The following is a 69,135-nucleotide window of genomic DNA, read 5'->3' on the forward strand; positions in this document are numbered from 1 at the left end:
TGCGCTCAATAGTATTTCCACTTTTAATGTACATCTACATATAAATTTTTTACTTATTCTTTTGTGTTTAGATTTTATTCCTACCCGCTGTGAAAAATGGCATTCTGTTACTAATTTCGACTCCAGTCGAACCAAAGAAACAATCATCGAAAAACTATAAGTAGGTGGATTTTAGGGCGGAAATGCTTCAAATCAACGTACGCTACATGAGGAAAATGACGAAGATCTTGCAGTCGCCAGTCCTCAAGATGTTTTAAAAACCTGCTTCACAAATGCCATTTGTCAGCGTATCGCATTTATGTTTATGCATTTTGTAGCTGCCCGTCTTTGTCAGAAAATCTGACGTCCGACTCGCAGTCAGGGCATCGGGTCGGGCCTTGGAGTGAGAACACGGGTACAAACCCATGGGACGGGGACATAGAAGCCCTAGGCGGATGTCGGTCCCGCGACATAAATAACCCTACCGGTCGACGGACTAAGAGTAAGCGTGGCCGGAGGAAGAGACGTCTGCGTCGTTTATTGAAACCGGGGAACCCGGGATATGATATCCAAATATGTTGACATATTCTCCATCTATGTAGAACGGTCTCTAGCGAGAGAGGCTCGAACCGCACACCAAAAACTAACGGGAGAAAGAAGGATCGTAGTCGCCAGGAAAGCCCTTCGAGCATCGGGAAAGGGAAATTGAAGTAGCGTAGGAAGGGACTATCCCGCGGTCAGAAGAAAGAAGAGAAACGGCGACCTCTGGACCAGTGTTGAAATTAATGTTCGATTAAATTAAGTTATTTTTCGACGGTGGCTCTTTGTAGGGGTATAAATAAGGGCCGATTAGGCCTAAGAAATGCACTCACATTTCCACACCGACGCAGTCTACACTGGTAATGGTTTCCTCTGAGTACTTCCTTGTTGTTGTGTATTGTTGTCGCTGCCTGCTGTCTGTCCCCCGCCTGCTCGCCGTTCGCCGCCTGGCCTTACAACTACTGAGTCGGCAGCCTCCGACGGTGGAAGATATTCCAGTCTTGGATCTATTTCCAAATGTAGTTGTTTTTTCTTTGATTTTTTTCACGCCGTTCCGCCACTGCGCCAAACTTTTTTGTTCAGCTGTGCGTATTGGTTGACTGTTCTTTTTTCACTTTTTCTCCTGATCTTTTTCTACCATTCTCGTGTTTTCGCAATTTTCCTATGAAATCGAATGCAGACCATCATTCATTTGTTATAACTTAACCAAGTTATTCTACACACATAATACATTTTTGAGGTTGTTTTAATCATTAAGTGCCATGGTATTTAATTTATTATACATTACTGTATATATATAGCTAGCGATATAAGCTGGCCGCATGCCGTTACTACATGCCTTAGGAAATCATAGTGAACAAGCTTCCGTTACTAGTACTATTAGTTAGCTTACACGAAATAACTACCAAAGCCAAGTAAGCCAGCGCCATACGGGTCAAAATAAGCGTCGAAATTCAAGCTTAAATCTTAAAAAATTGTAGCCTGAAATCAGTAGCTTGAATAGGTCTGGAGCAGTAGTAGCCCAAACCACCCCAAGGTCTGAGCTAGCTTAAAGTTTTGTACGGGATCCCTTGAACGAGGAATATCGCCAGTGCCCGATAAATTACCTTCATCTGCACATTATACTTTTGATGGGGTTGAGCACCTGGCTCAACCCTATCACCTATGTATTAGTTGCATTAACTTCACAGTACCTGCATATTTTTAACAATTTCAGTCATACCACTGGGCGAATTCGACGCTCCCCACCCATCAAGCGTAGAAGGCAAATTACTGCTGTGGAATGAAGCGCGAATTTCACTTGCTCCTTTTTATTTCCAAAAAATATATATGGTATAGGATATATGAATATATATGTAACATATTACAAAATGTCTATTTTAAATGTGTAATGACAAAATAAGGGCGCCGCCAATGCAAATTAATTAAATGGCGTTTATCATCCGATTGTTGATAAAATTAACTTCAAAAATTATCCTTGTTTGATAAAGTTCCACTAATGAAAAATTATCTTTGGGAATCGTTTTCAAACAACAGTAATGTTTTAATCCCACGGCAATAAATTATGATTTGGTGTGTCAAAGATAAATACATTTTATATATAAATAAACCAGGAACGAAATAGACGTAATATTTTACTCGATGCAGGCCTATAAATAATAAACAATCAAGCCTTATTTCTACATTTACGTAGGGGCTCATTATGCTGTTATTCACTGTTAGATAACGTCGAACCGATACACCGATACATCTGATTCGAAACGAATCGTTATCGAGTATTTAAAAGCACAGATGCATCGCTGTATCGGTATCAGTATCCCCAACACTAGTTTTATGCATTAAAGTCTGCAAAAAGTGAGCCATGAGAAACCACAACGGTGTGGCGCGACCAACACGGTGTGGCTAGCCAAGTGAACTCTGTATTGAAAACATGAGCATTGCAAACAAGATCGTCCACCGTATCTGAAAATCTTACATACTCTACAAGTTCCAGTTCTTAATCACGTGCCATTAAAAGATTATCGATTCGTATTTTCACTAGCAATTGCCCTGGAAAATCTAATCTGAAATGGACGAAGATTTTATACAGTTTGCAGATGAAATCGTCCTAGGTGAAAATGTACAAAGATCAAGTTGTGCAAAATGCAGGTATCTTCAGATTATAATATGTGTTATTAACCATGAGATGGACAATATTCCAATGTTTTGGCAGACGTCCTCAAAGAGTTTGTTGGTGCTCATACTTACCGGAGGTACCTGTTACAATCAATGGTAAAATCATTGTTTTGCAGCATCCTGATGAAGAAAAAAGAAATCTTAAAACAGGACCAATGCTTTTCCATGGAATGTCAAGTGGTCAATGCATTATTTATTATGGAAAGAAGTTCCCCTCTGCCAAACATGAAGGATTAAAAGAAATGCTGGAAGAACATTATACTTATGTCCTGTATCCCGGCCCCCAGTCTCGGAGCATCACAACAATCTCAGATATTCATCCAAAAGGAGCACCATATAACCTGGTTTTGATTGATGGCACATGGCAGCAAGCCAAATCAATGTATTTTCATAGCACTTTCCTTCATTCATTGCCTCAGGTAAACTCGTTTAGGTTTTTACATGTGTTCTTATATTTTCAGTCAGAGGTAGCCGTAAATTTGTGATTTACTAGATAAAATTTGCCAAATATAATAATCTTTATATTCATGCAATAAGAATTTGGCATGAAGCAGCATAAAACAATTTTCAACATTATAAATTGCACAACTAGGAAATCCAATTGTTGTTGCAAAAACTATGAAAGCTTTCTGTTTACTTATAGAAATTTTTCTTGTGGGTGACACCTATAGGTTTCCTTGCCAGAGCTGGGTCCCAGTCTGTATGTTATCAGGACTCAGCCATCAGAATATTGCCTATCAACGGTGGAATCAGCAGCGTTAGCAATATCTATAATGGAAGAAGATAAAAGCATTGTTGATAAATTAGTCCACCCCCTGAAGGCATTGTGCACATTTCAACTGAATTATGGTGCAGTAGAACACCAGGACAAGGTTACACTTTTGGAATTAGGGCAGTATAGAAAACCAGTAGGAAAACGCACAATGAAATTCCTTAGGCAAACAACTAATAAAGCGGTCCTGGGAAAGTTTTGAATTTTCATAACCTTTCATATTATTTGCAGTGCTTTCAACCAAGGGTAATGCACTTTGTGGGTTGGAACTCTTGGTTACTAATAGCCCATGCAACCTCCTCATTTCATCAAGGTCCCTGTATAGATGTTGTTCTATGTGATCTATCCGTGGCTGTAAGGCATTCATCTAAATGAAAATACAAGTGGTGATTATAATTATTGTTAACCTTACTGTTATTGTAACAATTCACATTGTTTAAAGAGTAAGATATCTTAATCAGATGCATTGACACCTCACTGTAATCAACATTTGGATTATGACTAAGAAAATTAAGTAAATGGTTTTGTAAAATTTGCTATAGTTATGTTCATACAGTGAGAAACAAATTGAAAAATTAACGACACTCTAAGTTGTAATTTGAAATGTTGAATTTACTTCATGTAAATATGTGCGAAATCTATCTTGTCGCGAAGACTCTGCATAGCGATTTTTTATCATATTGACAAAAACTGTCAAGCAGCATATTAAAGAGATTGCAGCTATCAACTTTCCAGGGCGATCAAGTGGCCTCCGTGTAAAGTGATCACACAGCTGCATGATAAGACACTTGCATATTTAATATCTCCAGAATAGAACAATTGACGTCTTTATTTTACTTATCACAGATCACCAAGCCATTATACACATGTAGCAGAAGAAAAAACGTACGTACGTTTGTTTAGGGTTTAACTTTTACGTTTGTACATCTATGCATCATCTATTGGGCACAAGATGGACTTTGCGTATGGCTTTGACCACTGCAATGAGTAAGTTTTGTAAAGGCGACAAAAAAACGACTGAAATAAAAAATAGTGCAATACAAAATACAGAAGAAAGGAAAAAAAATTCTAAAATGCAACAAAGATACTCGAAAAAATAACTATCGAAGTTATTCTTTCTTTGCCGTTCGAGAACGCGGAGGAGCCAAAAGAATGTTTTGCACATTTTGCACCCTGCTTGCAGAAGATGTGGGCTTTTGCGTCCCGTTAGTGGATTTCTTGTAAGAAGGCCTGGCAGATGTGTTGCCAGACGAAGAACTTCTTTTACTGTCCGTTTTCGTAAACCATTTACCCTTTTTATTCAATTTGCTTCCACCTCCTGCCTTTGAGCTTCCTCGTTTGCGTTTGAATCCGCTACTGCTCTTTCGTCCGCCAGAGAAGTATGGTGATTGCTGTGCTAAACTGCCAGAGCCTTCAAGATCAATTTCATTCGAAGGAATGAATTCGCTGAGATCAGTGAAATCATCGTCTATTGCATTTCCACTTCTTTCTTCCATCATAACTGTTAGGTTTAAATTTATAAAAAAAAGTCTTACACATAATTTGATTTTGTTGGACGAATATCTTATTACCAGATTTTACAGCTCTGTAACTGCATGTAATGTCCTTAAGTTTGTCTCCATATTTTACGTAGTTTGCTCTGGTGACATGTGGGATAGCCATCATTTCTTCCTCAGTTTCCGGTAAGCGCCTGGACATTTCTTTGAGTGCCTTTACTTACAAGTTAGACTTAAATAACGAGAAATTAATTGTACCAAGCAAACCAACGAACCTGGAGGTTCATGATGGAAGTGTAGTTGACTCCAGCTTCGGCTGCCATTACTTTACAACAATCAAGAAGTTTGCCATAGCATTCAGTTTCCAAATTTTCCAGCTCCGGATCACTTTGAACTGCCGATGAGCCTGCAATGGCTAGATGCTCTTTACCTCTGCCACCAGCCTTCTTTGCGATGGAAAATTTAACCTTTTACCAAATGAAGGCTGTCAGTTAAATGAAAAAAAACAAATTTTACAGAACACATAGAAGCTTACTTTATCTGGTGCTTTACTGCCAACGCGAAGGTAAGCAACCGCAACCTCATCTCTACTTATAAACAATTCTTCGTCTAAGTAATGTTGCATCACCATTGTCCGCATTAGTCGTTCAATATCATTCCTTTGCCATGATTTTCCGCGTCCGTGAAGACTATGTTTGTTGTGACCTTTAGATAAAATTAATGTAGGGGAAATTAACAATATATATATATATATAAAAGAAAAAAAAAGTCTAAAAAGGTAAAAAAAAAATTTTTAAAAGTAGAGGAAAGAGCTTACCCAATTCTATAATTTTTTTCGATTCGCTTCCTTTGAAAATGTCCACAAAATGATTAAGAGTGTAGTTGTTAGACCACTTTCCAGTTTTACCACATAAAGCATCGACGGCTGATACGATGGCTTTGCAATCTTCGGTAACATCTATTTGGACATATTCCACCTGTAACAAAAACATGACTAAGTTTAATAAATAGAGCGATCATAGTACACAAATAAATTGCTACCTCACTATCACAGTTATCACAGACCGATCTTGGATTGGACTTGCACAACTGGCGATCGAAATGCTCACCAAAGTAACACAGCTGCAGAGTACGTCTACAATCGGTTTTATTCTCGCAAAATGCAACCATGCGATATAAATTATCGATATGAGTTTGTCGCGCAGCAAAATTTTCTCGATCCACTTGTAACCAGATAAAGAAGCGGATAAATTACTGTAGTGGATGTTGTCTTTTTAAATATAAATAAATCAATAAATCAACAAAAGATACTTTACTTTCGATCATACGACGCATTCGAAGAACATCTCTGTAGGCATAATATAGATAGCAGTAAGATATTTCTCCATCTCGGCCAGCTCTGCCAGATTCTTGATAGAAACCTTCGATGGATTTTGGCAAGGAATAATGAATAACGAAGCGAACATCTAGACAAAACAAACGATAAGAATAAAGGTATTTGCAGATAATAGATCACGACCACAACTAGCCTGGTTTGTCAATGCCCATTCCAAAAGCTATAGTGGCACAAACAACCTGAAAAAATTGCGTAGTTTTAAGTTCTAAGGACAATAATATGGATTTTTAAAGTTACACAAGCATTCTACCTGCACAGTTCCATTGATCCATTTAAGCTGAGCCTCTGACCGCGCATCATCACTCAACCCAGCATGATACGAAATGGCTTTAATTCGGCTACCTTGAAGCGCTTGTGCAACTTCATCACATTCTCTTCTTGACAAGCAGTAAACTATGCCACTTTTCCTATTAAATCGCTGCGTTATGAGTTCAGCTATTTCTGTTATCATGCCGGCTTTCATTTTCTTCGGAAGCACGCGGTATTTTAAATTCGGCCGATTGAACGAGGAAAGAAACCTGAAAAAATTATGGTGATGAAAGTCTCCACATACTAGAACTCTTTCATTTCTTATTTTCTTTGCTATGCACCATTTTGGATTTTTCATATTAAGCTGGCGGAGAATGTCAAAGCGAACACGAGGCGTAGCGGTCGCAGTCAAGGCCATTGTAGGAACGTTTGGAAACTTTTCTTTCAAGACACTAAGTTTCTTGTAATCAGGTCTAGAGGGAATTCGAACTGCATTAGAATTTTCGAAGAATGTTTTAAGCTTCTTTTATACCTAAAATCATGTCCCCATTGGGATACGCAATGCGCCTCGTCGACGACAAATCTCACCAGTAGTTGCCTCGCATTCAAAGTATTTAAGGCACTGAGAAGCTTCATACTAGCACTTAGCTTTTCGGGTGTTATATAGAGAAGCTTGATATCTGATTATAGAATAAAATATAAAATTTCGTTTCATTAACTGGTGTTAAATAGCCTAGTTAGTTTTAAACCTGGATTTCTCATGGATAAGCGCGCGTAAATGGCATCTTGAGCAGCATTTGGCATGTCTCCTGATAAATGTTCCGATGGAATCTGTATAACAAAAGGAATGCATGTAGAGGCTGTGATTGAAAATGGAAATACAAATCAACTTGCATCTAGTGATTTAAGCTTGTTGACTTGGTCGAAAATAAGTGACTTAAGGGGTGAGATGACAACTGTAACTCCTGGAGTAGTAAGTGCTGGTAACTGATAACAAAGCGATTTTCCCCCACCGGTCGGCATCAATATAAAACAATCATGTCCCAGTAGACTAGCGTTGATAGCTTGAAGTTGATTCGGTCGAAACTCTTGTAAACCAAAGCGTTCGCGAAACGTTTTCTTTAGGCTAGCGCTATGATCAAAGCCAAAACCATCAAACACCTTTGACGTGCCATCGTTCTGCACATTGCCGTGAAAACGACCGGAATTATTAGACGGAATGGATGAGAAATCTTTCGGTGGCGTATCATCTGGTATCGTGATGGTTGGAGTGCAATGCGGCACGGGCGTATTATTACGGACTGCATTTGTTGAACGATTCTTCGCAGGTGTTGTAGAATTTGTGTTAAATGGTATTGAAGATGTGGACGACGTTTCAGCTCCAGAACTCAAGGACACTGCCAAGAAATCGACATCGTCAATGATCACATCAAATGCATCCTCGCCAGATTCGTCTTGTTCTTGAATTTCAGGAAAGCTTAAATCTGATGGTTGAATGGTTAAGGGGACGCGGCCACTATTCGTACTGGATTTTGCGTTCAAAACAGGCTTCATCCTATCGGAAGTAGCTTGCAAAGTAGTTGCAGCGGAGGAACTTGAGACAGCTGTGCTTCCGGTGTTGCCATAGCTGTTTGAGCCATCACTCGGTTTCAACGGATTCGCAGTTGATCGACTAGAACATATTTTCGCTGTGGGAGTCCGGTAGATGAAGGCTGCTCTTGCAGGTTCAACAGAGGCTGTAATCAATGGAGTACCGTCTGCGGTTGGCTCTAAGCCGTCATGTACATCATCGAGATCAAATGATGTTCTTGACGCGTTGTTGACTTGGGCTTTCGTCTGAGCTTTTAACTTGATATTTTTAGCACGATGCGAGGAGGGATGAAGGTTTGCAGCAGATTGTTTTAAATTAGACAAAGAAACTGAAGAACCTTGGAGGCTGCGTCGAAATTCGATCAGTTGATTTAAGAGACTAACTGCTATGTCATTTGACATGGAATCTTCAGAAAGCGGGTACAAACTATCCAAGAGATTGACAATTTTCGTGTCCAGCTCTCCTTTAAACAAGTCCAAAGATTGTGAAGATCTCTATAACAAAAAATCCAATTGGTGGACTAAAATTTCAACTTCTCAAAAATTATTAACATACTTCTGGATGTTCTTGTTCTTTAGCAACTGCAAACCAATCTTCCACATCCAATACAATCCGTAGTTTGTTTTCAGCCACTTCTATGGATGTTAAGTTATTAGATTCCTCCTATCAAGAGGATTTTGTAAATAAAGCAACAACAACTTAAAATTAAAATATCAAACCTCACGCTTTAGCCCTATTTGTTTTTTGTAATCACCGTTATGATAACTGCTATTTATATCGTCTTCATAGTCGAAGTCACCATATCCGATGCCCTGAGATTTTGAATTTTCAACTTCACTGGGCTTTGGCTGAAACACACCAGCCTTGGATGATGCAGTGTTAGCTGATTTTGGTACAGGAGATGCACAGAGTATTCTATGGTATGCCAAATCATTTGACTCTGGAATTATAAAAATTTAATAACCAGTACGTTAAAGAAATGATTTAACTTTGCATTACCACCTGTAACATTGTCTTCCTCTGTATCATCAAAGTCTCCCCAAAATGATCCATCAAGGTTTCCTACACTAACATTGCCATTTTTGTTCATTAAACCTTTTTCATTATTACAGCTGGGCTCTTTCTGATATGGCAAGTGGTTTGTTTCTTTAGGTGGCAAAAGTAGGGTTTCAGATAATCCAATTATAAATCATATCTGGTATAAAAAGTTGGAATTCTGCTGTACCATTAGAGGTAGAATTGTCATTACATTCATCTGAGGCAATGGTAAATACTTCTTGATAGTTTTTTTCTGTTTTTGAAGAATTTTGATGTGGAGCTTTTGGTGGACAACTATTTGTACTATTTAAAAAGAATTGGTAATAAAGCTGCGATGATATGATTACTGAACTAACCTTGAATTGAGTTTAAGTTTATTGGTACGGGGTAGAAGGAATTTTTCCATTTGGCTAGAATTCCCCTTGTTCTATGTCAATTTGGCAGAAATCCCAAGTCCACTTTTCTTTTCGCTAACACAGGAAATTTTCGTGAAATGTTTCAAGATACAATAACTACAATATCTTCAGTAATATCGGAACAAGCTTCTTGCAGTTTTTTGGCTTTACACTTTTGTCCTATGAACTCTTATCTCACTTTCAATATTGGTCTATCTGCTTACTGTGTTAAACTACATGAAAAATTGAAACTGAAACAGATCTACGCCACACATAAATAATTTCTCGATCTCCGGTATCGGTACGCTAGACCAAATCACTTTACGGATTTACGGACATCAGTCAATGATTTATCGTCTCCGCAAACTTGAAATAATTGCAGACGATTTCCCGCTCACTTTCCATTAGCCATCACTCATACTTTGTGATGTTGCCAAGAGAAAATTTGCTCTGAAATCAACAAAAATTTCAGTCTTATTGACATAAGTGTTCCTTATTCAATCAATATAAGAAACATTGCCGGCAAAAAAATTTTTTAAAGTCAAAATAAAGATGTGGAAATCTAGAGACGAGTAGGAGCCTAGGAGCTAGGGATGTAGGAAAAGCCTACCAGCGGAAAATATCTGAAATATCGACCACCAGAGGGCCATTGTAGTCCGTAACCGTTCTCAATTATCCATCTGTCATGTCAGTCAATTTTCGTTGTATGGTGTCAAGTAAAGAAACGTGAAAATTGCTCATCCCCTTTGTAAAATTCAAATGAGTTAATTTGCTCTTTCATCCTACACTTCAGCAGTGACGAAACAGGTAATAGGAATTAGAAGACGTGGATTTTCCCCACTGTGATGGAATTCGGTTTGCGAGTGAACGGTCGATATTGCAGATTTGGTGCTAGAGTTGTAACCGGATGCCTGCTGGGGCGTGGATATCCGTTAGGAACTTAGGACTAATTGGAACGTTTTGTTTAATTTTTTACCCAGGATACCTATTTTTTATCACATTCTGCCCCAACACACATGTCAAAATTAGTGAAACTTCAAATGTCTCCACCGAGGACAGACTCAAATTTTGTTGAAGTGAAGAGCAAAGTAAAACGGATTGTTACCTAAACTAATAAGTTCAGATTGTTAATACCATTTCACTTTCAGTTTGTGGCTGAATTTAGAAGATTCAGTCTGAACAAGAAAGTGTTGCCAAAGTATGAAGATTTCAGAAAATTGCTTGAACAACTACATGGCTTACAAATCGAACCTTTCTACATAAGTTATACAGGTTAGCACTTGTACCAAAAATATATGAAGTTCATTTAGCAACTAACAATTTCGGCATTGGATTACAGATCCAAATGATGGTGATCTACTGCCTATCAACAATGATGACAACTTTGCCAGAGCTTTGCAGGCAGCACGTCCTTTATTGAGAATTCATATACAAAGAAGAGGAGAATCACAAGATGATGAACTGCATCAGCACTTGGCCTCTAAAAAGAATATCATATCGTCAATACTAGGAACACCTAAAACCAGACCACACATTAGTATATCATACCCAAAGGAATTTCGACAAGTATGTTATGAATATTCATTTAGCTTCTTTTGATTAAGTCAGTTGATTTTATAACTATCCTAATTACGTCATTCACAAATTTCCAGTGTTGATTGTTTACCTGTTGCTTTAGTTGGTTGTCTTATTTCACTTTCCTTGTTGCATTATGCTTGTTTTGGCATTAAACTGAGTTGTTAACTGTTAAACAGGTTTCAGCTATTATTGATGTAGATGTTGTGCCCGATTCCTGCCGTCGAGTAAGGCTGCTCAAGCATGGCTCTGAACGACCGCTTGGATTTTACATTCGGGATGGCACGTCCGTACGGGTCACGCCTGATGGATTAGAAAAAGTCCCCGGAATATTTATTTCAAGGTACGGATAGACGTAAATTAAAAATGTTATTGTCGTCAAGTGTAATTGGAACGTGTTACATATGTAGATTGGTTCCTGGCGGATTGGCCGAATCAACTGGTCTTCTTGCCGTCAACGACGAAGTGTTGGAAGTGAATGGAATTGAAGTTGCCGGCAAGTCACTAGACCAGGTAACCGACATGATGGTTGCCAACAGCGCCAACTTGATCATCACGGTTAAGCCGGCCAACCAGCGAGGTGTACTGACTTTGTCACGAACTTCGCATAATGACACTATGACGTCTTATTCGACCATAGCGTCAATGGTTCACTCCGACGAGGACCATGAAGAAGACGAGGCCGACGACTTAGACGAGATTAAAGATCTAACCATGCAGACCAGTGCTAGCAGTGGAAGCGATAGGACCAGCAACGCAAAAGATGATGGCATCCTTCACTTATAAGATATCATGATTTAAGGTCGATAATTCCCTTGTTGAAATAAGGGGAAAAAACATTCCGTTCAAGTCCCTATTTTTTAAGCAAATGAAAGTGTATAAAATAAAGTGTCATCTTTTGCCTAAGTGTGCGCAAAGTTCTTGGTCCATGCGTGCAATTAGCTCCCGTCCATTCTTCTATGTCTTTTTCCCTAGATTTCTAGTTAAGAGAAACGTGTGTGCCTTCCAACATTTACCGGCCTTTTATTGGTAACTTGCAAATGACTAAACGATGAATCAAGCTCTACTCGATTCATCGGCACAAATACAATCGTAAAGAACACACTATGGTATCCCATCTTTCTAACCTTTGTATTGTCAAAGCTTTTGATGTATCATAGTAGTACAGTGGGAAACAAAATTAAAATTTAAGAATAAACCGGCTTGGTACCTGGGTGTTATCACGATTCTCCACCAAGAATCTACAAAATTCAAGACAAGTAGAATTAGTGCACTTTCTATAACACGCCGAGAGCTAATTTCTAGGGAGACAATAACCCACCTCGCGGGCGGTTGATCGAATAAAATCTTTCTTTGTTTTCTCTAATTCGCATTCAGGGAACTTATCGTACACCTGGCGACACAAGTTTTTCATGGTCATATCTTCAAGGTTTGCGCCTTTCAAAATTTGTTTGATAGTATTGGCCAGCTCATCATTCTAGACACAAAAAGATACTTAATTCAATGGCGGCAGAGAGAAAATTTTTAGTTTACCGTCGGCTCTATTGACTTTGCTGTCGCTGGACTTTTTACTGTGCTAGGCGAATCGTTGACTAACTTTTCATCATTATCAGCCACTGATTTCTTGGGCGAAGTTGATGGTTCTTTCATAGACTTTTTATTTTCCTTTTCCTTGTCTACTGGTTTATCAATGGACTTTTCATCTTCGATAGTCTTGTCCACTTCTTGATCAATCAATTTTTTATCTTCTTCTGAATCGGAATTTTCGATAGGTGCCGATTTCTTTTTCCCCTTATTCGTGAGCGGTAATTTAATTTTAATCTCAGACTTTTTCGGTGATTTCTTCGGTGGTTTCTTTTTCGAGTTCGTAGCTGAAACTTCTTTGTTTTCCTTGCTAGCTACGGCTTTTTTGGTTGCTTTCGGTGTTGTGACCTCTTTAGTTGGTTTTGGTGTTGAAACATTTTTGTTGGCTTTTTTTACCGGTGTTGGCTTCGGCGATTCTTCCTTTTCAGATGAATGATTTTCCTCATCCCCTTCTTCGTCGGAGGTGCTTGAATCGTCTTCAACGGTTTCAGATGATGTAATATTTTTCTTTGGACTGCTCTTTGCCGATTTGTCGCCATCCTGCTTAGCACTAGTTTTCTTTTTACTTTCTTTCGTTGCCTTTTTGTTTTTTTTAGCAACAGGTTTACTGCTGGGATTTGGGCACAAACAAAATTCCAGTATTCTTTCAATTACACCCTCTTTTGTTCCACTTTTTTCAAGGCACAATATTTGGCAGATGAATTTTAAGTCAGTTAAGGTGTTCCTAGTAAGCAATATATAAAAATGAACATACATGCTTCTCTATAATAAAAAAAAGTAGCTTTACTTTTCCAACATGTGTTTTCTGCTTTCAAATTCCTTATCCTCTTTATTAAATGGATATCCAGAAAATTCTCTAATATTTTTCTTAATCTCATGAGCTGTTCCTGGTCTCTTGAATAAGAGACGGTGAAGGAGAACCATATCTGATTGTTTAACACTCTAAATAAAACAAGGAAAAGACAAGATATTAAAACAATTTGCTAAATGCATGTATCTAATGGGACAACTACCTGAAGCTGAGCCAAGATTTTGGGTGATGTTCCAAGCTTTATTCCTTTACCTGGCATAAGTTCATTTTTACGGCGATCAGGACTCTCTGTTGAAGCAGAACTGTTAATATTAAGCCTCTCCACCTGTTTACGAACACGAGTTCCTGTAACTTCTGGTGAACGATCCAAAAGACCAACAGGAGCTTTCTCATCTATGCCAAACAAGAATTATTTACCTAGACTTCATACATCATCTTATATAACATTACCATCTTCTGATTCACTTTCATCTTCTTTGTCTGAAGGAGGTGTTTCTTCAGTCTTTGATTTTTTTTTTGAAGGTGTTGCCTTTGGAAAAGGCCTTTTTCTTTTCTGTCCTTTACTTTTACTTTCAATTACATCATTCTCTTCGTCCGAGACACTCTATTAAATAAACAGCAACAACACGAAATAAAAACCGTGCTTGTAAAATGGATTGGCGGGAAACGAGTTGGACTTAGTATAGTGAGTAAGGACGCAAAGACAGACAATACAATTTATGTAGACTAACGTCAAGCTTACCTTTTCATCGACAACTTCGTTCTCCGACATTTCTTAATAGTATGAATGTATTCTAACGAGAAGTTGATAAAATTTAAAAAAACCTAAATTCGTTTTCACTTTGTTAACAAGTGTAGCATCAACATTCAATAACTTGAAACAAAAGACTAACGCCTATACCCTGCGCTTCAGTGGTTTAAGCGTCATCTCACCAGGTGGTCTGTTTTGAAAAATGGCGCGAAGATGCAATGGCAAATGCATGGACTTGGGGAAGTAGACGGAGTTCGTTAAAACGTTATCGGTTTATTACAGATAAATACGATCAGTTCAAGAATATTTACACACTCTGCCATTTAACGGCCTCGCCACATAAAAACATCAGAATCGTTAGTTACCGCCAGCTAAGTATATGTCAAACAGAAATTTCGACAAGAACTGGTTCAAGGATTCTAGGTTAAAATCAAATATATAAAACATTCGCCGATTTTGTGCGCCATGTTTAAGAGTGGGAAATAAGAAAGTTGTTGACTCGTTGAGTTGGAACGACATGTCATAAGGAAATTGAACAGGATTTGGAAGGGAATACATTTTCAGCACACACAACGACGTGACCAGAGACAATGTGTTAACAGAAAAGAAGAGACGGAAATTTGAAACAGTTTTCACTCAGTTGTAGCACTCCCCCAATCCAGCGAATGATATATTGCATAGCAGCGCTGAAAAAAGATTCTACGAGCTCGCAAAATGAACAAGCAAAGTGAAAAGGAATCATGGATAATGCAACGCTGGGGAGGAGTGATATCCGACACGAAAGAGGGGAAGGACTCGATACATCCCATCAATGAGAACAACCCGCGAAACCGGAATTTTCCACATAGAATTGACACATTGACAGACGACACCATTTTTTTTTATTTTTCATTTTTTTTGTGTGTGTAGGGGGGATGGCTTTCTCTAAGACAGGGAAGTTTGAGACAATTTCAACTGAACAAGGTCTGAACGCCCGGCCAGAGCGACTAACACAATATGTCCGTCTGCAGAGACATGGGCTGCCGTTGTACGCTGGTCAGGTGTAAATGTAGCCACATCTTGCCCTAACAATCAACAAATTATTATTCTGATTCATGATTTGTTTCATGAGTTATTGTTGACATTATACTACCATTGGCGAGATTCCAGAGCCTTAGCGACCGGTCATTGTCATCTGAGTCCCAACTGAGTAAATACCAACCTTCAGCATCGAGATTGAGTGTGTCCACGGAAGCCGAATGACCCAATAGACTCCAACGACAATTGCCTAACCCAAAAAATTAATAAATCAAATGGAATGCAGAAGGGGAAAATGAAAAAAATTAAAACCTGTAACGAGATCCCAAACAAGTATTCGAGCATCCTGTAAGCTTGTTACAACGCAGCTGTTTTGACAGGCGATGCTGACAGCCACCGTGTTCGCTCCGGCCTTCCACTTTTTAAAGAGTGTGCCACTCTGCAAGTCATAAACGACAATGAAATTCGGATCGCTCGTCTCCAGTTCCTACGCATAGAACATATAGGATATGAAAAATTATTTTTTGTTACTGTAAGTTTAATACTTTGCAGACGCAAGCCACGTAGGTACCGTCGCCGGTAATGGCGCTCAATCGAGTGATGAACTCGTGATGGTTCATTTTCAAATCATAAATGAGCTTTTTAGCTTGCAAATCCCAAACAAGAAGCGAGCATGGACGTTTGGACTCGTCACCACAGACCAGCAGACGGCCGTTGTCTGAGACGAGTAGCGAATTGAGGAAGCGATCCTCACCAACTTTGAACGTTGTGACGCAATCGCCGTTCTCCAAACTGATCAAATTGACGTACATTCGGTTGCGCGAGAGTGACACCTGATTTTGAAAATAAATAAATAAATAAATAGCTACATGTGCAATTCAGTTAGTGGATGTTGTTAAAGAAGGGGCTTAAGACATACCACGTGCGAATCGCCATGAAGGCCAAACAGAGGCAGTTTTTGGTTCATCATTCCTGAAAAAAAGTTTACAAACCATACAAACCTAATGCGTGCTGTAAATAAAGCTTTTTCGGAAAAGAAAAACCTTTGAGTTTGAGCACTTCTTCGCCAGTATTCATGTCGTAAACGCAGAGTTCTCGGCCGCATAACACGACACAACGGTCATTGGCTAGTGTTGCAACTTTCAAGGGCTGATGCTGAAGGTTTCCAAGGACTATCAACAAACAAATGGCTTTAGGCTTAACACGAACAGCATTTTGCTCAATCGAATAGTATCACCTTTATCGCACTGGCCAGTTTTGAAATTCCAAAGGGTTAACTCGTCGCGCACAGCTGATAACGCGGCTGCATGATGTCTTTCACCGCTATTCAATCGATAAATGGCGCTTATGCAAACGTCTTTCTCAGACTCTGATGACGCCAGCTGATGGCTCGGAAGAAGACAAGCCACCAACGGCTTCCGACACAACTCTTCGAAAACTCCCGATTGTGGAGCCCCGCGGCCAATCAGCTGGCTTGCCAGTTGCCGATAATCGTAATCGATAGTCGGTGCTATGAGATTCATCCAATCTTTGAAATAATCAGGTTGGCACGATTTTGGTGTGAGTGCGAAATCTTCCATCACTTGCGTCACGCCAGATGTGGCTAGTTTGGTCAACAACCAGCCCGGATCCGACCAAATTTCATTCCACATGTGTTGCGATTCTGAAACATCTAGTCGCGATAAATGATGCGGAATCTCGTCTAGCGCTCGCCTCGTTAATCTGAGCAAAAAAAAAGGAGCCGAAATTGAAAATCAAATTTGCGCTAAGATTGGGCAATGGATAAGCAATACCGCAGGCTAGTGATGGCAGCAAAGGGAGATGCCAAATCAGTCCAATTCCTGCTAAGCAATAGAGCTCTTGATTCTTGCCAAATGGTCCAAAAGTAGTCTAACATTTTCCGATGGATGATGGCCGTTTCGTCACAGTCAACAAGAAATGTGTTTGTCATTTGCTCTCGAAGGGTTACATCTCGCCACGACAATAACCCGAGTCCACCCACTACAACACGCTGAAGGAAAGGAACCAGCAAGTGAGCCAACGTAGGCCAGCTGCTCTTATCTCTTTCACACACATGAAGTTGGCACAGGTGCTCCATTTCATAGTCACAAATGCCGTAACGGGATGAAGTCAGTAGGGCGATCATCATTCCCACCTGATCCCGGCCAGTCAGTTCGTGAACAGCGGCCGTTAAGTTGGGGATGACGTTGGTCGAACACGGTAATATTTCACCACTTGTATTGCCGCGAAATTCTTCCGCCAATCCCGCCTGCCACGACAAGATCTAGAGGACGGTTATTATGTTATAAGTTTAACGATGGTCTGGTAAGTAATTGAAACGCAAATAATACCTTGACGGTTAGTGGACGATGAGATTGATTAATTTGGGCGGCCATAGCTGTCAGGTGATCTCCGTGGGAGCGGTGAGTGTGCTGCAAGAGGCAGGCGTCGAATAAATTGTGCGCTTCACTAGGAGAAAGCTCCTCCAACTTGAGAAAACTTGGGATGAGCTTTAAAGAGGAAAGCGTGTAATCTGAAATTGCGTTACCTGATAGAAAGCCTTCTCGGGTAGTTGGTCACGCAATCTTTCAAGCTGATGGCCATTTCGCAGAGTCAACAATACTTTGATGGTGGTGGGCAACTGGAGCGACAACCACGAACCGAGCAAATCGACAACCGATTCGAAATCCGCCAAGTGATCAATTCCGTCTATGATGAATGTCATGCGCTTCTTGCAAGACCGCTCGTCGCTCATCAGTCTATGGAGTGTCGATTGGTAATCCGAAAGCGTCTGTAAATCGTACAAAGACCATTGTGATCAATTACGTTGGTCGTGCAAAATGTAGCGCAAAAATCTCACATGAGGATTTCGAGGAAGGCGGCCGGTGATGAGAAGCGACACTTGCTGGGTGAGACTATGAAGTACGGTGAGAGCCGTACTGGATTCAGGTGTTAAACGAATAAATCGTAGAAGAACACCCATCTCCAAAGCGCAGGCCGGATCGAGTTGTTGCCAGCTGTGAGATTGTTGGGCAGCCCTTGCCAACAGGCAAGTTTTACCACTGCCTTCGGCGCCATAAATGACTAGAGGATGTTGTTCGTTTCCAGTCAAATACCTGCGTGTTAACAAATGAGTCAACAACGGTCGATGCTAACCGCTGAAGCGTCAATCAATTGCTTCTCAATTACCGTTTGACGACCATAAGAGCCGATTCTCTGTTGACGCTACAAGAGGCGGCCCGCTGACAAAAGGCCAGATGTTGGTTGATCTCTTCGAGAAAGGATCTGGACAATGACGAGCGTGACAGGACATCCTTTGCTTCGGCTTCGTCAAGCACCTCTTCGACGATAGAGTGCAGCGTTGCAGAAAGCTGACTAGTGACAGCTGAAAATGGTTCCGCTTGAGTTTTGATAACATGCTTCTCTTGGAGTAACGTCTAAAATCAAATAGGGACCGATTCACTTACTGGAACACAACAACACGCTACAGACATTGTATACGGACCTTGAGGATTTTCTGAACGGCATTGACTCTTCGCCGATTTTCTCTCTCCGTAATGGACGACTCGGAGTGAATGGATCCGGACGTGTTTGGGCTGCTGATGGCCGATTCTTGTATCCAGATGCAACGTCGAGCCAATTCTTGACTCATGCATACAGAATTGTGCACCTCCTTTTTTTTTTTTTTTTTGCAAAAACGGAAAGCAGCCTAAATGGTTAAGACGACGCGCATAAGCGATCCAACTGAATGATTTGTCACACCTGTTCAAACAGAGTATTCAGATAGGCGTCGCTCAGTTCCTGACTGAAGACGGTGATGAAAAATTCCAGCAACCGCTGCTGTGCGTCCTCCGACTGGCAAAATGACAACAATTTGAATGAATTTAACCCGAATGAAATGATCAAAGAGTGTGCTCATGAATAGTCACCATCGTGGGAGCAGATTGGAGCCGATAACAAGGTGGCTGTGCCTGCTGATCCGAGTGATACCATTGTTCAACAAGAAGTCTATCGTCTGCATCTGGGGCTTGATGGAGTGCCGTCTGGAAATCTTGCGCTTCGATGCTCAGTGGTAGGCAGGTGCGGCCCAGCGTATCGCCAAACACCAGGACGGGTATGACGTGGGACGTCTCCATCAGACCTATAGCATCGTCGTAGATCAATATATGCCGAATAATTGAACGAAAAAAGGGGAATGGAAAAAAAAATGGAAGAAAGTAAAAGCAAGACAGTACTCTCTATGCACCAAGGGATATACAGTTGGTAAAAAAAAAAAAGGGGGAGAGGCAGGGGTGTACACACACACGATAGTGGCGAATATGAAGGGTGGAGGAGAGTGCCGTGCGTCAATGGTAACCATGGTAACCGACTAGCGGTGAGAGGTATGGGAGGGGCTATATTATATGGATCAATTAAGTGGGATCCCCATTTGCTTGGCTTGTTTTCTTTTTTTTTTTTTTACATGTACTGTTTCCTACTTTTATAAAATCAACCAACGTAGAACTAAGAGACGAATAAAGCGAAGGGACAAAAGCTGAAAGTTTCCTCGTACGGTTAAGATTGGCCAAAGAGATCCGGCCGATCCGATCGTCACTGGATGACATCAACGTTGTCGCTGGTCTTGTTGATGACGACGGACCCCAAGGATCGCACAAGATTTGCAAAGACGCTCCTCGTGAAGTGGCCAGTGCTTTGATTTCGGCGTGGACTCCGCTGCTGTTGATAGCATCCAACAACGTGGCCGTGCTGGATGCTGCGAGCAAACACGTAATTCAAGACGTAAATGATTTAATGGACGATTATCTAATCAAAAGAAAGAAGGCGCCCAGAGTGGGCGGGGAAGGACATGAGAGCAAAGTTTGTACGCACCAGTGGGATCGGCTGAAGTGACGTAGACTGTCAGGTGAGCTCCACGTTCGACAGTGCCGTGCCCGCCGGTGCTAACGCAACCGTGCAGCACATGGCGAATGACTTCCGGCAACTGGCGCACCACGTCCGGATCGCAGTTGGCACCGTTAGTCGAAGTAGGCGAACCCGCTAATGCTGCTAATGGCTGCTGATGCGGATGGCTTCCGGTAGCCTTCGACAACGAAGCTTGTTTTTGTTGTTGGACGGCTGAATTGCTGCTGGAAACGGCCAGCTGGAGGTCTACTTGTGCGCTGACGGGTGCCATCACTTCGGAATCCACTTGAAAATTAGGTGTTGTAAGAAGAAATCAGATTAAACGAAAATCTGTTAGTAGACCGCATCCATTCATTTTTTGAAAATGGATTATTTAGAGCGACTGTTCTCGCGACTGCCCTACAGGATGGTATAAATGGGTTTTATGTCAACAAGTAGATCTGGTGGATCACGTCGAGACACATTTGTCATCATTAACAGAGATCGTCTTAATATAAGGAAATTGCAACAGTTTTGTGGAAGGCGATGGCGTTTGTTGTGGAAACAATTACCCGACGCCATGGACGATTCTTCTCGCGAGTCGAATTGTGGACGTTGTTGCTGTCGTTGTTGAGCGACGCTGCTAGATTCAGATTTGTTACTGCCGTTGCCGATGATCGGCTCCTGTTTGATCTCGTCGTCTCCACCGCCGCCGCCGCCATGAGCTTTCGACGACTTTCGGCTTTTGCGCGGTCGGGTGCGGCAGCATGGCGAACTGAATATTGTTTGAGAATGAAAAACATTGAAAGATACCCAATTTGTGTAATAACAATGCAATTTTTTTTTTTTCACTCTCGTTCTCCCTTTTTCGTTGCAGCAAAAAATTGTGCATCTTGTATTTCGTTTGCATTCGTTGCAAAAGGAGCCCGGCCGACGTCACGCGCCCCGTTTATTATTAGACATTTGAATTCCGATAAACATTCAGTTCGAAAAGGAGACCGGGCTGGCTCTTCTCGTATTCGAGTTTGGCCAGCTGTTTAGCTGGCCGTTCCCTCACGTTCTGAACATCACCGTCTTCACGCCAAAATACAAAAAAACAAAAAAAAAACAAACAAACAAACAAACAAACAAAAAAGAAAACCAACACCTTTTTTCCGATAACATTATACCTCTCTGAATTGGAGTTGTTGCCGTCATGATCTCCACCGCTGCTCGAGCAAAGATTACCCATTTTTGTATGCGTTTTTTCAATTCTTGCACTTCTTGCCCTCGATACAAATAGGAGCTATACAACGAACTTCACTGCAATTGACTGGGACACAAGTAGCCACATTCACATACACGGACTAGCGATGACACGTCAGGTATGGATTTTCTGTCTCAATATTTTGACGCTCACATTTCTTTGTCTTGTTTTGTTTCATGTTTTTTTCTTTTCGTTCGCTATGTTCGACGAAGATGTGCACGCATTGCTGCAAGTGCCTTGCGACGATGATGTACACGGAGGGATGGGAGGTGGATTATAATGGAGTCTGCCTGTTCCACGGCTCCCTTGTTGTCGTCGTCGTCGTGGTCCCTCTCAACTGCGAACCACTACAGCCATGGCGTAGCTGGTTGTAGTCTATTCGTTTTCTACGAAAACCCACAAGTCAATGTTTCACGACATGGCACTGTTTTCCCCTGTCACGTCGTCCCGCCCCCGACGGACTGAATCGTTCGTGCACTGGCTGGCGCCATCGAGCGCGGCGATGACGGTCAATCTACTACTCCTCGCCATTAGGGCGAGCACCGAGCAGCTCTACGCGCACGACACACAACGACTGCACAAGCCTTTGCTGGTCTCGTCTTCTTCATCCATTCTATGTTTCGGGGAGAGGGGGATGAATTCTTGTGCTGCCACCTAACGCGTAGCATGTAATTTAACGTCTGCTTCGAGTCGGCGACGGCGCAGAAGGATCCGCCGTAAAAAATAACAAGAAAGAAAAAGAATCGTTTCTCAGAAATAAAAATAGATGTTTAAACCAATGCCCAGCATAACAACAATTGGATGACATAACAGCACGAACAAAGACTACATACCACAAGCAGCTCGGAGGATAACTGACAAACGAGTCCAAGTTCAGAGTTGGATTGCCTTTCGATTTCTTTTCTAGAGTATCATTAGAAATCCTGGCAGCAGCCAGAAACCTGATGGCTGTTGGTTGCGTTGATTTGTTTGACGAACAGTTTCCAGTGAGGGCTGGGTGTGTGTGGTAGCATATAGTGTACACACACGCACGATATACCCGTGAGAAACAAAAAAATCGATCGAAACACATTCATGAACTGGCATTAGAAGACACGTTTCAAATGATTTGGAAAGAAAAAATGAAACAAAAAACATGTCGATTTTTTTTCATAGTAGACTTTTTTCCATCTGCGAAATGCATTTGTATTCTATTCCAACTGATATTCCGCTATTGGCTACTTCTAGTCGATTTTACGCTTTCTGCCACTTGATCCGCCATTTTGCAGGAATTCGACATTCGATGCAATCAAATGGCTCGTTTGGTTTTCAGTAAGTGACAGTTGATCCGTTTGATGGTACTGATAGAATCAGGGTGATCGCGGCACCATATCCCGCCTCATTTTCGACGGAACCGAAACTGGCTCAGTGTGTCTGTCGACTGGCAACATTCATCACGTCACGCCCGATCGATACAAACATACATGCATGCCCACTGCAGACGAATTGATGGCGGTGTGGGAAACAGAGGATCATTGCGTACACGATCCCTGTCAAGCAAAAATCAAATCGGTTTGTAAGCGTGGCGTGACAGATCCTTGAGTGAATTACCAGTAAAAATCACCCTTTAAAAAAATATTGGCAGTCTCACGAATGTTAGATCGTTATAATTATTTTAAATCATTATGATTTATACCGCTGTCAATTTACGGAATCCATTCGTTTTTGTAATGTTAGAATTTTTATTTATTTGTTTATTCTTGATGGCGATGTTTGGCGAAAAATATTGACGTCGCCAAAGAAATCAAGGTTTAAACTAAAGAGGCTTTTGTCCTTGGCATTGCTAGGTCTTCATTCTCTTTCCGCTTAGTTAGGGTAAAACGGAAATTGAATCTTTTTTAGTAACGGTAACAAATCAATCGGGAAGCTTTTCTTTCATTCGGGTAGCATTCAGTAACACGGTACATGTAAGACGAGCAAGCGAGTTTCCAATTGGAAACAGCCTCAGGATAGTTAGTCAACAGGCGTCAACAGGTGAACCAGTGGATAATAAGGAAATCGCTATTGTGTCATGCAACTTCTTCGCTTTTGATCAGTCAAATTACAAAACGCTATTTGATTCGTATTTTAATTATAGATTAATATGTAACCTTTCTACTGCCATTTGTTTAGATTTTAATATTAAATGCTTTAGAAATCCCGCACTGCCATCTAGCGACAACTAATCATCGATTTACTAAGGGCGCATTTTGGCGTCTACTTTTAGTTAAACTTCTCAGTGAACTTGTATTTTTGCGTCAACGGGCCAGTTGATGGTTCAACTAAGTGACCGTTTTGGTGACAACGCCAGTGGAAGGTTCAACTGAAATTGAAAAAGTTGAATTTTTTCGACAGTAGTCCAGACCCCTTCAGACGCCAGCGTCTGAGCGAAGCTAAGGGCTGTAGAAAGCTAAGGGCTGTAGACTGCAGTGCAAATTTAAATTTGCGTACTGTATCTGTTGACATTGAGCCAGACCTGCCGTAATCGCGATTGAAAATTAATCGCGATTGCGATTTCGAATACAATTTTTTTCGGCGATCAAATCATCTTAAAATAATCGAAATCGGCGATTAAATTAAAAAATTTTTAATTACGATTATTTTTTGATTGTTTAGCGACATCTATGAACGGTAGATGAGAGTAAATGAAAGTATACTCATAGCTTTGTCACTTTTTTAGCAGACGCTTTTTTGAAACGTTCACTTGTTTCAATATAAACAATGGTAAGTTATTTTCTTACTGCTAAATGGCCTCTAAAAACAATCGGAAAAATAATCGTTAGCAAATTTAATCGAAAATAAAATTCTTTCGACAGACGAATGATCGCCGATTATCTTTTTTTCCTATTATCGACGGTGACCGATAATCGCCCAAGAAATAATCGGACAGCAAGTTTGCATTGAGCAATGCAAAGAACTGGAATTGAAATACAAAAAAGGAAAAAGCACGCCAAATCCACTAGCGCATTTTGGCGTCAACCTTTTGTTGAACCGTTTTAGTTCAACTTTTAGTCAAAGTTGACGCCAAAATAGTAGTTCAGTGCTAGCTGAACCGAAAAGTTGAACAGGGGGGAGCTGAAGTTCAACTGAATGTCAACGGTGATCTGGACCACCGTTGAAAAAGTTCAACTTTTTCAGTTGAAAATAAATCTTCAATTTAAATCGTTGTAGACGACAGCAATGTTAGATTTTCGTCTGCAATTTGTATCGATACTTGTTAACATGATTATTATGTATTTCTTTGCAATCACTTATCATGAGGGAGTAGCGCTATGGATAAGTACTACTGCGATTGGAATTCGGAATTCTCGAGTTCAAATCTGTTTTAGGGCAATTTTTTTATAATCTGCTAGACATTATATTTTGAACGTATCTGAGTAACAAAAATTTAGGATGATCGCTCTCTGAGGCGTGTAGGATACTAATAAAATAACATTTGTAATTTATAAATGTAACAGATTTTCATAGCAAAATAGTATTCTGTTTAGCATCGTTGATAAAGCAGATGACGGTAAATATCAGTTGCTTCTGAAAATTGTATCGATACTCGGCACCAAACGTTGGACTTATTGCCTGACACACACAAATTGTGGAGAGTTAGCGTTGTGGATCAATTCCGCGCTCGCAATACAAAGTACAGAAGTTCGAATACGTCTGTGAAACGTTTTTTTTTATTTGAAATACATATTTTTATATGCTGACGATAAATACATTTGCACAATGTTAAATTATTATTTTCTCTACATTTTATATTCATGTAATAAGAACTTCAACAAAAATCTATTGTATTTCATAAGGCAACACTGATATGTGTAACTAAAATCATCTGTTAAGACTTGTAAAATAAAGCAGACGATAAAAATATTGTATTTTATGATATTTGTATCGATACTCGCCAACGAAAACCATACTTGTGCCATGTCGTTTTTTTCTTACTGGTTTAGTGGTGTGGGTTAAGTCGGCGCTCGTAACACGAAGCGTCGGAGTTCAAATCTAGGCAGAGATGAAAATTTTTAAATTATCATAGTTTTTTTTTCATTTGTTTTACACGCCATCTATTGTTAAATGTGAGATCTATTTGGAGTGTATCGATACAGCGATTATCTAAAAAAGTCGACTATCTAAAAAGTATCTAAAAATATCGATATATCGTTTTCAGGTTTAGATAGTCGCCAACACTAGCTTTGATAGCGTTCTTCGAAAAATGGTGAGTAAATTGTGCCCCGTCAATGGTTGTTAAACTCAGAGTAATCAAGTAAATAGCTCTGCAACGCGCTTCAATCCATAAAGGACAATTTCGATGAGTAGGAAACGATTTTCCTGAAGAAAAACTCTTCTAGCTATATTTAGGTTATGTTGTCGCTGTGTACTTTCTTATCATTATTATTTTTTACTTGCAGATCGTGCTCCAAAAACCAGAGTATTCCTCAACCTCTGACAACTTTTGAGTACTAATCCAGGTGAGCTACATAAATGATGAATGTAATGCTTCTTCTCATGCCTGTAGGATTTGCTAAAATTCTTATTTGTATTCTCTCCCTCAGTTAGGAAGACAAGCTTTCTTCCAAGATTGAATATCATGTGTTCCATTTTGGGCTCACCGTTTATGTTACCATCCACTGATATCTAAAAGAATAATACCACACAGTAGCTTGAATCTGATTGAGGTGATGGGCCATACACCAGCTTATATTTCTTTGGATTGGGAAAGACATGCTCGTTCTAAGGATCAGTCGCGTGGATTGGTATACAATTCTGTGAAATTTTAGTATATTATTTACAAATTGTCTAATGATGCCCTTGCCCAACATCTAGAAACAAATGGTAATTACCATTGACTCACAAATGTTTCTATCCATTCTGAGATGGAAACCCCAGAGCTTGATCTCAACCTCAAGGATAACGGTTTGGTGAGCCATGAAGGTACAATAAGTTAAGATGTTAAAATGTTATTGAATCCAATTTGATAATTAATTACAATTTAGACGCAGTACAATTGAATACAAGCACGGACTCCACACCACGTAGCCAAAAACCGATAGAATTCATAGGCCTTAAACTGATTTTGCTTCAGATGAGACAACTTAACTTCATTGAGACTTCATTGGGATTGTGGCGATGTTTACTTAATTAATGATGAATCATGAATCTGAATTAATGAATTATCATTATTTTAATATCATGAACTAAATTTCAAAAACGTCCATGACAATATATGAATCTGTCTGAACAGAATGCGAAATTTAAAAACTTTGTTCATTTTTATTTCGTTATGGAGCCTCAAAAAGTAATGTTATACACAAGCAACAAAGTTTCTAAATTAGGAAAGATAATTTTAATACGTAATAACTAATAAGTAATGAGAAAATAGGACAAGTCCCTTTGTTTGGACTTAGAAAATTTTTCGAGTAAACCATTTACTTCAACATCAGCCAGTAGGTGTCTCTCACAATAGGTAACCTAGACCACAAATAGCCTTCAGCCGAGATAGGCCGTTATAACGAAGAGTTGTTTCACCATACTAGTACACCATGCTAACACTCCATCTCATGTCAGTTTTCCTCTCTGCTTTTGGCACGCAGGCAGGCAGAGTTTTAACATCTGGCAACTCGGCATCCGATATAACTCGACATTCCAAATGGGAGCACATTGTCAGTGAGTTTACAAAACAAAGTTAGATCTGTTTCATGATTTTTTTTCTTGTTTTTTCGTGTTGTGGTTTGAAATCAAACACCTGGTTTAATGCCAGGTTGAAGTGATAATATATTGTTAATGGTTAATTATGGATAAAGATTCTGATTGAAGGGGTAACTTCCGTTTTCGTACGATCAACATTTTCTGAATTTATCTTTCGTTTCTGTGATTTTAGAATACCATGGAAGCCACAGCTAGTACTCCTTTCAAACTACCCCTGTGGTCCGAGTGGGCTGTCCAAGTTAAAGCAAAAAAAAATAAATGCAGCAAATGCACCAAAAATATGCCACATTTGAAAGGGCTGGCAATTCAGTCCCTTATCACATATCTTAAACAAAGGAGTAAATGCCATGAAATTCCAAAGATTTTGCAAGATAATCTTATCCCTCCTGCATTATATGTCGATGTGGCATGCATACTGTTTGCATGTAAACAGTGGGGCGCCCTTCGTTCATTGGTTTCCTACTGGCCATTCGAAGCATTTCATCTTTCTCGAATAATCCATATTACCTGTCCTCAATGCTGGTTGGCCTTTCTTGATTCAGACAATGCAGAAGACCCAGAGAAAGAAGGTGGTGATACTGAAAGGCAGTTGTTTCGTAAGGTCTTCAAGAATGTGCTTGATGGCTTCTTTTTTGTGATAAAGAAAACATTGGAGAATGAAGGACAAGCAAGTTCTCTTCGCGTGCTAGACCTAACATTTGAGACCTCTCAAGAAATTCGGAGTTTCATGTGGGAGGACGAATTTCGTCGCCTTGGAAAAAGAATAACCAAAATTCTCGATGTCTGTATTCTAGCCGGTTTGCATAAGAAAATTCAGAGCAGTAAGAAACTAGCTATGAAACATCAAAATTCTTCGATATCAAGGCGGCCGCTGGCTACGTTGGACGTGAAGGATGTATTCGATTATTGGAAGCCGGATGCAGTTTATCCTTTGCATAGTTGCGAGCCTGCTTTTGAAATTTCCAATTTTGAGATTTCGACATGGGATATGAAAGCAGAAGCGTCAGCAGTGTCTGCTGCTCGATCACCGTTGGGGTCGGTCCGCAAAATCTGTGATGAAGCTTATTATCAACAGCAGAAAAGCCCTGAAATCGGTGTTTGGAATGGAAACGCTCTGGATTTTAGCCACCTGACTGAGATGCCTCTTTTTAACGTGACAATCGACGCATCAATTTCAGAAAAATCCAATGATATTCTCAGCTGGATTCAGCAACGCTATGTAATGTCTTTCGTTCATTTCCTTCATAAATTAGATTTCGTGTTGCATAAGTGTTTCTTCGTATCTAGGATGAATTTGCACCGTCACCTAGTCCAGTTTCTGTGACGTTTCGCTTCTTAGAAATAAATTTGCACGAAGAACGCAAACTGGAAGCATTGATGGATCAAGTTCCGGAACACGTTATCGGACTGAAATTTACTGAGATGTGTGAGCGACGAAGTATTCTTACGGTGGCATCGAATGTAGACCGTTTTTTTTCAGTTCGTTATTTGGATCTCGGTAGCTGCGCCTTCAACCTGGTTGACCACTCTCAAGCTGTAGAATCCATTGCAGCTGCCTTTAGCCATTTACCTCGTCTAGAGCGATTGAGTCTAGCCCATAATCGATTAACGGGATGTTTGGCTGATCTTCTAATTCCACTTCAACACGGGCTCGAGCTACTGGACTTAACTTCTTGCTGCTTAAACGATGAAGACCTGAGCTACCTTGGAGAATCCGCACATCGTCTGACGCTCCGATCTCTCAGTTTAGCAGCTAATGAGCTTGGTTTACAATGGGAAAAAGTTTTACCTTTGCTCGTCAAGTTAGGCAACAGAAGCAGCCTTCAAATTCTAGATTTGAGTTCAAATGATTTTGTCGAATCACAGTTATCGGTTTTATGTCGGACAACTCTGTGTCCATTGTCTTCGCTCGCGTTGTTTGATCTTTCTTGGCATGAGTTGTCCCTAGCCTTTCTGATCTCAATTATTGAGCTACTGGCATCCAAGACAAATCTTCGTACATTTTGTCTCTCAACACCTATTGATATGCTTGAAAATGGATATGATCATCCCGATAGCTGGGACCATTTCGTCAACTTCACGGAAGCTCTGACTACCAAGCATCGTGAAGGAAGTCTGAGACCGTCTCTAACTCTTCATTGGTGTTTGATGTAATATAAACTGTTCATCGTCTTTTTAATACTTACATCTTGCAAGAGAAAGAGAATAAAGGCGGGAACTTGTATAGTTATTTTTCATCCTTTACTTATATTTTAAAATTAACAGATTAATTCTATTCTGCCGTGCAGCAACAAACGAGACAGTGGGAACAAAAATGAAACATCGAAATAGAATTAAAAAAACGGGAAAAAATTCTGTAAAAGTTGAAAGACATGTAATTATATGCTGTTTACATGTATTTGCTACTCATGTCTGGCTGTTGCGGGATTTCATTTTGAAATAGGACAGGACAAACAGCTTTGCAACGAAAAAGAGTTCAATGGCATAACTTTGCTGTAACGTTTAAAATTTTTTTTTTTCAAAGTAGACATCCACGATAAAGTTTCAAGTATTTCGTGCAACAACTAATTGCGGAGCGTGATTATTCAGTGTGCAATTTGATGTTCAACAATTAGGTTGGGTTAGGTTTGGTAAAACAATATTGTTTTCACGTTCGCAATTAATAAAACTTTTGAGTAACACAAATAGCAAGTTAAATACAGCGAACGGCAATGGTTTGCAACAATCCAAACAACAATGCCAAATTCCCCTATGTTTGTCGTTCCGTTATAGTCGCAGCAGCACAGGCGTTCAAAGTAGTATGTTGTATCCTAAATAACGCTAAAGTTTGAGATACACGTAGTCCGGAGGAAAGAGAAAGTTCTACAAGACACGCCAAGCCATCACCGCAGGCTAAGACACGTTCGACCGTGGCGTGCCATCATTGGCTGTCCCATTTTCAACCATAGCATGCACAAACGTCATCAAGCCTCAGGGCTACTATCCCTAGCAAGCAGCATTGATATAAAATACCTGTGTGTTTTGCAGTCAGAGTTGTTTCTGCCCTCATTCTTGTGCTGGTGTTTGTACGCTAAAGGAAAATAAATACTGAGCGATAGATCTTACAATTGGTGGTCTCAGCGAGACAATGCACTGCGAAATTGTAAGATCTACTCCTTTGTGTCTTTATTATTCTTTTAACAACGGCGTGTCTTGTAGCACTTTATTTTCACCCAGTGATGGTTTTAGAAAGATGTTCCGATAAGGCCAAAGAGAGTCGCTTTAGATCTTGCATTCCTACCCCTCCTTCACTTTTTTTCTTGGCCCTCCGGCTGTCGAGCTGTCTGTTACAACTTTTGTGTGTAGCAGAACATTCTTAAAAAGAAAATTCACAAACAAGTTTTAAATCAAGCGTTACCATTTTTAGACCACTGATTCTCCGTCGAGACTGAATTTGACTTTTAATAAGACTTTTGAATGAGATTTTGTTTCTTTGCTCTCCTTTTTTCCCATTGCGGCGATATTCTTGTTTTCGCTTCTCTTTCTTCTTCGGCGCGCGGTTCTCCTCTTTTTATTGTCCTCCGGCGTAGTGTCTAGCCTCGGTCAGGAAATCATTCGTATAACGGTTGTTACTGGGGTGTATCCTTTCTTCACCTTTGTTTTTGTTCCCATTCTCGGAACACGGCTTGTACCCGGCTGTCTTGCGTGTAGAATTTAGCTGTGTAGCCTCTGGCGTCTTTAATTTTTTCATTAGCTCCGTGGCGAAGAAGTAAGTCCAGTATTTCTGTTTGGTCATATAATGCTGCGCAGTGTAGGGCTGTATAACCTGTGGCTTGCTGTTTGTTTATATCGATGGTCCCATCCAGGTGTGCCCCGAAAGAAAGTAGCAGATCGGTCAACTTACCGCCTGAAGGGCCACGCACAGGAAGAGTCTCGCCCGAAAGAAGATAATTGATGATCTGGTTTACATTTCGAATCTCCAGGCGATTGTCGAATTCCTCTTGGAGATGTTCCTGCGTCTGCAAAGGAGCAAATAAAAAAACCCACTTACAAGCCAATACAGATAACAAATTGTATTACAAACTAACATTCAGAGACAAAGTAACAACACCAAACGAAAAAAAAAATAACCAAAACCAAAACAAACACATAAGAGAAAGAAAATGACACAGGAAAACAAAATAAGAAAAAAAATTGTAAAGTTCCTAATACCTCGTGTATTACAGTGGATTTGCCGAAACAATTCCGAATTGCAAGGTACAAACATGCGGTATTTATACTACTTAAGAACACACAAATTGAAGGTAAAATGGGAGGGGATACGTTCACTTTTACTTGTGAACCGCTTGAGGGGTGTAGAGGGTGTGGCTGTCTTTGGATAGCCTTTGGGCTCGTTACATTCCTTCCCCTCTTCGATAAGAAGAATTGGTCCTCCAATTTGCATGTTTCCGTCACTGGCTACAGTTTACGGATAAAAACTTGTTCTTTCACCTAAAAGTTTGAAGAACTGGTTCTCCTTTTTCTTTTTTCCTTCACCAGCTACAGTTTGTAAAGTTTCGAACCTCGTGTATTACAGTAGATTGTCGTAACAATTCCGATTTTACAAGGTACAAACATGCTGTATTTATACTACTAACAAACACACAAAATGAAGGTAAAATGGGCGGGGATACGTTCACTTTCACTTGTGAAACGCCTGAGGGATGTAAAGGGCGTGGCTGTCTTTGGATAGCCTTTGGGCTTGTTACATTCCTTCCCTTCTTCGATGAGAAGAATTGGTCCTCCAATATGTATTCTGTCACCGGCTACAGTTTACAGTTGAATAATAAAAACTGGTTCCTTCACCTAAAATTTATAAGGATTGGTTCTCCCATTTTCTTTTTCCATCACCGTCTACAATTGTTTCTACGGTACAATAATAAAAAACCTTTTCCTTCACCGTTTTTTTTTTTTTTTTTAATTTTTGTTTTTCTTCAGGTTTTCTCGCGGATTTTCTTTTCTCGTCATGGCCTTCTCGTTTTCCTCACGGCGTTGTTGAAGTTGGCCTTTTCTTCCAGTCTTAGGCAGGGGATTACTGTTATATTTTGTTTCTCCCTTTAGAAAATGGCTCGCGCTCCATTACTGCGTGTATGTGCTTCAGTTGTGTTTCCATTGGTGTGTTTTATTCCGGTATCTGCTCCGTGTAGCAGTAATAGCTCAATCATGTTGATTTGATTGAAACTGGCGGCTCTATGTAAGGCAGTTTCACCTGAGTCGTCTTGTTGATCGATGTTGATTAGTCTTTTTGTGCACACTAGTGTTGCCAGGTCTTCTAGGCCATATTCGGCTAGATAATGTAAAATGGTTAAGTTGCCTAATGTTGTAATGTTGATGTTAGTCGGTGTCCAAATCAATTTCGCACATTCTTCGTTTTTGTGTGAAATCGCCAACATTAAGGGGGTTTCTCCGTTATAGTTGCGAGCTGTAAATTTGCAATTGTTATGTTTCAAGATTCTTATTAACAGTAGATCATTTTCGGCTGCTGCGATGTGGCCAATTGTTTTTTCGTGATAGAGTATCTCTGGGTCTGCTCCGAAGGATAGTAAAAAATCGGTAATGTCATACCTACATCTTCGTACGCTTGTGTGAAGTAGCGTTTGCTCGTTTTCGAATCTTTTATGTTGCTCTCTTTTGTCTTGGCCAACCATGTTGCATTTCGAACTTGTTTTGGATGCATCTTCTTATTACCTACATCGGGGCTTCCATCATTGATAACGAAAGTGTTCCGTTTTCTAAGTCTATCGTAGTGTAAAGTTTCAAAATCCCGTGTATTTACCAGTGGATTTGCCGAAAACAATTCCAATTTTCAATGGTACAAACATGCGGTATTTATACTACTAACGAATACATATGTTGAAGGTAAAATGGGCGGGGATACGTTCACTTTCTTTTGTGAACGCTCGAGGGCTGTAGCGGGTGTGGCTGTCTCTGGGATAGCCTTTGGGCTCGTTACATTCCTTCCCCTCTTCGATAAGAAGAATTGGTCCTCCAATTTTCTCTTTCCTTTTCTTTTTCCATCACCGTCTACAGTTGCTGTTTTTTTTTCGTCACCGGCTACAGTTGCTGCTACGAATACAAATTAGGGCTATTGAAACTGGTTCCTCCACCTAAAAGAATTGCGGGTAATTTGAATAAGGTTGCTGTTGTATTGTCTTCTTTCTATTTTTTCTATTCTTGCTTTTCTTTCTGCCTGGAATTTCGGCTATGTTGATTATAGCGTGTTCCTTTTCCTCGTGGTTGTACTGTTGGTGTTCTTTTCTTTTAGTTTTTATCATGGGGTTGCCGTTATGTTTTCGTTCCTATTTTTCGAAGATGGTTTGTGCTCTTTTACTGCATGGGGTTGATCTCGCCGGGTGTCCATGGAAATCTTTTATCCAGGGGTTTGCTCCATATAGCAGTAGCATTTCAATCATGTCGATTCGATTGTGTCCGACTGCTACGTGTAGGGCTGTTGTACCTGAGTTGTCTTGTTGGTTTATGTCGACGATTCTTTTGGCACAAATTACGGTTGCAAGATCTTCTAGACCATACATAGCTAGATAATGCAAAACGGTTCTACCCTGATGTGTAATAATATTGATGTTGGTGGGTGACCATATTAACCTCGCACTTTCTTGGTTTTTGTATGTGATTGCCAATATTAAGGGCGTTTCTCGGTTGTAATTGCGAGTTGTAAATTCGCAGTTGTTGTGCTTCAGAATCCGTAGTAACAGGAGATCGTTCATAGCTGCTGCGATATGGCCAATTGTTTTCCCATGATAGAGTATCTCTGGGTCTGCTCCGAAGGATAGTAAGAGATCGGTAATGTCATATCGACATCTCCGCACACTTGTGTGAAGTAGCGTCTGTCTCTCTTCAAATCTTTTATTGAGAAATGTGGCTATCTTCTGTCTTGGCCAGCCTTGTTGTGATTGCATTTTAGTTTGAATACACTTTCTTATTATCCATAACGGGGCTTCCATCATGGATAGTGTAATTTTTCCATCTTCCAAATCTGTCATGGCTTGTCTTTGTAGCCGAATATTCTCTGCCGATATGGATGTTATCAATTTTACCCGACAGTTTTGGCATTCTTCTTTTTCCTTTCGTTGGTCGTCTGTTGGTGTTTCATACCGACGGTAATTGCAGTCACTTTCCACATCGGGTTCTATGCCACTATACGCCGTTAATCCCTCGTTTTCATCGGTACTTGATTCACTGTTGTCATCCATTTTCTCTTTATTGCCGGACAAGTCGTTTTTCTCTGTTTCTAAAGTTCCTCTCCATCCAATTGTAATGTTTCTAACCTCGTGTATTACAGTGGATTGTCGTAACAAGTCCGAATTACATGTTACAATCATGCAGTATTTATACTACTAACACACATACAAAATGAAGGTAAAATGGGAGGGGACACGTTCACTTTCACTTGTGAAACGCTTGAGGGATGTTGAGGGTGTGGCTGTCTTCGGATAGCCTGTGGGCTCGTTACATTCCTTCCCCTCTTCGATGAGAAGAATTGGTCCTCCAATGTGTGTGTTTCCATCACCGACTATTGTTTTACGGATAATATAAAAAACTTGTTCCTTCACCTGAATTTTTAGCAGAAATTGTTCTCCTTCTTCTTTTTCCGTCACCAACTACAGCTGCTTCTATGAATACTAATGATGACTATGGTTGAATAACTCGTTCCACCTTTGTCTTGATTATTGTATGTTTGTGCTGTTATTATTTGCTACAGCCGTATGTCCACGGTTGTCTTTTATCTTTTTATCTGCTCCATGTAGAAGCAGTAATTCGATCATGTCCAGTCGTTTATATTTCACTGCTTCGTGTAAGGCAGTTGTGCCCGTTTCGTCTTGCTGGTTGACGTCAATTATTCTTTTTGTACAGATTTGCGTAGCCAAGTCTTCGAGTCCATATCTGGCGAGGTAATGCAAGATGGTTCTGCCCTTGCTGGTTGCTATTTTGATGTTTGTTGGTGTCGAAATTAGGCGTGCGCATTCCTCATGTTCGTGTGATATTGCTGTCATTAGCGGGGTTTCTCCGTCTTTATTGCGATTTGTGAACTCGCAGTTGTGGTGTTTTAGTATCCTTACCAGGAATAAGTCGTTATTTTCCGCTGCCATGTGTCCAATTGTGCTGCCTCGATACATTATCTCGGGGTTTGCCCCATAGGCAAGTAGAGCATCAGTTATGTCGTACCTTACTTTTTGTATACTGGTGTGGAGCAGGGTACGTCCTTCGTCGTATCTTTTATTAAGGAATATGGCCATTTTTTGTCGTGGCCAACATCCTAGCGATTCTAATCTTTTTTGGATGCATCTTCTTATAGTTGGTAGTGTAGCTTCCATCATTGAGAGACAAAGTTTTCCGTCTTCCAAGTCAATAGTAGCCTGTCGGTGCAGTTGAATCTTCTCTGCTTGTTCTGTTGAAAGGGGTGCTATTGTCTTCATCCGACAGTTCTTGCATGTTTCTGTTTCCCTTTGTTGGTTATTCGGTCTGCTCCGTTTTTTGGGCGGTTCACATTGGAGGTCGGTGTCACTAACATTTTCCAATTCGGCACCGTGGGGTGGGTCATATTGGAAACCGGTGTCACTGTTATTTTCCAATATAAATTCGGTACTGTAGGCACTATCCAGATCGGGTTCCATTTCACTATAGGCATTTATCTCCTCGGTGTCGTCGTCACTTGATTCACTGATGTCTTTCCTTTTTCTCTCTAGTTCGGAAAAATCGTTTTTCTCGGTTTTGATTCCGTTCCATTCTACATTTTTCACTATCTGCTTGTTTACATCTGCACTTTTAGCACTTTCCTTTTCTTTGTACTCTTGCTGGCTATTCTCACTTTCAGTATCACTAATGAATATTAATTCGTATTCTTTTTCTTCTTGTGGGATGATGGTTACGTCCATTGCGTTATCCTGAGTGATGTTGTTGTTTTCCATTTTTAGAGTAAAGGTTGACTTGTGATGACACTTTTCTTTGTAGAACTTTGTCTGAATTATGTCGTTGAGACACTGGGAAGAGGTTAGTTTTTATATTTTGAAAAGTCTTCTTTTGCAGAGTTTTTCATAAATTCTTGTTCCCCTCTTCTTAATTTCAAAACAGGTAGTTTCTTCTACTTTAATGTGTTCCGTCTTCTATTTCGCCGTGGGGCGAATTGATGAATATACCGTTACATTTTGAACTTTCTATTTTCCTTTTTAAGTCATTGTCTTTTCTTATAGGGGTTCTTGTGTCTTTCTTTTTCTTCGTGCGTTAGTTTCTGTCGTTCTTTGTTACACTACACTGCTTTTTCTCCGATGATTTTGTTATTGACTTTTTTGTTTGTTTTAGTCGAGGAAAAAAAATGTTATTTGGGTTTGTAATTTTTGTTTTGTCTATCCCAAAGGTTTTCTATTTTGAAATTTTTAGTTAATGTTAGTTTGGAATACAAAATTGTTATTCGGGTTTGTCTCTACTCTTTGTTTTACTATAAAGTTACGAGTATGGGATATATTTTAAAAATCACTTAATTGGTCGAGAAAAAAAAAATGCTGATAAGTGTGTTATTTTCTGGGAGCTAATTTATTTTGTAATTAATTAAATTTGTCAGGGGTTATGTTTAGTGGCTACTTTTAATTTCAATGACCTTGGGACTTTTACTTTCTGGCTGAATTACTATTTTCTGTTTCTGACATGCAACGGCATAGGTCTTCCCAAACCATGCCATATCCGACGACGTAAGTGCACATGGTGTGTTTTCCTGTACATCGTGTGATTGTGTCAGTTGTTTCGATAGAGGGGTAAATTAATGAATTTGGTGCACTTGGTCGGGGAGGGCGCATTTGACCTTGTCTTTCTGTTGTTAGTTGTGCAGGGGCGGTTGTTCTTAGGAACGGTTGTTCGATTGCTATTTCCGAATGGTAATTTGTTTCTCGTGCCGGTATCATTGATGCGAGTTCGTGTTCTTCCTCTACGCCATCATCGTATCTGGTTGTAAAGTTCCGTTTTCTGCGGATATGTTCTTTTATCTTCGAGATGGGGTTGCAAATAATGAAGATTCGTAAACATACGAGGAATAGTACAAATCCTATCGCTGATAGACCAATTATTTTTAGTTTGTCGAACCATGAGAACATGTTTCCTATTTGATTATCTTGTTGTTCTGACATTACAATGTCTCCAACAGAATTGGAGTTGCCTTCTTGCATTCTGCCAACTAGGTCATTTAGAATATTTAATTGTTCTATTTCCATCGTCTCGTGTGCTGGATGGCTTTTCAGCGCGAAGTTGAAATCGTTAAGATGGAGTTCTTCAAATTCTGAAATGAGGTCTAAATTAGGCATGTGAATGCTAGGTTTCTGGCGTATCCAATCTCCTGTCGTAGAATTGTGTTCCCATGTGTGTGGATTTCCATTTAAATTTACCAAAGGTGTTTTCCAGAAACAATCAGAATATGGATGAATTGACCATCCATCTGTTCCAATCGTACAGTTTTTTCCTTCGTAAGTAAAAAACGGCTGAAATCCACATTTGGTTTCGTTTGCTGATATAAAAATTCTTTTTGCCTCGCATTGTTGAAGTGTCATTGCTTGACCGAAGCCTTGTAGTCTTGTGCAGATTGGTAAACCTACTGCTACTGCTGCTAAAATTCCGTTGGTTTGGGCTAATATAACTGCTTGTGTTCTTTTGATTGCTGATAGTTGACAATAAACGTCCCGAATTTCTTTTGCCAACTTGTTTTCGTGTTCAGTTTCGATGTTTATCTTATATTGGTCGTGCATTTTACTTATTTCGTATTTAATTTTGTCGTTAATTCTTCAATGTTTTTGGGTAAATCGGCTTCTAAATTTTCATTGTTTGATGTATCTTCAGCTTTTTGATCCATTGAAATTATCAAAGAATCAGCTAACGGTAAGTTTCGAATACTGCTTTCTTCGATGGCCTGAATTTGAGTTCCTTCTGTTGTAGACGTTGTTCCCGTTAGTGCTAAAGGGGTTACTCCGGCAGTATGTGTTGATGATTGTTGGGTCGTCGAACTTTCGCTTACTGTTTTTGTGCTCGTCGTTATTGAGCTTGGCTGATGCGTCGTTGTTGTCGCGGTTGTTGTGGAACTTGTCGTAGTAGGCGTTGTTGTTTCCTCCGTTGTTGTTGAACTTGTAGTAGGCTTTGCTGTTTTCTCTGTTGTTGTGGAACTTGTTGTAGTGGCCATTGTTGTTGTTGTCGTAAGTTTTGTAGTTGTAGTGGTTGTTGAAGTTGAAGTTATCTTAGCAGTTGCCGTAGGTCTAGTAGTAGTGGTGGGTTTAGTGCTTGTCGATGTGATTATTGGTTTTGTAGTTGTGGTGGGTTTTGTTGACGTTGATGTCATACTGGGTTTAGTTGTCACTTTCTGTGTTGTGGTGGGTTTGCTAGCTGCTGTGCTTGTAACTGGTTTAATTGTCGTAGTGCTTTTTACCGTTGTTTTTGCTGTTGTTCCCAATGTGGTTTTTATTGTGGGCTTTGTAGTCGTTGTAACGCTTGTCGTTGTTGTGTGTTTTTCTGTTGTGGGCGTGGCAGGGGGTGTGGCCAAAGTTTTGCTGTTCTCTGATTGGTTGTTATCCTCTCTTTTCATTAGTGGTGGTATGGTTGGGAGTGTTTTCCCGTCCAATGGCTGTTTAGTGTGCAGTGCTATGATGGCTGCCGCTGAGAGAGTCCGTATTTGGTGTGGGTTGCGATATTCAAAGTTAAAGTGTTGTTTTTGGCTGGAGCTGTGACAATGCCCCAGGGTCACCCGTCCTACTCTCTGTGTGAGACACTTCCTGTCTGATGAGGGTGAATATAGCCCAGTTCTATCTGTTGCCATGAGCTGTCCTGTGTGCTCAAATGTGCCCCAGATTGAGCTGGTGCTAGCGCACTCTTGAAGTACTAGCATTGTCGTATTGGCTTTGATACAGGTGTTTGTGTTGAACGGTCTGATGGTGAAATCAGATGTATATTCGAAAGCTTGTCCTCGTTCTGTTGCTTTGCTACAGTTGGCTACCATTGTTTGTGATTGTACTAATGGATCGTTGCTGTTAATTAGTTTTCTTAGTTCTTCTTGACATTGCGGCCACTCTTTGTCGCATTCTTCTAATGTCATTTGCTTGTTTACTCCATGGTGTGTTAGACATTTTTCGTTTGGTGTTTTTCCGTTTTTCAATAGGCCCCAGGCAATCATATCCCAGATTATATTTCCGCTACCGTGATTAATTTTTAAAATTCCTCCAAATAGCGGCGAATTAATCGTGGTTGTGATTGCCTTCCGTTGTTCTTGTTGAATTTCCTGCATTTCTGCTAAAGTTGTGTCTGGGAAATTTTCTATGATGTCTGGATTGGTGTTGACAGTTTCAAAGATCCATTTTTGTGTTACGCTGTTCTTATCATCTCTGCATTCTGTCAATATGATAGCTTGGTATGTTCCTAGTGTAATACAGAGATACGATTCTTGTGAAATTAATTGATGGTTTTGTTGATCTAGAATCCACCGTGTTGAAAATTCTGAGCATTTAGCAACAATTAGTCGGCCTGCTTCTCCTTCCGTGATACAGATATTACTGTTCTGGATTCTTATTGTTTGGTCAACGATGTATTCGAATTCTGATCCTTGAGGAAGTGGATCATCGTCTTTGAGACGAAAGTGGGCGGTTAACTGAGTGTTTTCGTCTGGTTTGTATATTATGTATATAGTGGCGTTGTAATTTACACTCCGGTCCTTCTCGTTGATCCTGATTGCCTGTTGATATCCCATTCTTATTGGCCCCCAGGCGTACGAAATGCTGTACAGACGTTTTCCTGAGTCTTCCGAGGGGGCGTTGAGCAAGAATGTAACTTCCTGTTGAATGGATCGTTTCCGCTTGGTTAACTGGAGTTCCCTGTAGTCCTTGCACACCGATGTATCTAGGTGAGTATTTTGTATACATGTATGTATAGTTGTTTTGAACATCTCGTACAATTTTCTCGTTGTTTCGGTTGGAAAGATTAGGTATGTGAGCGGTACGCCCACAACTTTGTAACCTTGTGGTGTTATGTCCCGATCTGGTTTGTTGAAGAATGAAATCTCGATCTGTCGATTGGTGTCGTAAAGACGGCTGGTGTTTTCGCGTTCCGGTATTCTCGGAAGTTCCAGATAACCGCTTCCTTTGATCAAGGTTTGAGAATATGAATTATTTGTTGTCCTATCTCCCCATACTATTGTGTTTTGATTTTGGATGAAGTGTCCTTCCTGCTGCGTAGTATTTAATGGTCCAAATGGGCTTTCAATTGGGTCGTCTTGTTTTTCCTGCCGTAAGGTGATTTGTTCTGCAACACAGTTGAGGGTGTGATATGTTTTTATGGCATACCATTGCCCTTCGCCTGTCGGGGTGGCTGTGAAACTCAGACCCGCTGGTCCGGTCTGCATGTTATTATCGCCACACTTCTTGTCATTCACCATTCTCCAGCATTCCAGTGGGGAAATTAGTTTAGTTTCTTGTGAATATATGGTGTCGAAAGATCCGATCCAGAATGACCCAGTTATTTTCTTCGTTTTTATCCATTGCTTGCAGGTCCAGCCTTTCCAAGAGGCTGCTGGTTTTTGTGTTGTTTTTAAAGTGTACAACGTGGGTATTCTGGGTAAGTGAGCTGTATCTGATTCTTTGTTATTGCAGTAATAGGGTGCCTCTATATCTAAAATTCCTCTGGTCTTTACGTTCTGGCAGTCGCATACGGTTGAATAGATGGGATATGTGGATGGAATGATGGTGAGTAATTGGATGAGTGATAGTATCAGTTCCATCTGCGAAAAGAAAATTTGGACGTTTTAGAATCTCGAGACTTCGTTGCGTTGCCGTAAGTTGTATCGTGGATTCGTCATTCTAGTGTGTGCAGGATTAATTGGTATAGGACCGGGGAGATTTGGTGCGATGATTTTACAATTTTCCGTTTCTGCAACATGATGATGCGGATGCCAACACGTTCTACGGACAGGTATTCTTTTGTTGTTGATGAAGTTGTTTCTTGGTCTGCCTGGTCCTCGTCGCACTGTTTCACTTCTTGGTTGTTGTGGAACACTAGATAATTTTTCTGTTTCTTGGTTTGCCGGGACGTAGAGTTTTAGGCGGTTGACGTGTACCACTGATTTTAGTTTTTCATTGCTCGCGTGTTGAATCTCATAAGTGAGATTTGAGAAATTTCTGATGATTTTGAATGGTCCATTCCACCTGTTGATGAATTTTCCGGCAGTTGGTGGAGCTTTCAGTAGCACAAAGTCACCAATGTTATATTTGATCGCTTGTGTTCCTTTGTCGTAATATCTTTTTTGTTTTGTCTGTGCCCGAAATAGGTGTTCCTTCGCTAGTTGCTGAGCCTTCTTCCATTGGTGTGAGTACATTACACTGGTATCCTCGTATGTTTCGTATCGCCTGTCTATTTTGATGTCGTTTGGGAGCACTGGTTGTCTCCCGAAGAATAGAAAGAATGGGTTTTGTTGCAGTGTTGATTGCTTCGCTGTGTTGTAAGCAAATGTGTCAAATGGTAGATATTTGTCCCAATTTTCTGGTTCATCCGTTACGTAGCAAGCCAACATGTCACATAGGGTTCTGTTAAATCGTTCTACTAATCCGTCTGTCTGGGGATGGTATGCTGTTGTTCTGATTTGTTTGATTTTTAAATAATTTGCAAATATCTTGGATTAAGCTCGACAGGAAATTAGTTCCTTGATCTGTTAGTACTACTTCGGGGGATCCATATTTTGTATAAATATCATTAACCAGTATTGTAGCAATTGTTTGGGCAGTTTGATCTCTCATTGGAACCGTGAAGACGAAACGACTGGCATAATCTGATAGGACTAAAATATACTTATGTCCCTTTGCGCTTTCTTGAACGGGACCCACAATATCCATCGCAAGTCTTTCCAACACCCTTTCGGCTGGGGGCATAGGTTGCAATGGTGCTTTACTTCCTCCCACAGCCTTGCGTTTTGCGCATTTAAGGCAATTTTTGATGTGTTCTGTTACGTTTTGTCGCATGTATGGGAAGAAGTATTGTGATTGGCGGTGAAATAGGACCAAAACGAAATAGGACTGGAGAAATAGGACTGAAAATTTCCAGTCCTATTTCTACCGGAGAAATAGGACTGGGAGAAATAGGACTGACTTTTTAAAACTTTTAGGACAGTCTCTTCTCCATGCCAGCAGTCCTATTTCTCCTTGCCATCAGTCCTATTTCTCCTTGCAATCAGTCCTATTTCTCCTTAGAAATAGTCCTATTTATTTTATTTTGTTCCAATAGGAACGATATGCCTCCAATCCGGTAGGCAACTTATTGCGTAAGAGCGTCGGGTTATATCCATTTCTCTTTGTAAAAAGCCGATGGTGTTAACTCATTAATTAAATGGTTCACCATACATTTATCTTTTATCCTATTTTAATTTAAATTGCAGGGGTCCATTAAATATGGTATATCTAATATAGTTCATTTAATAAAATACTTCTACGGCCACACCAGAAATATTTATTAAATTTTTCTTACTTTTTAGCGAATAAATAATTTTTCCAGTTGCACTCATGTTGTACTTGCTCATACAACTATCAGCAACGATTAACAAGCAAGTCTTACCATATCGGTAGCGCTATAAGCTGTGACACGGGTAGTCCTGTGTTCGATTCTCCGTGGTTGCATGTCTTTGGAGGTTTTTAATAATTATTCTATGAAAGAATTTTTGGGAAGAAAACAATTACTGGTGTTTAGGGTAATACTACTGAAATGGCAAATAATGGTAGTTCTGACTTCCAAATTTTCACATGCGGTTTCAGCATTTCAGCCAGTCAGTATTTAGATCTTCATGGTATAGGTTGTCGACGGTGCTTCGAATGTGCTGTGAATGTGCTGTGAATGTGCTAATCATCTGTTGTTCGTGTCCAGCGGCCTGCCCAGTTCCTGCCCAGCTGCGGATTGTTTCTAAGGAGTCGCAAACCGTAAGTACATTTTATATTTCACTAGTGCTGGGCCGTACCCGGACACATTGTATCAGGCTCGGAACGGATAGGCAACGGTTCGAGTGCTGGCATTGTTAATTTAAGTATAAGGGCATTGAGACTTGTCACCTCAATGGGCACAGGTATCGGGATTGGTTTCACAGTGTCGTCGTGAAACCAATTGTCTGACCCAGGTCAGTGGACCTTCAGTTAAATAGATATCTTAGTCGGGACGTAGGCCGACTAGGATTAAAAATATTTACGATAGTTATTTAATTATATCTGCAAATTATGGGTATGCTACCTAACTATACTTCACGTCACTTAATGCTTTTTCTTTTTTTTTATTGTGTTTCAACTGAACTTTGCTTATGTTTTACTAATTTTTTTTTCTTCTTTTTCTTCTTTGTAGGTTTTGCCTGGCAATTTCTATACAGTTTACTCAGGCCGGTTTAACGTTTTTTTATTTCTTAAGTTCTTTTTTTTGCCTTTTTCATTAATTTTATTTTTCTTTTTTCATAGGGAGCTCTGATCAACGAATTTTTAAACCGTTCTTCCGGACAATTAAAAGGTTTTGCTTTCTCTTATCACTCGTTTGGTAAATGGTTGGAAGGATTTAAACATGCAAGGTAAATTCATTTATAGTTATATGGTGTACATTGGTATAATTATTGCAATTTTATTTTTTTTAGAACAATCATATTCTAGGGAATTGTGGCCACGAACCAAAACCATCAATCGGCACATTAGTCGTCGCTTGCACAACAAGTATTGTTGTAATAATTCAAGCATAATGTATTACATTACATATTACATTAAAATAAAAAAGTCAATTGAGATTATGTAAGTTTATTTATAAAGTATGTCAATTTGTAAACATTCGTCAAATAAAATACATGTTACAAACAAACAAATGTTATTCAATTATAGACATATCTAGTTCATCATTAATATTATTTATAGCAACATTAAGGGCATGTGAGGAAACAATAGCGGGAAAAGATGATCTAAGCTCTAAAACTATTTCTTCTAGTAGATCCATTGTAGATAGCTGCAAAAACAATGATTAGTTTTAGGGAAATTTTTCTTTCTTGTAAATTTAGAAAACATACCTCATTATTTTGATAGCGCGCCCAAAGCTGGAACAGTACGGAATTCTTAAGTTGGGTCTCTTTCTTCCGATGAGCCCTTATTTTGTCATGGCAGAGTAGCGTGCTAGTAAGGGAAACTTCTTCGGCCAGTTTCCGCAATACCATTGTCATCTTGTAGAATTTTAAATTAGATCCGCCTGCCAACTACAAACATTTTTGTTATTAATTATTCATTACATATTATTGTTCAAATTTAAATTACCTTGTTCCATTGGTGGTGCATTCCTTCACAGTCGTTATTGGTACGCGTTAAGATGTTGAAGCATGACCAGTTCTCAGGAGTCCAGAACTTGCCCCGAATCCAATTCCGCTCCATATAATCCATGAGTGCTGGAAGTTCGCTAGGTGCTGAGCTCTTCAACGCGTCAAACACACCAGGAATTTTACCAGCTGCAAAAAATTAAAGTTCACAAATGTTATTCATGACAATTAAATATAACATTTGTGTGCTATTTACCTGGAAGATATGCAAGGCATAGCAGGCGAAACACAAAGTCTCGCACTGGATTCGGTCCCTTGTTGTTGTAGAGGGTGGCAAGGTGAAGATCCCGGACCTTTTTTAGAACGGCTTGGCACCAGTGGAAATTGCAGCCAAAGTGCTGGCAATCCACAAAGTGCCTGCGGACAGCCGTAAATATAGCACGTTCGAAATCGGTCACGATCCGCTGGACTCTAGGAAGGGGGATTATATCCTATAACAATATAAAAATTATTATTTTTACATAACAAACTATTTGTAAATGAGATAGTATCTATACCTTTATCTTCTCGAAGACAGCGCTATAGTCGGCTGCTCTTCTCCTGGTCATGCAACAAAATAATAAGGGTACTTGCTTTATTTCATTCTGGTCGTTTTTGATGAACCCATTGATCGTGAATAGCTATATAGAGAGAAATAGGTTAAAATTAAACTTGGTTACATTATCAAGATAATTAAACGCACCCTGTTTGATGGGTTCATCAACAAAATAGAATGTTGCGTCCATAAACCATGTCTTGCAGTCTTCTAGTTGGCGCTTCATGGTAGGGGTGAAGAACAGAAGGTGCCGTGCACGGTCTTGGGCCGTTCCAGCGAAGATGGCGCCCTGATACCAGTCGGGTGGGAAGAAATTCTCCACTACAGGAAAGAAAGGGTCATCTTTCCTGGGATTGGCGGGCATAACCTTCGCTCTCTTGTAACTGGAATATAAACTTTAATCGTTAACCATAGTCATGATATCATTTATTTATTTAATGTACCGTAAACGACGAGTGGCCAAATCAACATCCGGCATGTGTCTTCCTTCTATGGACTTGCGTTTCTTCAGTTCGGCAAATAAGATCTCCCTGGGGTCCGTAAACTGTTGATCGACGCAGGCTTTCTTCGATTCTCTAAAGATGTCAACCTATGTATAAATATTGCAAGTTACACATTTAGAAACTCAAATTACTTTTTTCTAAAAACACTTACCCTTTTCTGGTTTCCAATGTCTGGTGGGTGATTGTGGATGTTCTCTTGATCGTGGGGAACAAAGGTGAAGTCAGCATTATTGTAATTAAGCAAACAATCCAAAAGGGGGGTTTGCTTTTGTTTCACGATCGCTTTACATGGGTTTCCAGAAGGTCGGGAGGTACAGCGCCATGTATATGTGCTCTTACTGATGGCTTTTTTGCTGAAGCAAAATCCTATAGTAAGAAAGGAATTCCTCTTTTAGTCTTATTCAATTAGCATTTATATTTGAATTACTACCTAATCCATCAGTAAGCTTATGGAGTCCCTTGTTCGTTCCCCCGTCATGAATCTTGTAGGATGGCTCCGTCGGTTCCTCATACGATGATTGCTAACAAAAACGTTTAGTTAATAAAATACTAAGACATGTTGCGATAAAGAAGAAATATATACCTCCATTGTTGATTCACTGGGTTCGGCAAATGTTTCTTCTCTTCTTCCATCGCTTGCATATGAAGTCCTTGGGATTGCAGCTTCTGGAGACAGGTCTGGTAGCTGAGGTTGGGCCTTGCGTCTTCGTCGTGGTGGTGGAACTGGAGGAGTTGACCTAAGAAGAGGAGACAACATAAAAAGAAAAGGAGATACAACAAGACTCACCAAAGGGGACATTGTCAACGGAGAAAGTGGGGAGGGTGGAGAAGATGGAGTTGCTGGGCGACGCGGAGAATTAGTCTGAGGAGATGTGCGAGGAGTTGATCGCTGTCGTGGTGATGAGGGACGACGTGGAGAAGCTGGAACTAGAGGCTTTTTCTTGCCTACGTCGGAAGGGTCGAAAATGCTCCTTGGCTTCAGCAATCTCTTTGGACGACCACCTTCAGCACCAGCAACAACAACTACATTGCCTTTTGATCCCCCAGCTAATGCACCATCAACATCTACTACATCTTCGGTGGAACCTTGGATTGCACTACCACTAGAACACATGGCGCACCGATAAAAGCTGCTGAACTCCTTCCATGAAGGCGAAACACCCTTATGGAAGGTAACACCACAACAAAGACGATGGACAGGAACATGGCAGCCTAGGCAAACGCAGAATTGCTTCCGGCCGATAACACTGGATTTGCATCCCGAACATTGAAAGCGAGCTGAAGACATGGTAATGGTAAGTGCTAGATCGAAGTCTAAGACGAACTATTAAAGTTTTATGGTATTATTGTATCCATATATATAGTCTGCCAAAAAGGGGGAGGAGCAAAACGCTATTACACCTCTCGACAAATAGGAAGGAAGCATTTCTTGCTGTTGCGGTGAGTGAAGATTACCTGGATTAACATAAAGTTTTTCTTTCAATTCGCCGCAGGCAAGCGTCATCAGCTTCCGGTATACAAGGTCGTATAGAGTAGTCATTAAATGTGGTGCAACCATAAGTCTTAAGCTGCTTAATCCGAAGATCTCTGACCTTCCTAAATCTTTTCTTTCGATTCGCCGCCGGCAACAATCTTCGACCTCTTCGTCTTAAGCACCCATAAGTTTTAATCTGCTAAAGCCGATGATCTTTTACTTCTGCAAATCTCTTCTTTCTATTCGCCGCCGGCAACCATCTTCAACTTCCTCGGCTTTAGCACCCGTAAATCTTCTTCATCAATTTTATTTCAATGTCAATATAAATATTAACTTAATCCTTTGGCATACGTCACTTGATGAGTAATGCTATGTCATGCTTGGCCATCTGTGGTAGAATCCTCTTCTTGGTAAAGAAGTTGAGGAATTGTTAAAATGTTAAATTACAAATAATTTATTTTTTGCTCATCTACCATTATCTACCATCTCCTCTCTCATCCATTCTCTTGTATCTCAACAGTTCTTCTTGAAGGAACTGGTTTTCATACAGGAGAAGATTCATTAACATTCTTCAACTATTCATAGTTAACTTAACCGCAAATGTTATTAAAAACCTCCGAAGACATGCAACCACGGAGAATCGAACACAGGACTACCCGTGTCACAGCTTAGAGCGCTACCGATATGGTAAGACTTGCTTGTTAATCGTTGCTGATAGTTGTATGAGCAAGTACAACATGAGTGCAACTGGAAAAATTATTTATTCGCTAAAAAGTAAGAAAAATTTAATAAATATTTCTGGTGTGGCCGTAGAAGTATTTTATTAAATGAACTATATTAGATATACCATATTTAATGGACCCCTGCAATTTAAATTAAAATAGGATAAAAGATAAATGTATGGTGAACCATTTAATTAATGAGTTAACACCATCGGCTTTTTACAAAGAGAAATGGATATAACCCGACGCTCTTACGCAATAAGTTGCCTACCGGATTGGAGGCATATCGTTCCTATTGGAACAAAATAAAATAAATAGGACTATTTCTAAGGAGAAATAGGACTGATGCCTAGGAGAAATAGGACTGATGGCAAGGAGAAATAGGACTGTCCTAAAAGTTTTAAAAAGTCAGTCCTATTTCTCCCAGTCCTATTTCTCCGGTAGAAATAGGACTGGAAATTTTCAGTCCTATTTCTCCAGTCCTATTTCGTTTCAGTCCTATTTCACCGGCTACCAGTATTGTTCTCTAAGTCTGGCTATTGTTTTTTCGATTCCTAAATGCCCTGCCATCATGTGATCATGATTTGCTCGTAAAATTCCGTCGATTAACGGTACAGAGACTACTAATTTTCCTTGTCTATCTGTTAATAGACCCTTTTCATTGATTATAAAGTTGCTTGAGAATCTTTTATTTCTATTTTTCTGGCTATCTTCTTGTATTTCCATCATTAGTTTTTGACAATATTTATCTGCTTGCTGTAATTCTATCCATCTGTCTTCTTTCTCAGACCTTTTACTTTCACTTCCAATTTCTCTTTCGAAACCTACGCTCTTCCTTTGACTTTCCCTCTCAAAACTTTCGTTTTCTTTTTGAATACTTTCGTTTTCTTTCTCCAGCTGTTCTTGTTTCTTTAATCTTTCAATCCTTAGTTTTTCTTTTAGATTTTCACCTTCTTTTCGAATATTTTCTAGCTCTCTTATGACAGTTCCTCTTTCCATTGCCCTTGTTTCTACTCGTGCTATTGGCACTATGGGAATACGGCTTAGGGTGTCTGCATTTTGGTGCGACTTCCCAGGCCGGTACCCAATGACGATGTCGAATTCTTGTATTTTTAGTGCCCATCTAGCTAATCTTCCTGCGGGTTCTGTCTTGCTCATTAACCATTCTAAAGGTCTATGGTCTGTAAATACGGTGAATCTGCGTCCGTATAGATACGTTCTAAATACGTCAATTGCGTGGATGATGGCGTAAGCCTCTTTCTCTGTGGTTGACCACTTGGCTTCGCGGTCGTTCAGATGTTTAGAGCTATACGCTATGACGACTTCCGCGCCGTCTGATTCACGGGGTTCCTGTACGTCGGACTCCGCTGAATCCGCTGATTGAGGTAGAGTTTGCATCTGAGCCAAGACTGCTCCTATACCGTATCCTGAGGCATCTGTGTAGATGATAAATTCGCGCGTGAAATCTGGATACCCTAGGATAGGTCTAGTTATGAGACAGTTCTTGATACAATCAAAGGCGTCCCTTTGTTCCTCTCCCCATTTCCACTCGGCTGATTTTCTCGTTAGCGCTGTCAGTGGGTGGGCTTTATCAGCAAAAGCCCTGATGAACTTTCTGTAATAGCTAGCCAAACCTAGAAATGAGCTCAATTCTTTCACGTTTTTGGGAGCTGGGTATTTGATGATTGCTTCTAACTTTTTTGTACTCGGTGTTATTCCTTTTTTCGAAACAATATATCCTAAATAGTCTAATTCTTCTTTGAAAAATTCGCATTTCTTTCTTTTTAATTTTAGTCCTGCGTCTTTAAGAAGTTTAAACACTGCTTCTAGATGTATCACATGTTCAGCAATATTATTACTGAACACTATGATGTCATCCAGGTAAACCAATGCGAACCTGAACAATACTGATTTCAATATGTTGTTCATTGCTCGTTGAAAAGTGCTTGGTGCATTTGTTAGTCCAAATGGCATTCTATTAAATTCGTATTGTCCAAGTTCACAAATGAAGGCGGTTTTGTGTTTGTCGTTTTCTTCTATCTCGATCTGCCAGTAGCCACTCAGTAAGTCCAATGTTGAGAAGTAAACCGATCCGCTCAATGCATCAATGGTGTCGTCGATTCTTGGTAATGGGTATTTGTCTTTTACTGTTATTTTGTTAAGTGCCCTATAGTCAATACACATACGCATTTCTCCATCTTTTTTGGGGACCATTACAATTGCTGCTGCAAATGGGCTGTGACTTTCTCTAATGATATTGTTATTCATCATTACATCTATTTTTGTCTTGACGATTAGTTTTAATGCTTCTGGTGTTCTGCGCAATCGTTGCGTAATTGGGGCGTTGTATCCTATGTTAATGGAGTGTTTTACATCAGTTGCTAGACCTAAATCTGATTCTCTTTCAGCAAATAGGGTTTCGTGTTTTTTCAATAGATTTTCAATTTTAATTTGTATCTCGTCGGAAATGTTAGTCGCTGTACTTTCTTGGGTTTGTCCAATTCGCTTATTTTTCTTGTCAGTTTCTGATTGGGAGAAAGATTCTAGGTTGCGATAATCTGCTTCTGTTAAATCGTAGTTGTCGTTATAGTCTGATGAACGGTTTGGGCGGAGTGGAATATGAATGCCGACTTTGCCAAATGTTATGCTGTATATTGGGAGTATGTTATTTCTAAAGTTATGTTCTACTCCGGAATGATCGTAATTGATCTGCCTGTTTTTGGTATTAATTTTTACATTGTTGCTTGATAAGAAGTCTAATCCTAAGATACAATTTTCATTTAAGTTTTCCATGATAAAGAAATCATGCTTAATGACGTGACTGCTGTTAATGACAATTGAAAATCTAAATTTTCCTTTTGAGTTTAAGATTTCTCCTGATACTGTCCTAAATATCGGCGATGGGGTATTTTTAATTTCTTCGAGTTTTTCCCTCTTCTTAAAAAATACTTTATTTGATACTAAACTGGCTGCTGCTCCTGTGTCTACTAAAGCGTTAATTTCTTGTCCAAAAATTCTTACTGGTATACGGATTAGTTTGAGTATCGCTATTTCTAAATTTTGTGTTAGAGGGTTGGTTGGTAGGGATATTGTGTTTACTGCATTGGACGGTGGTTCGGGTTGTTGATACGTGCCATATCTGTCCAACATTCTCGTGCAATGTGTCCTTTATTATTGCACTTGTAACAGATAATAATCTTATTTCCAAGAGTGTCGTGGGTGTTCGGCTGGTTTTGTCGTTGCTGCGGGTATTGTCGTGGATAACCTGGGTTTTGTTGATACGCTTGTTGATTGTTGCTCGGTTGAAAGTGCGGTTGATTGTAATGGGTCGGTCCGTTGTTGTATGAAGGTCTCTGTGTTTGTTGATGAAGGGTAATTGGGTAGTCGATACCCTGGGGAAGTACCTTGTCTTCGTGGTGAAGTATAATTGTTGCGGTATGGGCTGTTCTCCCTGCTACGGCCGAAATTTCGGTCACTACTGGGGCCTCTGCTATTTGATCTGTCGTCGAATCGAACTCGCGGATTTTGTGATCTGGAGTACCGATCACTTGATCGTGAGGATCTTGGTTCGTATCGATCTGCTGCTGCTATGGTTATATCAGTATCCTGTGCCAAGTTACGGTTTTTATTAGTTTTTTCCAGTTCCTGAATTTTTTGTTTTAAGAATTCAATTTCTGTCTTTTGTTGTGAAAGTTCGTTGTCTTGTTGTTTCTCGTGGTGCGTTATCCCTGCTATCACCGCATTTATTTCCTTATCTTCTGCAGTTTCCTTGCTATATAGGATGCCTTCGGATATGATTAATTGTTTACAAAGCTGATCAAAATCTTCAGGGTCTTCGGGCATTCGAAAATAGAGCTCTGCTCTGAATTTTGGTAAAATGCCTTGCATCAGAATTTTGATTTTGGTATAATCTCTCATTCTTTTGACTGTGTTTATGAGTCGACCTTCAACTATGGTCTGGTTTTGGTCAGATTTTTCTTCTTTGCCTTCAATGGACTCGTAGAGACTGTTGATTCTTGAAATAAAGGCTTTGCATTTCTCTTCAGGTTTTTGTTTTAGCGTGGATAACTTTTTTCTTTGTGCTGCTAAGTCGTATGCATCCTGGAATCTTGCAATAATGGCAGTTTTCCATTCGTCATAACTTAATTCGTCACCTTGCTCTTCCACGTAGTTTCCATGCCATTCTAAGGCATCGCCTTTTAGTCTGTCAGAGAAGAATCGTATTTTTTGGTTGTCGTCCCAGTCGTTGTTGCGTGCGACATGTTCGGCGTCCTTCAGCCATTCTGTTATTAGTTTATCAGTACTTTTCCCTTTGAAGATTGGAATTGACTTTTTGTCTTCTCTGGAAAATAATTCTCCTAATGCTTTTACAATTGGTTGGGTTGTGGATGTATCAAGGCTATCGGTATCTGTTGTGTCGCGGTCAATTCTTGAAGCTTCTTTGTGTGAAAGTCCCATTTCGATTTTGTTTTTGAGAGTTTGGTACTTTCGCTCTAGTTGAAGAAGGTTGTCGTTTTGGATCTCGATTTGGTTCTGTAGGTCGTTGTTGAGTTGCTGTAGTTTTTCAACTTGTTCAGATTCTAACTCGAAGTGAAGGGATTTGTCTCCTTCTGTTATTGAGGTTAGGTCGTTTATCTCACTTACTAATTTCGTTATCTCTCCTGGTTCGTTGGAGTTGTCTAAGTCTTCGGTTTCAGCGAATGTTACCTGTTGCTTTCTATATTCTCTTATCCTGTTTTCCAGATACTTAATCTTTTCTTCTTGGTTTATTGTCTGCGCGTTGATTTTTTGTAATTCTGTTTCAAGATTTTTATTCTTTGTAGTAATATCTATCAGACTTCTTCGTAAGGCGACTTTTTCTGTTAAGGTTTTTTCAAGGATCTCTTTTGTTTCTTTTATTTCTGTCTGAAGTTGTTTGTTTGTTTCTAAAGCTGCTTTTATCTGTTGCTCGGCGGTTTCTAACTTCGTAACCAGTTGTTTTCTTTCACTTTCAAGTTTGCTAATTATTTCTTGCCCTTCTCTCTCAACTGCTATGATATTGGCTTCTTTTTTTCGTAACAGGTTTTGTAGTTGGTTTTCTGTTGCTGTGGCACTTTCAAGGCTTGTTTCTAATTCGCTTATTCGATTGGCAGTTTTTTCAAGGGAGTTTTTTAGAGTTTCGTTACTTTCTTGGAGTTGTTCAAGGGAGCTACTTAAGGTGTATTTGGAACTCTTTGCCTTTTTCTTGTTGCTCTCTAGCTGCTTTCTTAAGCTCTGTAACTCAAAATTGAGTTCAGACGAACATTTTTTCTCTGTAATCTGCGCAAGTACTACTTCTCTTTGTAAAATACGGCTGGTACCTAATAAGAATTCTTTCTCTTTACCATGTACAATGCTAATTTGCTGTAATAAACTGTCAAGGTTTTCGGTGTTGCCACCAAGGGATTCTACGTAATTTTTGACTGTCTTTGTGGTGTTTGTAATAGTTTCTGCTGTTATACCACTTGGTACTTGCAACGATGGTTCTAACAACGTATATGAATATAATTGTAATGCGTTGTGGGTCTCTTTAATAACTTCTTGTTTTTTGGATTCTATTTGTTGGATTTTTGCTTTTGTCGTGGTAGTCTGATAGGTTTTGTGTTGTTCTACTTCTTGTTCAAATTCTAAGTCCACAAGAGTTTTCCAGTGGTCTAAAAAATTTTCTTGAGGGTAGTTGGGATTTTGGTTGGTTGTGTCTGGCTCGGGAAATACGGGGTACAACGGTGGAGATAGTTCGTCAGCAATGTTCGGATACAAAGTATTCTCCTTACGAGTAGTCTCTGATACAATATGATCAAGCGGCATTCGCTTACCTTTGATGGTGTTCCTTGGTCTGGTAGAGTTGTTGGAGACTCGTCGGGGAAGTGTAGAGCACAATCACTGAAATAAGGTACGGGTAGAAACTTTGTACTGGACAACAAGTGTGAGTCTCGTTGGAACATGTATGTCTCGTTGGGACCCAATTGTAATGTTTCTAACCTCGTGTATTACAGTGGATTGTCGTAACAAGTCCGAATTACATGTTACAATCATGCAGTATTTATACTACTAACACACATACAAAATGAAGGTAAAATGGGAGGGGACACGTTCACTTTCACTTGTGAAACGCTTGAGGGATGTTGAGGGTGTGGCTGTCTTCGGATAGCCTGTGGGCTCGTTACACAATGTATTGCGCTAATGGTTTGTCTCCACCCGCACTTTTCGCAGTTTCGGGTTCTCTCCAGTCCTTCTTACTTTCGGTGTCGCTGACGGTGACTATTTCGTATCTCGTTTCCATCCTCTTGGGAATGACAAACCCGTCCCATTCGTAAACTTTGGTGATGAAATTATTTGCCATTTCTAGTTGAATAAACTGTATGTAAAGCACACTCGGAACTAGACTTTGTTCGATTTATGCCGTTGAAACACTGCGTTGAAACACTGTTGAGAGTTTCGCATTTTGCGGATTTTCCAAAGTCCCTCGCGCTGCTTTTCTATTTCTATATACTCTTGTTGCTATGTTGATAGAGGTTTGTCATGAACCGTTTTTAATAATAACAGGTTTTCAGGCCTGTTTGACTTCCTGCTTTTGTAACTCCAGGGCAAATCCTATGTGCTTCGAACTTTCGTTGTTCCTTCTTCTTAGACATTGTATTTCGTGCGTCTTTTCTTTTTGCTCTTGATTCGTTTTGTTAGTGTCCTGTTGTCCTTGTGTAGACTTGTGTAGACTAGTGCAGTGCTTGTGTTTGCTGCTCGACCGTTGTTTTCTGTGTTCCTCTTTCGTTGTCATGTCGTTTTCTGCAGAAGTTTTTGAATTTGAATATGTGTTTCGATATCGGGCACAGCTTGATGCTGCCTTGTGCTCACTAGACGATGCAATTTTTTCAGGTCCGACTAGCCTGTACTGCAGATTCTGTGAAGAAGATCGGGTCATCTTCTTCGGCATCTTCCGGTTAACTTTTCAAATGCCGAATTTGTCACAGCGTAATTTTGATTATAAACGTCCGAGTCTTTGCGACCATTATTTTTCTTTTTTTTTTTTTTTTTTTTTTTTTTTTTTTTTAGAAGTCATCCAGGTTATGCGCGTTATCGCGACATTTACCCCATCCGATTTGCACGTTTTTTATGGTGGTTAGAATCGGGTTATGACATTTATCATCCCACCCCAACGTCTTCATATTTTCTACAAGAACAGCTTCAGGAAGAGGGTGATGATTGTCTTGGCATCACCCATATTTCTCAGCTCCCCAATTTTTTTGTGTATGGCAATCCTTTTCCTGAATAGTTTCTGTTCTGGTTTCATTTGTTGTTACTTGTTTTGTTTTGACTTTGTAATTAATGTGTTAGTTGTGATTGTAATAAAAGATTAATAAAAGTTGTAATAAAAGTTTTGTTTAGTTAGTTAGTTAGGAAAGAGGAAAAAAAATGTTATTTGGGCTTGTTTAAGTTTTTTCTTTTTGTTTTGTTTTAATGTGTTGATTGGAATACAAAATTGTTACCCGAAAATTGTGTTTACCTGTCTTCGTACTAGTAATTAAGATGTTTTTTTTGTTTTTTTTTAAAGGATGATCAACTTAATTTTTGGGTTTTTAAATGCTGATAAATGCGTTATTTGCTGGGAGGGTGCTACTTTATTATGAATTGTCTAAGTTGTCAGTGGATTTTAATTATTGGATTTTTTTTTTTTTTTTTTTTTTTTTTTTTTTTTTTTTTTTTCCAATTTCCTTGGGACTTTTACTTTTTGGCTGAACTACTGTTGTCTGTCTCTGGTATGCAACGACATAGGTCTTCCCAGACCATGCCATATCCGACGACGTAAGTGCATGCAGTATGTTTTCCGGTACATCGTTTAGGTGTGTCAGCTTCATCGATAGATGGATAGATTGATGAATTTGGTGCGCTTGGTCGTGGTGGGCGCGTTTGACCTTGCCTTTCAGTAGACAGCTGTGCGGGTGCGGATGTTCCTGTGAATGGTTGTTCGATGGCGATGTCTGAATGGTAATTTGTTTCTCTTGCTGGTATCATTGATGCAAGTTCGTGTTCTTCTTCTATGCCATCTTCGTATCTTGTTTTAAATTTTCGATTTCTGCGCACATGTTCTTTGATTTTCGATATAGGATTGCAAACGATAAAGATCCGTAAGCATATGAGGAATAGCACAAATCCAACCACTGATAGGCTTATTATTTTCAACTTGTCGAACCATGAAAACATATGGCCTATTTGGTTATCTTGTTGTTCCGACATAACGATATCTCCAACAGAATTGGAATTTCCTTCTTGCATTCTACCTACCAGGTCATTCAGGATATTTAATTGTTCCATTTCCATTGTGTTGTGGGCTGGATGGCTTTTCAGCACGAAGTCGAAATCATTAAGATGGAGTTCTTCAAATTCTGAAATGAGGTCTAAATTTGGCATGTGAATGCTAGGTTTCTGGCGTATCCAATCTGTCGTAGAATTGTGTTCCCATGTGTGTGGATTTCCATTTAAATTTACCAAAGGTGTTTTCCAGAAACAATCGGAATATGGATGAATTGACCACCCATCTGTTCCAATCGTACAGTTTTTCCTTCGTAAGTAAAAAACGGCTGAAATCCACATTTGGTTTCGTTTGCTGATATAAAAATTCTTTTTGCCTCGCATTGTTGAAGTGTCATTGCTTGCCCGAAGCCTTGTAGTCTTGTGCAGATTGGTAAACCTACTGCTGCTGCTGCTAAAATTCCGTTGGTTTGGGCTAATATAACTGCTTGTGTTCTTTTGATTGCCGATAGTTGACAATAAACGTCCCGAATTTCTTTTGCCAACTTGTTTTCGTGTTCAGTTTCGATGCTTATCTTATATTGGTCGTGCATTTTACTTATTTCGTATTTAATTTTGTCGTTGAATTCTTCAATGTTTTTGGGTAAACCGGTTTCTAAATTTTCATTATTTGATGTATCTTCAGCTTTCTGATCCATTGAAATTATCAAGGAATCAGCTAACGGTAAATTTCGAATACTGCTTTCTTCGATAGCCTGGATTTGAGTTTCTTCTGTTGTAGACGTTGTTCCCGTTATTGCTAAAGGGGTCATTCCGTCTGTATGTGTTGATGACTGCTGGGTCGTCGAACTTGTTGTAGTAGCCATTGTTGTTGTTGTCGTAGGTTTTGTAGTTGTAGTGGTTGTTGAAGTTGAAGTTATCTTAGCAGTTGTCGTAGGTCTAGTAGTAGTGGTGGGTCTAGTGCTTGTCGACGTGATTATTGGTTTTGTAGTTGTTGTGGGTTTTGTTGACGTTGATGTCATACTGGGTTTAGTTGTCACTTTTTGTGTTAGGGTGGGCTTGTTGGCTGCTGTGCTTGTAACTGGCTTAATTGTCGTAGTGCTTTTTACCGTTGTTTTTGCTGTTGTTCCCAATGTGGTTTTTATTGTGGGCTTTGTAGTCGTTGTAGCGCTTGTCGTTGTTGTGTATTTTTCTGTTGTGGGAGTGGCAGGGGGAGTGGCCAAAGGTTTGCTGTTTCCTGATTGGTTGTTGTTCTCTCTTTTCATTAGTGGCGGTATGGATGGGAGTGTTTTCCCGTCCAATGGCTGTTTAGTGTGCAGTGCTATGATGGCTGCAGCTGAGAGAGTCCGTATTTGGTGTGGGTTGCGATATTCAGAGCAAAAGTGTTGTTTTTGGCTGGAGCCGTGACAATGCCCCAAGCTAACACGTCCTACTCTCTGTGTTAGACATTTTCTGTCTGATGAGGGCGAATGTAATCCAGTTCTATCTGTTGCCATGAGCTGTCCTGTGTGTTCGAATGTGCCCCAGATTGAGCTGGTATTAGCGCATTCTTGAAGTATTAGCATTGTCGTATTGGCTTTGACACAGGTGTTTGTATTGAAAGGTCTGATGGTGAAGTCAGATGTGTATTCGAAAGCTTGTCGTCTTTCTGTTGCTTTGCTGCAGTTGGCTACCATTGTTTGTGATTGCACTAATGGATCGATGCTGCTTACCAATTTTCTTAGTTGTTCTTGACATCGTTGCCACTCTTTGTCACATTCTTCCAATGTCATCTGTTTGTTTACTCCGTGGTGTGTTAGACATTTTTCATTTGGTGTTTTTCCATTTTTCAATAGGACCCAGGCAATCATGTCCCAGATTATATTTCCGCTACCATGATTAGTTTTTAATATTCCTCCAAATAGTGGTGAATTAATCGTGGTTGTGATTGCCTTCCGTTGTTCTTGCTGAATTTCTTGCATTTCTGCTAAAGTTGTTTCTGGGAAATTTTCTATGATGTCTGGATTGGTGTTTACAGTTTCAAAGATCCATTTTAGTGTTACGCTGTTCTTGTCATCTCTACATTCCGTCAATATGATAGCCTGGTAATATCCTAGTGTAATACAGAGATACGATTCTAGTGAAATTAATTGATGGTTCTGTTGATCTAGAATCCACCGTGTTGAAAATTCTGAACATTTGGCAACAATTAGTCGGCCTGATTCTCCTTCTGTGATACAGATATTACTGTCCTGTACTCTTATTGTTTGATCAACGATGTATTCGAATTCCGATCCTTGAGGAAGTGGATCATCGTTTTTGAGACGAAAGTGGGCAGTTAACTGATTGCTTTCGTCAGATTTGTATATTATGTATATCGTGGCGTTGTAATTCGCAATCCGGCTCTTCTCGTCGATTCTGATTGACTGTTGATATCCCATTCTTATTGGCCCCCAGGCGTACGAAATGCTGTACAGACGTTTTCCTGAGTCTTCCAAAGGATTGTTGGGCAGGAATGTCCTGCTGAATGGATCGTTTCCGTTTGGTTAACTGGAGTTACCTGTAGTCATTGCACACCGATGTGTCTAGGTGAGTATTTTGTATACATGTATGTATAGTTGTTTTGAACATCTCGTACAATTTTCTCGTTGTTTCGGTTGGAAAGATTAGGTATGTGAGCGGTACGCCCACAACTTTGTAACCCTGTGGTGTTATGTCCCGATCTGGTTTGTTGAAGAATGAAATCTCGATCTGTCGATTGGTGTCGTAAAGACGGCTGGTGTTTTCGCGTTCCGGCATTCTTGGTAGTTCCAGATAACCGCTTCCTTTGATCAAGGTTTGAGAATATGAATTATTTGTTGTCCTATCTCCCCATACTATTGTGTTTTGATTTTGAATGAAATGTCCTTCCTGCTGGGTAGTATTTAATGGTCCAAATGGGCTTTCAATTGGATCGTCCTGTTTTTCCTGCCGTAGGGTGATTTGTTCTGCTACACAGTTGAGGGTGTGATACGTTTTTATGGCGTACCAATGCCCGTCACCTGTTGGAGTGGCTGTGAAACTCAGACCTGCTGGTCCGGTCTGCAAGTTATTATCGCCACACTTCTTGTCGTTCACCATTCTCCAGCATTCCAGTGGGGAAATTAGTTTAGTTTCTTGTGAATATATGGTGTCGCAAGATCCGATCCAGAATGACCCAGTTATTTTCTTCGTTTTTATCCATTGTTTGCAGGTCCAGCCTTTCCAAGAGGCTGCTGGTTTCTGCGTCGTTTTTAAAGTGTACAACGTGGGTATTCTGTGTAAGTGAGCTGTATCTGATTCTTTGTTATTGCAGTAATAGGGTGCCTCTATATCTAAAATTCCTCTGGTCTTTACGTTCTTGCAGTCGCATACGGTTGAATAGATGGGATACGTGGATGGAATGATGGTGAGTAATTGGATGAGTGATAGTATCAGTTCCATCTGCGAAAAGAAAATTTGGACGTTTTAGAATCTCGATACTTCGTGGCGTTGCCGTAAGTTGTATCGTGGATTCGTCATTCTAGTGTGTGCAGGATTAATTGGTATAGGACCGGGGAGATTCGGTGCGATAATTATACAATTTTCCGTTTCTGCTGCTTGATGATGCGGATGACAACACGGTCTTCGGACAGGCATTCTTTCGTTGTTAATGAAGTTTTTTCTTGGCCTGCCTGGTCCTCGTCGCACTTTTTCATTTTTTGGTTGTTTTGGTGCACCAGATGATCTTTCTGTTTCTTGGCTTCCCGGGATGTAGAGTTTTAGGCGGTTGACGTGTACTATCGATTTTAGTCTTGCATTGTCTGCGTTCTCAATCTCGTAAGTGAGATCTGAGAAATTTCTGATGATTTTGAATGGTCCGTTCCATCTGTTGATGAATTTTCCGGCATTTGGTGGAGCTTTCAGTAGCACAAAGTCACCAATGTTGTATTTGATTGCTTTTGTTCCTTTGTCGTAATATCTTTTTTGTTTTGTCTGTGCCCGAAATAGGTGTTCCTTCGCTATAGTTGCTGAGCCTTCTTCCATTGATGTGAGTACATTACACTGGTGTCTTCGTATGTTTCGTACCGTTTATCTATTTTGATGTCGTTTGGGAGCACCGGTTGTCTTCCGAAGAATAGAAAGAATGGGTTTTGTTGCAGTGTTGATTGCTTCGCTGTGTTGTAGGCAAATGTGACAAATGGTAGATATTTGTCCCAATTTTCTGGTCTGTCCTTTACGTAGCAAGCTAGCATGTCACACAAGGTTCTGTTAAATCGTTCTACTAATCCGTCTGTTTGGGAGTGGTATGCTGTTGTTCTGATTTGTTTGATTTTGAATAACTTGCAAATATCTTGGATTAAGCTCGACAGGAAGTTAGTTCCTTGATCAGTCCCCCGAAGTAGTCCTATACTTCGGGGGATCCATATTTGGTGTAAATATCATTAACCAAGATGTAAGCAATTGTTTGGGCAGTCTGATCTCTCATTGGTACTGTAAAAACGAAACGACTGGCGTAATCTGATAGGACTAAAATATACTTATTTCCCTTTGCGCTTTCTTGAATGGGGCCTACAATATCCATCGCAAGTCTTTCCCACACCCTCTCGACTGGGGGCATAGGTTGCAATGGTGCTTTACTTCCTCCTACAGCCTTGCGTTTTGCACATTTTAGACAATTTTTGATGTATTCTGTTACGTTCTGTCGCATGTGTCGAAACAAGTATTGCTCTCTAAGTCTGGCTATTGTTTTTTCTATTCCTAAATGACCTGCTAACATGTGGTCATGATTCGCACGTAAAATATTGGTAACTAACGGTAGTGGGACTACTAATTTTCCTTGCCTATCTGTTAATAGACCTTTTTCGTTGATTACAAAGTTGCTTGAGAATCTTTTATTTCTAGTGTTCTGGCTATCTTTTTGTATTTTCATCATTAATTGTTGACAATATTTATCTGCTTGCTGTAATTCTATCCATTTGTTTTCACTCCAAGACCTTTTACTTTCACTTCCAATTTCTCCTTCGAAACCTGCGCTCTTCATTTGAAGACTTTCCCTCTTAAAACTTTCGCTTTCTTTTTGAATACTTTCTTTTTCTTTCTCAAGGTGTTCTTGTTTCTTTAATCTTTCAATTCGTAGTTTTTCTTTTAGTCTTTCACTTTGTTTTCGCATATTTTCAAGCTCTCTTATGACAGTTTCTTTTTCCATTGCCCTTGTTTCTACTCGTGCTATTGGCACTATGGGAATACGGCTTAGGGTGTCTGCATTTTGGTGTGACTTCCCAGGCCGGTACCCAATGACGATGTAGAATTCTTGTATTTTTAGTGCCCATCTAGCTAATCTTCCTGCGGGTTCTGTCTTACTCATTAACCATTCTAAAGGTCTATGGTCTGTAAATACGGTGAATCTGCGTCCGTATAGATATGTCCTAAACACGTCAATTGCGTGGATGATTGCGTAAGCCTCTTTCTCTGTGGTTGACCACTTGGCTTCGCGGTCGTTCAGATGTTTAGAGCTATACGCTATGACGACTTCCGTGCCGTCTGATTCGCGGGGTTCCTGTACGTTGGACACTGCTGAATCCGCTGATTGAGGTAGAGTCTGCATCTGAGCCAAGACTGCTCCTATACCGTATCCTGAAGCATCTGTGTAGATGATAAATTCGCGCGTGAAATCTGGATACCTTAGGATAGGTCTAGTTATGAGACAGTTCTGATACAATCAAAGGCGTCCCTTTGTTCCTCTCCCCATTTCCACTCGGCTGATTTTCTCGTTAGCGCTGTCAGTGGGTGGGCTTTATCAGCAAAAGCCCTGATGAATTTTCTGTAATAGCTAGCCAACCCTAGAAATGAGCTCAATTCTTTCACGTTTTTGGGAGCTGGGTATTTGATGATTGCTTCTAACTTTTTTGTACTCGGTGTTATTCCTGTTTTCGAAACAATATATCCTAAATAGTCTAATTCTTCTTTGAAAAATTCGCATTTCTTTCTTTTTAATTTTAGTCCTGCGTCTTTAAGAAGCTTAAACACTGCTTCTAGATGTATCACATGTTCAGCAATATTATTACTGAATACTATGATGTCATCCAGATAAACCAATGCAAGTCTGAACAATACTGATTTCAATATGTTATTCATTGCTCGTTGAAAAGTGCTTGGTGCATTTGTTAGTCCAAATGGCATTATATTAAATTCGTATTGTCCAAGTTCACAGATGAAGGCGGTTTTGTGTTTGTCGCTTTCTTCTATCTCGATCTGCCAGTAGCCACTTAGTAAGTCCAATGTCGAGAAATAAACTGATCCGCTCAATGCATCAATGGTGTCGTCAATTCTTGGTAATGGGTATTTGTCCTTTACGGTTATTTTGTTAAGTGCCCTATAGTCAATACACATACGCATCTCTCCATCTTTTTTGGGAACCATTACAATTGCTGCTGCAAATGGGCTGTGACTTTCTCTAATAATATTGTTACTTATCATTACATCTATTTTTGTTTTGACAATTAGTTTTAATGCTTCTGGTGTTCTGCGCAATCGTTGTGTAATCGGGGCATTGTATCCTATGTTAATGGAGTGCTTTACATCAGTTGCTAGACCCAAATCTGATTCTCTTTCAGCAAATAGGGTTTCGTGTTTTTTCAAGAGATTTACAATTTTAATTTGTATCTCGTCGGAGATGTTACTCTCTCCACATTCTTGGGTTTGTCCAATTCGTTTTGATTTTTTGTTAATTTCTGATTGGGAGAAAGATTCTAGGCTGCGATAATCTGCTTCTGTCAGATCGTTGTTGTCTATACTATCTGACGAACGGTCTGGGAGGAGTGGAATATCAATACCTGTCCTGCCAAAAGTTATGCTATATACTGGGAGTGTGTTTTTACCAAAGCTCTGTTCTTTTCCGGAATGATGGTAATTGATCTGCCTGTTTTTAGTATTAATTTTTACATTGTTGCTCGATAAGAAGTCTAATCCTAATATGCAAGTTTCGTTCTAGTTTTCCATAATAAAGAAATCATGCTTAATGACGTGATTGGTGTTAATGGTGATTGAAAATCCATATTTCCCTTTTGATTTAGTATTTCTCCTGACACCGTTCTCAATATTGGCGAAGGGGAGTCTTTAACATGTTTAAGTTCATTATACTTCTTTAGATTAAAAAATATGCTGTCAGAAACTAAACTGGCTGCTGCTCCTGTGTCTACTAAAGCCTTAATTTCTTTTCCAAAAATTCTAATGGGTATACGTATTAGTTTGGGTATCGCTATTTCTAAATTTTGTGTTGGAGGGTTGTTTGGTAGGGATATTGTGTTTACTGCATTGGACGGTGGTTCGGGTTGTTGATACGTGCCATATCCGTCCAACATTCTCGCGCAATGTGTCCTCTTTTATTGCACTTGTGGCAGATAATAATTCTATTTCCCAGGTTGTCAGTGGTGTTTGGTTGATTTCGTCGTGGCTGTGGGTATTGATGAGTATAGGCTTGGTTTTGATGATACACTTGATGATTGTTATGTGGTTGGAAGTTCGGTAGATTGTAGTGTATCGGTCTGTTGTTGTATGAGGGTCTCTGGGGTGTTTGCTGGTAAGTTGGGTAATTTGATTGCCTATATCCCGTGGGGGTACCTTCTCTTCTTGGTGAAGTATAGTCGGTGCGGTATGGGCTGTTATCTCTGCTTCGATTGAAGTTTCGGTCACTACTGGAGCCTCTGCTATTCGGTCTCTCGTGAAATCGGACTCGCGGATTTTGTGGTCTGGAGTAACAATCACTTGATCGCGAAGATCTTTGCTCGTATTGATCTGTGGCTGCTATGGTTATATCGGTATCCTGTGACAATTCACGGTTTTTATTAGTATTTTCCAGTTCACGTATTTTTTGTTTTAGGAATTCGATTTCTGTCTTTTGTTGTGAAAGTTCGTTATCTTGTTGTTTCTCGTGATGCGTTATCCCTGCGATTACCGCGTTTATTTTCTTCTCTTCTGCAGTCTCCTTGCTATATAGGATGCCTTCGGATATGATAAGTTGTTTACATAACTGATCAAAATCTTCGGGGTCTTCGGGCATTCTGAAATAGAGTTCAGCCCTGAATTTTGGTAAAATGCCTTGCATCAGAATTTTGATTTTGGTATAATCTCTCATTCTTTTGACTGTGTTTATGAGTCGGCCTTCGACGATGGTTTGGTTTTGGTCAGATTTTTCTTCTTTGCCTTCAATGGACTCGTAGAGACTGTTGATTCTTGAGATAAAGGCTTTGCATTTTTCTTCAGGTTTTTGTTTTAGTGTGGATAACTTTTTTCTTTGTGCTGCTAGGTCGTATGCATCCTGGAATCTTGCAATAATGGCAGTTTTCCATTCGTCATAACTTAACTCGTCACCTTGCTCTTCTACGTAGTTTCCATGCCATTCTAGGGCGTCGCCTTTTAGTCTGTCAGAGAAGAATCGTATTTTTTGGTTGTCGTCTCAGTCGTTGTTGCGTGCTACATGTTCGGCGTCCTTCAGCCATTCTGTTATTAATTTATCAGTACTTTTCCCTTTGAAGATTGGAATTGTCTTTTTGTCTTCTCTTGAAAATAATTCTCCTAATGCTTTTACAATTGGTTGGGTTGTGGATGTATCGAGGCTATCGGTATCTGTTGTGTCGCGGTCAATTCTTGAAGTTTCTTTGTGTGAAAGTCCCATTTTGATTTTGTTTTTGAGTGTTTGGTACTTTCGTTCTAGTTGAAGAAGGTTGTCGTTTTGGATCTCGATTTGGTTTTGTAGCTCGTTGTTGTTGAGTTGCTGTAGTTTTTCGAATTGTTCAGTTTCTAACTCGAAGTGAAGGGATTTGTCTCCCTCTGTTATTAAGGTTAGGTCGTTTATCTCACTCACTAATTTTGTTATCTCTCCCGGTTCGTTGGAGTTGTCTAAGTCTTCAGTTTCAGCGAATGTTACCTGTTGCTTTCCATATTCTTTTACTCTGTTTTCCAGATACTTAATCTTTTCTTCCTGGTCTCCTATCTGTGTGTTGGTTTTTTGTAATTCTGTTTCAAGATTTTTATTCTTTGTAGTAATATCTATCAGACTTCTTCGTAAGCCGGTTTTTTCTGCTAAGGTTTTTTCAAGGATCTCTTTTGTTTCTTTTGTTCCTGTCTGAAGGTGGTTGTTTGTCTCTAAAGCTGCTTTTATCTGTTGCTCGGCGGTTTCTAACTTCGTAACCAGTTGTTTTCTTTCACTTTCAAGTTTGCTAATTATTTCTTGCCCTTCTCTCTCAACAGCTATGATATTGTCTTCTTTTTTTCGTAAAAGGTTTTGTAGTTGGTTTTCTGTTGCTGTGGCACTTTCAAGGCTTCTTTCTAATTCGCTGATTCGATTGGCAGATTTCTCAAGCGAGTTTTTTAGTGTTTCGTTACTTTCTTGGAGTTGTTCAAGGGAGCTACTTAATGTGTATTTGGAACTCTTTGCCTTTTTCTTGTTGCTATCTAGCTGTTTTCGTAAGTTCTGTAGCTCAAAATTGAGGTCAGACGAATATTTTTTCTCTGTTATCTGCGCAAGTACTACTTCTCTTTGTAAAATATGGCTGATACCTAATAGGAATTCTTTTTCTTTACCATGTACAATGCTAATTTGCTGCAATAAACTGTCAAGGTTTTCGGTGTTGCCACCAAGGGATTCAATTTCAATTTCCAACGTAATTTTTAAGTGTCTTTGTGGTGTTTGTAATAGTTTCTGCTGTTATACCATTTGGTTCTTGCGATGGTTCTAACAACGTATATGAATACAATTGTAATGCGTTGTGGGTCTCTTTAATAATTTCTTGTTTCTTGGATTCTATTTGTTGGATTTTTGCTTTTGTCGTGGTAGTCTGATAGGTTTTGTGTTGTTCTAACTCTTGTTCAAATTCTAAGTCCACAAGAGTTTTCCAGTGGTGTAAAAATTTTTCTCGTTGACAGTTGGGATTTTGGTTGGTTGTGTCTGATTCGGGAAGTACAGGGTACAATGGTGGAGATAATTTGTCGACAATGTTTGGATACAAGGTATTCTCTTTACGAGTAGTCTCTGGTACAATATGATGAAGCGGCATTCGCTTACCTTTGATGGTGTTCCTTGGTCTGGTAGAGTTGTTGGAGACTAGTCGGGGAAGTGTAGAGCACAATCACTGAAATAAGGTACGGGTAAGAAACTTTGTACTGGACAACAAGTGTGAGTCTCGTTGGGACCTCCAATTGTAAAGTTTCAAAATCCCGTGTATTTACCAGCGGATTTGCCGAAAACAATTCCAATTTTCAATGGTACAAACATGCGGTATTTATACTACTAACGAATACATATATTGAAGGTAAAATGGGCGGGGATACGTTCACTTTCATTTGTGAACGCTCGAGGGCTGTAGCGGGTGTGGCTGTCTCTGGGATAGCCTTTGGGCTCGTTACAGTAGCTTGCCTTTTCAGATTGATTATTTCTGCTCGTTCTGTTGGTATGGGTGCTATTGTCTTCATCCGACAGTTCTTGCATGATTCCGTTTCCCTCTGTTGGTCATTCGGCCTGCTCCGTTTTTGGGGAGGTTCACATCGGAGGTCGGTGTCACTGTTATTTTCCAATATAAATTCGGCACTGTGGGCACTTTCCATATCGGGTTCTATTTCACTATATGCATTTAACTCCTCGGTGTCGTCGTCACTCGATTCACTGCTGCCTTTCCTTTTTCTCTCTAGTTCGTAAAAATCGTTCTTTTCAGTTTTGATTCCGTTCCATGCTACGTTTTGCACTATTTGCTTGTTTACATCCGCATTTTTTCGCACTTTCCTTTTCTCTGTACTCTTGCTGGCTATTCTCACTTTCAGTATCACTAATGATTATTAACTCGTGTTCCTTTTGGTCCTGTGGGATGATGATTACGTCCATTGCGTTATCCTGATTGGTGTTGTTTTTTGCCATTTTGAGAGGAATGGTTTATTTGTGATGATACTTTGCTTTGTGGAACTTTGTCGGAGTTATGTCGTTGAGACACTGGGAAGAGGTTAGTTATTGTATTTTGGAAAATCTTTCTTTTTCAGAGTTTTTCATAAATTCTTGTTCCCCTCTTCTTATTTTTAAAACAGGTCACTTCTTCCACCTAAATGTGTTCCGTCTTCTGTTTCACCGCGGGGCGAATTGACGAATATCCCGTTTGATTTTGGACTTTTCTTTTTTTTTTTTTTTTTTTAGTCATTGTTTTTTTTTATAGGTGTTCTTGTGCTTTTTATTTTTCTTTGTGAGTTAGTTTCTGTCGTTCCCTGTTACATTACACTGCTGCATCTGTTGTTCTGTTTGTTTCTCCGATGATTTTGTTATTGACTTTTGGTTTTGTTTTTAGTCGAGAATAAAAATGTTATTTGGGTTTGTAATTATGTTTGTTTTGTCTATCATTAATGTTTTCTGTTTTTTTTTGTTTTTTTTTGTTTTGAATTTTTAGTTAATGTTAGTTGGGAATACAAAATTGTTATTTGAGTTCGCTTCTCCTTTTTCTTTTACTCTAAAGTTACGAGTACGGGATATATATATATATATAAAATTAAGAATCAACTTAATTGGTTGAAAATGCTGATAAGTGCGTTATTTACTGGGGGCTGCTAATTTATTCTGTTATTAATTAAATTTGTCAAGGGCTATGTTTAGTGGCTACTTTTAATTTCAATGGCCTTGGGACTTTTACATCCTGGCTGAGTTACTACTGTCTGTTTCTGACATGCAACGACATAGGTCTTCCCAAACCATGCCGTACCCAACGACATAAGTACATGTTGTGTGTTTTCCTGTGCATCTTTTGGGTGTGTCGGTTTCTTCGATAGATGGGTAGATTAATGAATTTGGTGCGCTTGGTCGTGGCGGGCGTACTTGACCTTGTCTTTCCATTGTCAGTTGTGTAGGGGCGGGTGTTCTTATGAATGGTTGTTCGATGGCTATTTCTGAATGATAATTTGTTTCCCGTGCCGGTATCATTGATGCGAGTTCGTGGTCTTCCTCTATGCCATCATCGTATCTGCTTGTAAACTTCCGGTTTCGGCGGATATGTTCTTTAATCTTCGAGATGGGGTTGCAAATGATGAAGATCCGTAGACATACGAGGAATAGCACAAATCCAATAGCTGAAAGGCCTATTATTTTCAATTTGTCAAACCCTGAATACATGTGACCTATTTGATTATCTTGTTGTTCTGACATCACAATATCTCCAACAGAATTGGAAATGCCTTCTTGCATTCTGCCTACGAGGTCATTTAGGATATTTAATTGCTCCATCTCCATTGTCTCGTGTGCTGGATGACTTTTCAGCGAGAAGTCGAAATCATTTAGATGGAGTTCTTCAAATTCCGTAATGAGGTCTAGGTTAGGCACGTGAATGTTAGGTTTCTGGCGTATCCAATCTCCTGTTGTAGAGTTGTGTTCCCAGGTATGTGGATTTCCATTCAAATTGACTAACAGTTTTTTCCAAAAACAGTCGGAATATGGGTGAATTTGACCATCCATCCGTTCCGATCGTGCAGTTCTGGCCTTCGTAAGTAAAGAACGGTTGGAATCCACATTTAGTTTCATTTGCTGATATAAAAATTCATTTTGCTTCACATTGTTGAAGCGTCATTGCCTGACCGAACCCTTGTAGTCGTGTGCAGATTGGTAGGCCTACTGCTGCAGCGGCCAAAATTCTGTTTGTTTGGGCTGGGATAACAGCTTGTGTTCTTTTAATAACTGATAATTGACAGTATACGTCCCGAATTTCTTTTGCAAGTTTGTTCTCATGTTCTGTTTCAATACTGATTTTATATTGGTCGTGCATTTTATTCATTTCTTATTTTATTTTGTCGTTGAATTCTTCAATGTTTTTCGGGAGACCGCTTTCTAAGTTTTCATTAACTGATGAATCTTCATTCTGCTGATCCATTGATATCACTAGTGATTCTACTGACGGTAAATTTATAATTTTGTCTTGCTCAATGGCCTGTATTTGTTCTTCTTCTGTTGCAGATGTTGATTCTATTATAGCCAACGGGGTCATTTTGGCTGTCTGTGTTGCTGACTGTGGGGTCGACAAACTTTCCTTTATTGTTGTCGTATTCGGCGTAGTTG

The 69,135-nt window shown here is 39.8% G+C and overlaps 6 protein-coding genes and 2 long non-coding RNA genes across 11 annotated transcripts; 5 read left to right on the forward strand and 3 right to left on the reverse strand.

Moving 5' to 3' along the window:
- The first annotated feature begins 2,382 nt into the window (after positions 1–2,382).
- On the forward strand, positions 2,383–3,862 carry LOC130692734 (tRNA-uridine aminocarboxypropyltransferase 2-like). The gene is made up of 3 exons (XM_057515819.2): positions 2,383–2,667; positions 2,732–3,113; positions 3,366–3,862. The coding sequence occupies exons 1-3, from the start codon at positions 2,588–2,590 to the stop codon at positions 3,666–3,668; spliced, it is 765 nt and encodes a 254-aa protein (XP_057371802.1). The 5' UTR covers positions 2,383–2,587; the 3' UTR covers positions 3,669–3,862.
- Positions 3,743–23,890, reverse strand: LOC130692729 (recQ-like DNA helicase Blm). The gene is made up of 20 exons (XM_057515809.2): positions 23,880–23,890; positions 9,593–9,694; positions 9,424–9,539; positions 9,198–9,344; positions 8,918–9,138; positions 8,754–8,861; positions 7,502–8,692; positions 7,357–7,438; positions 7,140–7,287; positions 6,949–7,080; positions 6,609–6,876; positions 6,492–6,537; positions 6,279–6,428; positions 6,004–6,185; positions 5,780–5,939; positions 5,498–5,667; positions 5,238–5,429; positions 5,038–5,176; positions 4,083–4,967; positions 3,743–3,833 (listed from the first exon to the last, which is right to left on the reverse strand). The coding sequence occupies exons 2-19, from the start codon at positions 9,640–9,642 to the stop codon at positions 4,576–4,578; spliced, it is 3,894 nt and encodes a 1,297-aa protein (XP_057371792.1). The 5' UTR covers positions 9,643–9,694; positions 23,880–23,890; the 3' UTR covers positions 3,743–3,833; positions 4,083–4,575.
- On the forward strand, positions 10,276–12,308 carry LOC130692733 (partitioning defective 6 homolog gamma-like). Its single transcript, XM_057515818.2, has 6 exons — positions 10,276–10,438; positions 10,612–10,719; positions 10,780–10,903; positions 10,971–11,197; positions 11,386–11,549; positions 11,617–12,308. Exons 2-6 carry the CDS (start codon positions 10,648–10,650, stop codon positions 11,990–11,992), a joined length of 963 nt encoding a protein of 320 aa, XP_057371801.1. The 5' UTR covers positions 10,276–10,438; positions 10,612–10,647; the 3' UTR covers positions 11,993–12,308.
- LOC130692739 (protein DEK-like) lies at positions 12,321–14,494 on the reverse strand. Of its 2 annotated transcripts, none has more exons than XM_059495051.1 (7): positions 14,344–14,494; positions 14,052–14,205; positions 13,804–13,985; positions 13,578–13,732; positions 12,740–13,514; positions 12,528–12,683; positions 12,321–12,447 (listed from the first exon to the last, which is right to left on the reverse strand). In XM_059495051.1, exons 1-7 carry the CDS (start codon positions 14,371–14,373, stop codon positions 12,427–12,429), a joined length of 1,473 nt encoding a protein of 490 aa, XP_059351034.1. In that variant the 5' UTR covers positions 14,374–14,494; the 3' UTR covers positions 12,321–12,426. The 2 variants fall into 2 exon arrangements, with proteins under 2 accessions (XP_059351034.1, XP_057371807.1); XM_057515824.1 differs by having other exon boundaries at positions 13,804–13,994.
- LOC130692737 (uncharacterized) lies at positions 14,610–22,013 on the reverse strand. The gene is made up of 19 exons (XM_057515821.2): positions 21,420–22,013; positions 20,823–21,025; positions 20,239–20,556; positions 19,922–20,122; positions 19,299–19,510; positions 19,132–19,224; positions 18,875–19,042; positions 18,559–18,806; positions 18,230–18,485; positions 17,918–18,160; positions 17,721–17,858; positions 17,163–17,653; positions 16,607–17,091; positions 16,413–16,541; positions 16,289–16,341; positions 15,915–16,202; positions 15,682–15,856; positions 15,485–15,619; positions 14,610–15,416 (listed from the first exon to the last, which is right to left on the reverse strand). Exons 1-19 carry the CDS (start codon positions 21,479–21,481, stop codon positions 15,277–15,279), a joined length of 4,038 nt encoding a protein of 1,345 aa, XP_057371804.1. The 5' UTR covers positions 21,482–22,013; the 3' UTR covers positions 14,610–15,276.
- Positions 23,891–25,648: 1,758 nt separating the features above from the next.
- On the forward strand, positions 25,649–26,751 carry LOC130692740 (uncharacterized). 3 transcript variants are annotated; one of them, XR_009001526.2, is made up of 5 exons: positions 25,649–25,721; positions 25,915–25,974; positions 26,059–26,259; positions 26,330–26,437; positions 26,500–26,751. It is a non-coding gene; the product is annotated as an uncharacterized LOC130692740 (long non-coding RNA). The 3 variants fall into 3 exon arrangements; XR_009001524.1 differs by having other exon boundaries at positions 25,693–25,818; XR_009001525.1 differs by having other exon boundaries at positions 25,693–25,818; positions 26,063–26,259.
- A 408-nt stretch (positions 26,752–27,159) lies between these two features.
- On the forward strand, positions 27,160–29,443 carry LOC130692732 (uncharacterized). The gene is made up of 3 exons (XM_057515817.2): positions 27,160–27,321; positions 27,384–28,430; positions 28,499–29,443. The coding sequence occupies exons 2-3, from the start codon at positions 27,390–27,392 to the stop codon at positions 29,363–29,365; spliced, it is 1,908 nt and encodes a 635-aa protein (XP_057371800.1). The 5' UTR covers positions 27,160–27,321; positions 27,384–27,389; the 3' UTR covers positions 29,366–29,443.
- A 13,590-nt stretch (positions 29,444–43,033) lies between these two features.
- LOC132087943 (uncharacterized) lies at positions 43,034–43,927 on the forward strand. Its single transcript, XR_009420932.1, has 4 exons — positions 43,034–43,167; positions 43,580–43,617; positions 43,694–43,796; positions 43,860–43,927. It is a non-coding gene; the product is annotated as an uncharacterized LOC132087943 (long non-coding RNA).
- Positions 43,928–69,135: the final 25,208 nt, after the last annotated feature.

This window comes from Daphnia carinata, chromosome 4 (assembly GCF_022539665.2).
Source record: "Daphnia carinata strain CSIRO-1 chromosome 4, CSIRO_AGI_Dcar_HiC_V3, whole genome shotgun sequence".
Classification (NCBI taxonomy): Eukaryota; Metazoa; Arthropoda; class Branchiopoda; order Diplostraca; family Daphniidae; genus Daphnia; species Daphnia carinata.

Coding starts and splice junctions, on each gene's coding strand:
- LOC130692734 (XM_057515819.2), top strand. CDS start 2,588: ATGGACGAAGATTTTATACAGTTTGCAGATGAAATCGTCCTAGGTGAA. Junction 2,668..2,731: donor TCAAGTTGTGCAAAATGCAG/GTATCTTCAGAT, acceptor ATGTTTTGGCAG/ACGTCCTCAAAGAGTTTGTT. Junction 3,114..3,365: donor TCCTTCATTCATTGCCTCAG/GTAAACTCGTTT, acceptor TGACACCTATAG/GTTTCCTTGCCAGAGCTGGG.
- LOC130692729 (XM_057515809.2), bottom strand. CDS start 9,642: ATGGAAAAATTCCTTCTACCCCGTACCAATAAACTTAAACTCAATTCA. Junction 6,429..6,491: donor AATGGGCATTGACAAACCAG/GCTAGTTGTGGT, acceptor TGTTTTGTCTAG/ATGTTCGCTTCGTTATTCAT. Junction 6,186..6,278: donor AATGCGTCGTATGATCGAAA/GTAAAGTATCTT, acceptor TCTGGTTACAAG/TGGATCGAGAAAATTTTGCT.
- LOC130692733 (XM_057515818.2), top strand. CDS start 10,648: ATGTCAAAATTAGTGAAACTTCAAATGTCTCCACCGAGGACAGACTCA. Junction 10,904..10,970: donor TTTCTACATAAGTTATACAG/GTTAGCACTTGT, acceptor ATTGGATTACAG/ATCCAAATGATGGTGATCTA. Junction 11,198..11,385: donor ACCCAAAGGAATTTCGACAA/GTATGTTATGAA, acceptor ACTGTTAAACAG/GTTTCAGCTATTATTGATGT.
- LOC130692739 (XM_057515824.1), bottom strand. CDS start 14,373: ATGTCGGAGAACGAAGTTGTCGATGAAAAG. Junction 14,206..14,343: donor ACGAAGTTGTCGATGAAAAG/GTAAGCTTGACG, acceptor TTTATTTAATAG/AGTGTCTCGGACGAAGAGAA. Junction 12,448..12,527: donor TTCGATCAACCGCCCGCGAG/GTGGGTTATTGT, acceptor TGAATTTTGTAG/ATTCTTGGTGGAGAATCGTG.
- LOC130692737 (XM_057515821.2), bottom strand. CDS start 21,481: ATGGGTAATCTTTGCTCGAGCAGCGGTGGAGATCATGACGGCAACAAC. Junction 20,123..20,238: donor CACTTCAGCCGATCCCACTG/GTGCGTACAAAC, acceptor GTTTGCTCGCAG/CATCCAGCACGGCCACGTTG. Junction 18,807..18,874: donor CCGTTCAGAAAATCCTCAAG/GTCCGTATACAA, acceptor ATTTGATTTTAG/ACGTTACTCCAAGAGAAGCA.
- LOC130692732 (XM_057515817.2), top strand. CDS start 27,390: ATGGAAGCCACAGCTAGTACTCCTTTCAAACTACCCCTGTGGTCCGAG. Junction 28,431..28,498: donor GCTGGATTCAGCAACGCTAT/GTAATGTCTTTC, acceptor CTTCGTATCTAG/GATGAATTTGCACCGTCACC.